This window comes from Typha angustifolia, chromosome 11 (genome assembly GCF_048772165.1).
Source record: "Typha angustifolia cultivar Huaian chromosome 11, ASM4877216v1, whole genome shotgun sequence".
Lineage (NCBI taxonomy): Eukaryota > Viridiplantae > Streptophyta > Magnoliopsida > Poales > Typhaceae > Typha > Typha angustifolia.
Window position 1 is genome coordinate 10,719,444 of NC_133249.1, and position 72,089 is coordinate 10,791,532.

Below are 72,089 nucleotides of genomic sequence, written 5' to 3' on the forward strand. Positions count from 1 at the left end.
TAAAAATTCATAGCGGATCGGATTCACATGCGGATTATCCAATTTATTTGAAATTCAAACAACAAGATAAAGCTAGCTAACTAACTAAATCAGCCTTCTTTATCTTTCACGGATTAATCCTTCGTTTCACGATAGATAAATTTCGAATCTGGAGAATTCATGAATATCAAATTACAGATCTAGAGGTTGGCGATCTTATCCAGCTAGTTTGATATTATTCTGACATCTATAGAATATTTTGTGGATATTTTTTTCGAAACTGCGTAGAGCTGGATTTAGCTAATTAAATAAAATCATAACCTTCTAACTACACCAAATAAGCAAATAAGATAACTAGACTCAATTTATTGAGTCTAATGTCCCCTTGATGCGATCCGATCTGACCAGGTTCTCATCACACATGAGTGTATCTGTGTGTGACGGGCCCTACCCGACTTGTCACGTGAGCTGCGCATGCCGTGAGGGTGCGTGGGCATGCATGTGTCTATGCCAGGCGGGGGCGTTACAATGCGACTTATTGAAATAAACAACTAATGCAATAAGAAAAGATCCTAACTAAGTGTATCATCTTCTCTCTCGTTCTCTCTGTAACAACCCAACCTTAAAAAAAAATTATTACATGGCACGACGTGGCCGGCCACACTATGGCTGGCCTCATGCCATGTAGTGGCAGGAGGGGAGCGCGCCACGCACCCCAGGCGCCGACCTGACTATCCTGGCCGGGCCAGCTGGCGCGGTGGGCTACCACCGCCGCCGAAGCCTCCCTCCCCACCGCCTCTCTCTCTCTATATTTTTCTTTTCCCCACTCTCTCTCTTTCGGTCTTTCTCTTTCTCCTCCTCCCCTCAAACTCTCTCTCTCTCTCTCTCTCCCTCTCTCTCTCTCTCTCCCTCTCTCTCTCTCTCTTTCTCTCGCTCTCTCGCTCTCTTTCTCTTTCTCTTGCCCTTGGGCTCGGGCTCGTCGGAGGCGAGCCGCCAGCAAGAGGCCGGCCGCTGGATGGCCATCAGCGGTCGATGCCCTCCCTGTCGGCCCGGGTTCGCAACCCTCCCTTCCTCACCTTCTCTCTTTCTTCTCTTCCTCTTCTCTTCTTCTTCTCCTTCTTTATTCTTCCTTCTTATTTCTTCTTTCTTCTTCCTTTCTCCTTTCTTCTCCCTCAGCTCTCCCCCTCCTCTTTCTACACAGAGTTGGGCTCGGCCCAGCACTGTTGCAGAGCATTGGTGGCATTATAAATTTATTTGTTTTATTTGAATTTTGTTTATTTATTTAGTTAGGTATTGCTTTCTTAATTTATGTAGATAACTTATTTAGACATTAATTATTTTAATAATAATGTATATTCTTTAACATGATGATTATTAATTATAATTAGTGTAATTAAGGATTAACTAGGTTATAAACTATTATGCATAAATATAGGTAATACTTATATTTATTTAATTATGTATTTATATTCTATTAGACTAATAGATAGTGTTGTAAATTATTATTAGAATTTATGTACTAATAATATTCATAATATATGCATTTTAAGTCATCTTGACAATTTATTATATACTATCGTGTGTAGAATAGGATACTAGTCTTATTAATTAATTAATTATTTTGCATAATTAAGTAAATACTATATAACTTCTGATTAATCAAGATAGAGTAAGAATTATAAAATTTATTATAAAATAGATCTTGTCTATACGTATATCTTATTTATAAATATTTAGCTTTCATTTTATAATTATATATTTAGAATATTTTAAATAAAAGAAACAAACCTTTCTCCTTATGTTATAATTAGCATTTTATGATAATAATATAATTATAGCGTTTGAATCGTATCTATAATATAGATCTAATTATGTAATAAAAAAATAAAAAGAAGTGATTCTAAACCTAATAAACATTTATATTTTATTTGAATTAATTCTAATTAGATAAACGACTAACTTCATACTATTTAAATATTTTCAGACCTCGAACCCCCTTATATAAGATCCTGTGGACCCTCACGATGTATTGATATTTGACTGACTGACGTGAGAGATGCGTGGTTTGTATCTTCTGATCAGATGTGAGTAGTTTTATCCCCTAGACACCTTTCTCAAATTAGGTTATATTATATATTATTATGTACATGCATGCTATGGCCTCCAGCATGATTATATGACTTTATCTAGAGATGATTACAGTTGAACATATTTTTATCATGCATATAATTAGGCTGATCTTGGATATGATGATGATAAATAAAGATGATTATACTATTGTAAGGTTATGTCCAGTTGATCTGTAGCATGAGTATGCATGTAATAGATTAGCATAACTATACATGTGTTAACTACATAGTTGAAGACTACATTGCACCATTTTTCTCTTGATTCCTATTTCACTTAAATTCCTATTATGCAGTGACTTGTTATCGTACTGGATATATGCATATGATCTGTCATTTAGAAGGAAAGCATGAAATGTGATTAATAGGATAGTTGATAGAAAGCATGAAGATACCCAAGTGGACGCCAGGGTTAGGACGCGCTTGGTGGATGATTAATCGCTCGACATAGTCGCGATCCTATTGGCCTTACGTCCGAGGTCATTAGTCTATGTGCGCAGCAGACATTTGGACACATACCGTTCGCTAGGACATATGTGGCAACTTATCCTCACGAGATTTCTATCAACTAGGAAGGGTGCCCGGTCTGGATGGATGTTGATACCCTAGCGGGTGGCGGAGTATGGTTATATTTAAGATACTCTTGTGGGTGGCGGTGTATGCTCTATTCGGGCATGATGTTTATACCGGGTACCGAGTGTTGACTATGCATAGTGGTCTAGTATGATGATGACATATAGAGATGACATTCATGACTGAAATGTTTAGAAATGCATATAATTTCATTATCATCTGATTACCTGATTATCGAGTGGTTAATATACATCATATATAATTACATTTGATATCATAGCATGGTTATGGTCAGCATGCATCATGTGTAATATTTGAGAGAGAGTTATGATGATCATATAACATGGAGATTTGTTTATTCATTATCGAGGATTATATACTTTTATCAGTTATGACATATTATCTACTTTTCATTTATGTATTATTGAGGATACATTCATATACTCATTTATGACATGATACTCTTTCTGATTTATATTATCCAGTACATGATTTACTCTCTGTTTGGTATCACTGATTCGGGGTAAGGTCTATTCACTGAGTGATATGATCTCCCCTTAGGCTAAAGTTCGATCTCTTCCAAGTCCCTGATTTCGACTAGATCTGGCATGGAGCTTTATAATAAGATCCCAAAAGATACCGTAATTGGATTGACGTGAAATTTTGATATATTGTAGCCCTAGAAAAAAGCTTTCCAACAGATCTAGTTTCAGGCGAATCAGATGTGGGGATATTGAGATATCATCTGATTAGTGGACAAAGGTCAGGCTGGTCTGTTTTGGATCCGTGGATGGAAGCACGTGATCCTAGGTGATGTTGGTTAGTGGAGGACCGGCGTTAATGGGGTGGCACCGGTGAAAAGTGGTGGTGGAAGGGTTGTGATTGATGGAAGGGTTAGGACAAATATTGGAAAGATTGAAAGAAGGGGGAGGAGAGGGCCATCCCTAAGGGACTACGGTGATTGGCTGATCGAGGGAGGTTAGAAGCGGCGTCGCCGAGGATTAAAAGAACGGGAGCGATGAAGACGAAGGAGGCAAGGGAAAACTCAATTCTCAATCATCAATAATGACCTCTGGTTGCCATGCACATCTTTTTAGAGACTAACCAACAACTCAAAATTAACCCTAAATAATACAATTTCGCCGATCGCGTTCGAATGCACCCGATCGCGTTCGAACGCACCGAGTTCGCTCCTCTTGGATATGCGAATGCGATGCAGGCGTTCGAACGCGCAACCGAACATGTTTGTTTCCCACTTCTCTGGATTTGCGAATGCGATGCAGGCGTTCACAGTGCGTTCGAACGCACAATGCACACTCTTCACCCACGTTCACAACCCTGTTCACAACCACGTTCGAACTCACTCCACTCGCATTCGAATGCGATTTACAGAAAACTTATTTTCATGGAAATTAAACTCTAAAACATGAAACAAAGACACTTCTAAAGTGACTTTATGCTTGAGACGACATCGGTGAAGTCCGAATCGTATCAATCCACCACGCTTCCGCAACCTTGTCCTCAAGGTTTAAAATTTGGGAAGCGATCCATGATATCTGACTCTAGCTCCTCCATGGTATGATCTTCTGCATTGGTTCCCCACATATCTGAAGATATAGGAAATGCTGGTGCAGAAAAAGAGGCAAGCTCACTTGTGTCTAGTTGGCGAGAAAGAGCATCGGCCGCTCGATTCTCAATCCCCTTTTTGTAGACTAATTCGTAGCCATACCCAAGGAGTTTCGTGACCCACCGTTGTTGGGCTGGGGTGTGCACACGTTGCTCCATGAAGTAGGGTAAGCTACGCTGGTCCGTGCGGATAGTAAACCGTTGGCCATTCAAGTAGGGTCGCCATTTGGTGACTGCGTGTAAAATCGCTAGCATTTCGCGCTCGTAGGTGGATAGCTGTCGTGACTAATTTGACAATGCTTTGCTCATATATGCCATGGGTCTGCCCTTTTGCATCAAAACTGCTCCAATGCCCTCACCCGAAGCGTCGCATTCCACCACAAAGGGCTTGCCGAAATCTGGTAGTGCTAGAACCGGAGCGGTAGACATAGCTGTCTTCAAGGCTTTGAAGGCCTCCGTTGCTTTGCCCGTCCATTGAAACCCACCTTTTTTGAGTAAGGAGGTCAGCAGGGCAGCAATTTTGCCGTAGTTGGCAACGAATCGCTAGTAGTACCCCATCAACCCAAGGAATCCCCTCAATTCATGCTGATTAGTAGGAATCGGCCAGTCCACCATATTCTTGATCTTGCTTGGATCGGCTTCTACTCCTTTTGCTGAGATTATATGCCCTAAGTACTCCACTCGTGGCTCTCCCCAAAGACACTTGCTCATCTTGACTTTTAATTGGTTTTGTCGCAAGATATTTAATACCTCCCGCACATGCCGCAAGTGCTCACTCCAATTCCTGCTATACAATAGAATATCGTCATAGAAGACGAGCACATATCAACGCAAGAGTGGGCAGAAAAGGTCATTCATCAGTCCTTGGAAAGTGGCCAGTGCATTACTGAGCCCAAATGGCATGACTCGAAACTCATAGTGACCATCGTGGGTTCGGAACGCCGTTTTGTGCACATCTTCAGGGTCGACTCGGATTTGATGGTACCCCGCTCTTAAGTCAAGTTTGCTGAAGTAGGTCGACCCCGTGAGCTCATCCAGCAACTCCTCAATCACCAATATTGGATACCAGTCCTTGACAGTAATTGTATTCAAGGCTCGGTAGTCGACGCAAAACTGCCAACTCCTGTCTTTCTTCCGAACCAGTAGCACCGGCGATAAGTAGGCACTTCTACTTGGTTGAATAATCCCTTGCTCGAGCATTTCCACCACCAATTTACTGATCTCTTCCTTCTGGACATGTAGGTACCGGTAGGGTCGGACATTTGCCGGTTCAGCCCCTGGAATGATCTGGATGCGATGGTCGCGCCGACGGATTGGCGGCAGTCCTTGGGGTTCCTCGAAGAGATTTTAGAACTCCTGTAGCAGTTATTGCATGTCAGCGGCTATTTTCCTTGGTAGTGGATGTTCTGGTTCAGCGATAGCCATTTGCAATAGTAGAGCTCAATCCCCTGCACAAGGAAAGCCCACAAGTGGTTGCAATGTCGACTCTTGCCACGGTTGATTTCCATCCAGCAGCACCCTTCGTCCATTCCTCCGAAATGTCAGTGTGAGGTTTGAGAAATCAAATGTTACGGGCTCTAAGCTTTGAAGCCATTGAGTCCCCAAAACAATGTCGGCACCTCGCAAGGCCAACGGATAAAGGTCCAATGTAAAAGTTTGGCCTTGCACCTTCAATTCCACACCTCCACAAATAAAATCCGCTCACAATGTGGTGTCATTTCCAATCATCACATCGAATTCTTCAATGGGTTCCGACTCGAGTCCAATCTTCCTAAGGAGCCTCTTATCAATGAAGTTATGGGTGGACCCTATGTCAATCAAGATTCTCACTGTGGTTTTCTTAACTACATCGTTCACACGCAAGGTCTTAGGCGCATTGTCCCCGAATAGGCGTGGAGGGAGATTTTGGCTATCATGTCCTCCATGGGTTGCTCCTCAGCTTCTTCTCCTTGATGTCCAGCCACACTTGCATTTTCAGTTGCAAACTCATCCTTAGCCTCCTCTAATCCATCGATTAGCATCACCGATCCCATCGGTTTAGCGCAGCGATGCCCGGGTATAAACTTCTCATCACAACGGAAGCATAGGCCCTTGGCTCTTCGTTCCTCCACTTGAGCAGATGTGAGTGCTCGTCCCGGACCTCTAGGTGCGTACTTCACATCTTGGGATGGCTTCAAGGGTGCTCGAGGAGGCACCATCGCAGCAGCGGTTCTCGGTACTCTAGTAATATTTCCCACCGCTATGATTGGTTGAGCTTGATTGCGGCTCCCTTGGCTCGTCCAACTCTGTTTCAGGTGTAGCTTCATGGCCCTATGTTTATCTTCCATAAGCACCGCATCTTTGAAGGCCTCCTTTAAGGTTCTAGGCCTTAAAGCTCTCACATTGGCTTATATGTCACCCCGCAACCCGGAGATGAAGGTGCTGCGAAGTTGCTGATCCGTCCATGGTGGATGACATTGGCTACTAATCCTCTCAAATTCTTCTTGATAGGCCCCAACCGTAGTCTTTTGCACTGTCTTTGAGAGGAGAGCATCAAAGTCTTCATACCCCAACACTCCAAATCACTGTGTGATATCAGCACAAAATTCAGCCTAAGTTTCGATAGCCTCAATGGCATTGGCTGCTCGAAACCAATGAAGTGCCGCATCTTCAAGGTGGAAGCTCGCAAGCTTCACCTTGTATTCTTCCGCCGTACTTTGGTATGCAAAGAATTGCTCCGCCCTATACAACCAATCGATCAGATCGCTACCTTTGAACTTAGGGAATTCAAGACGCACGACTTATCCACGGATGTTGTTGTCTCGTTTCGGATCATGTCCAAGTCCTTATCTAACCAAGGGAGGATGCACCATGAAGGGTTGATGATCCCTTCTTCGGTTTTGATTAACTCGCCGTGGTTCCGGATCGTATTGACTCGCCCACGGATCTTGATCTCCAAGGTGGTCTCCATAGTGGTTCGCTCGTCGAATGGGTTCACCTGCAACTGGACCTGGTGTAACCATCCTTGCTTGCCTTTGCCCATAGGGTGGTGGTAGCAGCAGCTCTTGTGGTTGCAAAGGCTGAACCGGTGGTGGTGGGTTCAAGGGGGTAGACTCGCGTCGTGGGGTCGATGGTGCATTCCCGTTCGCCATTGCTTCCCTTGTCGCCATAGTTCCCGCATCATCTCCATCATCATCTGGTTGTTGATGGCCATTTCTTCGGAAAGAGACCCCAACACGGTTTGAACGCTAGGTTCTGCTATATTCCGATTAGATCAAGCGGTTCCGCGGGTAGAAGTCCCCACAACCGTTTCCCCCTCCTCTATTGGGAGAATCTCTTCTTCATCATCTCGCTGTGCAGCCATGGCTCTGGTGGTCATCATAGGAAGTGCGTGTCCGAGGAACGATGGATTTGATACCAAGATTGATATGATCTCCCCTTAGGCTAAGGTCCGATCTCTTCCAAGTCCGTGATCTAGACTAGATCTAGCACGTAACTTTATAATAAGATCCCGAAAGATGCCGCCGTCGGATCGACGTAAATTTTTGATATGTTGTAGCCCCAGAAAAGATCTTTCCAACAAATCTAGGTACGTGATAGCGACTTAAAATATTTTGAGAAGATACTTTAGAGTGATGATGAGGTGAGCTATTAATGCGAGACGGTATAGATGATAGTTTATATAGAAATTGAGTTGTACCGGTATTTGATATTTGTACTCTTTTGTATTAGACGATGATTTGTATAATATAGGTCCAATCATAGTGTACTCTTGTGTTAGTTGTTTTAGTTATATCTTAATTGTTTGTTGTGGCCTATGTGGGTCCTGCTAGATTATGTAGTGGTGTAGTGTATATTATTATAGACTTGGATATTCATATGTTAATAGTTTTGTTTGGTTAATAGTATGATTTTTTTGGTGATGGATTACGTGATCATGGATAGATTAGCAGGTTTTATTTGATGATGTCATAATTATATGTGCATAAGAGAGTATCTATGCGTGATGGCCCCCGCCCAACCTATCGCGCACGCCGCGCGTGCCGTGTGGACACGTGGGCGCGCACGTGCCTATACCGGGCAGGGGCCTTACACTCTCGTTCCCCGACATCACCGCTTCTAATCCCCTTCGACCGACCACTCACCCTAGTCCCTTAGGGGCAGCAGCCCACTCCTCCCCCTTCTTCCAATCTATCTATCACTTTGACCTAACCCTACCATTACCCATAACCCTTCCACCTCCACGTATTGACCGGTGCCACCCCATTACTATCGATCCACCACCCCTTCCATCATCGCCTAGGATTTCGTGCCTCCATCCACGGATCGAAAGACGGACTTTTTGACGTCCGTCTACTAATCGGACGATATCTAGATATCCCACCGTCCGATTCACCTGAAACTAGATTTATTAGAAAGATATTTTCCAGGGATTCAACATATCAAAATTTCATGTCTCTCCAATGGCTGTATCTTACTATATCTATTTTTAAAGTTCTATGTCAGATCTTATCCAGATTTGAAAATCGGGATAGATCGAGCCTTAGCCCAAGGGGAGATCGTACCAACTTGGTATCAAAGCCCCTGTTTATCGGACACGCGCTTCCTATGAAGACAACCAGAGCCATAGATGTACGACGAGATGAGGAAGAAGAGATTTCCCCAATAGAGGAGAGGGAAACGATTGCGGGGACTTCCACCAGCGAAACTGCCCGACCAAATCTGAATACAGAAGAGCCTAGCGTTCAAGCCATATTTGGGTCTCTTTCCGAACAAATGGCCATCATCAACCAAATGATGATGGAGATGATGTGGGAATTACGGATGACAAGGGAAGCCATGGCGAACGAAAATGTACCATCGACCCCACGACGCGAGTCCACCCCCATGAACTCGTCGCCATTAGTTCAAAATTTGCAAGCACAAGAGCCCCTACTACCACCACCCTATGGGCAGAGAAAAGCAAGGATGGTTTCACCAGGCCCAGTTGCAGGTGAGCCCATCCGATGAGCGAACCACCATGGAGATCGTCTTGGAGATCTAGATCTGTGGGCAGGGCAATACGAACCAGAACCGTGTCGAGTTAACCAAAATCGAAGGAGGGATCATCAACCATTCATGGTGCACCCTCCTCCGGTTAGACAAGGACTAGGATATGATTCGGATCGAGACAACGGTATCCGTGGGCAAATCATGTGTCTCGAATTTTTCAAGTTCAAAGGTGGTGATCTGATCGATTGGTTGTATAGGGCGGAACAATTTTTTGCGTATTAGGGTACAACGAAAGAATATAAGGTGACGCTTGCGAGCTTCCACCTTAAAGATGCGGCGCTTCATTAGTTTTGAGCAGCCAATGCCAATGAGATGATTGAAACTTGCGCCGACTTTTGCGCCGATATCACGCGACGATTTGGAGCATCGGGGTATGAAGACTTTGATGCTCTCATCTCAAAGACGATGCAAAGGACCACGGTTGGGGCATACCAAGAAGAATTTGAGAGGATAAGTAGCCGATGCCAACCTCCATGGACGGATCAACAACTTCGCAGCACCTTCATCTCCAGACTATGAGGAGAATGACAAACCGACATGAGGGCTTTAAGGCCTAGAACCTTAAAGGAGGCCTTCGAAGATGCAGTACTCATGGAAGACAAACATCGAGCCATGAAGTTACACCTCAAACAGAACTGGACAAGCCAAGGAAGCCGCAATCCAGTTCAACCAACCATAGCGGCAGGAAATAATGTCTGTTTACCAAGAACCATTGCTACAATAGTGCCTCCTCGAGTACCATTGAAGCCCTCCCAAGATGTGAAGTATGCGCCTAGAGGTCTGGGACGAGCACTCACACCTGCTAAAGTGGAGAAACAAAGAGCCAAAGGCCTATGCTTTCATTATGATGAGAAGTTTGTACCCGGACATCGCTGCGCTAAATTGATGGGATCGGTGATGCTAATAGATGGATTGGAGGAGGTAGAGGATGAGATTGCAGTTGAAGAGGAAGGTATAGCTGGACAGCAAGGAGGAGTAGCTGAGGAGCAACCCGTGGAGGATATGATAGCCGAAATCTCCCTCCACACCTATTCAGGGACAACTGCGCCAAAGAGTTTGTGAGTGAACAGAGTAGTCAAAAAAACCACAGTGAGAATCTTGACTGACACCAAGTCCACCCACAACTTCATTGATTAGAGGCTTCTTAGGAAGATTGGGCTTGAGTCGAAACCCACGGACGGGTTCGATGTGACGATTGGAGATAGCATCACATTACGGACAGATTTTATTTGTGGAGGTATGGAATTGAAGGTGCAAGGCCAAACTTTCACATTGGACCTTTATCCGTTGGCCTTGCGAGGTGCCGACATTGTCTTGGGGACCTAATGGTTTCAAAGCTTGGGGCTTGTAACATTTTATTTTTCAAACCTCACACTTACATTTCAGAGGAATGGTCGAAGAGTGCTGCTGGATGGAAACCAACCGCGGCAAGGGCTGACGTTGCAACCATTTTTGGGACTTCCATGTGCAAGGGATCGAGCTTTACTATTGCAAATGGCTGTTGCTAAACCAGAACATCCACCATCAAGGGAAATACCCGCTGATATGCAAGAGTTGTTGTAGGAATTCAAGGATCTCTTCAAGGAGCCCCAAGGATTGCCACCGACTTGTCGGCACGACCATCGCATTCTAGGGGCTGAACTAGCAAATGTTCAGCCCTATTGGTACCCGCATGTCTAGAAGGAAAAGATCAGCAAATTGGTGGTGGAAATGCTAGAGCAAGGGATTATTCAAATCAGATCACATCAAAAGGAGATTATGCTCAATGGATTGAGTCTAATTATCTTATTTGGTTATTTGGTTTAGTTAAAGTCTTAGTAGGTTAGAATTTTATTTAATTAGCTAAATCCAACTCTATGCAGTGTCGGAAAACTATTTGTAGAATATTTTACACATATCCAAATAATATCAAGCTAGTTGGATAAGGTCGCCAACCTCCAGATCTACAACTTCAATATTCATGACTTCTCTAGATTCAGAATCTATCTATGACAAAACGAAAGCTTAATCCGAGAGGTAATTGGAGAAGATAAGAAATACTGGTTTAGTTGGTTTATAAGGGTTTTATATTATTTCATGACTTGTTGGCTAGCCTATATAAATATGTGGATGATAGCCAACTTCATTATGGAATTGGATTCTTGATTTCTTACCTCCTATCTTCTCTCTAGACTTCTCCCTCTTCCCTCTTCACCATCCTTCCACCTCTATAGTTGGCAATGTTTCTCCTAACTTTTAATCTCCCTTGACTATTGAGCACCCCTCTTCTTTGGGATTTCGACTACTTCATTCCCTTCGTCTACTTCCCTTAATCACATCCACAATCCACCTTCATCTTTATACCCATCCATAACCCTAACATCCACTCCACCCATCACCACCACCATCACCCACATTATTTCATATTTTTGTCCCTTCTATAGTTCGAATCTACTAAGGGCATAAATACGAAAGTTGTAGATCAGGAAGTTATAGATCTAACCCAATTAGTTTTGTAATTTTCTAACTACCGGAGAATATTTGACAAATATTTTCCCACAATTTCACGAACTATTTCCTATTATAAATTCAGATTTTAAAGGAATTGTTCCGTAGCTGACCTTTTGGTACAAGAACCATCAAAGTGGTATCAGAGCTCATAATGTGCACAAAATAGCGTTTTGAACTCACGATGGCTACTATAAGTTCTGAGTCATGCCGTTTGTGCTCACCAATGCACCGGCTACCTTTCAAGGGCTGATGAATGACATTTTTCATTCGCTCTTGCGTCAATATGTGCTCGTCTTCTTTGACGATATTCTAGTGTATAGCAGGAATTGGAATGAGCACTTGCGGTATGTGGGTGAGGTGTTGAATATCTTGCAACAAAACTAGTTAAAAGTCAAGATGAGCAAGTGTCTATGGGGTGAGCCACGAGTGGAGTACTTGGGTCATATAATCTCATGGAGAGGAATGGAAGTCGATCCAAGCAAGATAAAAAATATGGTGGACTGGCCGATTCCCACTAATTAGTAGGAATTAAGGGGATTCCTTGGGTTGACGGGGTACTATCGGCGATTCATTGCCAACTACGGCAAGATTGCTACCCGACTGACCTCCTTACTCAGAAAAGGAGAGTTTCAATGGACGAGCAAGGCGATAGAGGCTTTTGAAGCATTGAAGATAGCTATGTCTACCGCACCGGTTTTGGCTCTGTCGGATTTCAACAAGTCTTTCGTGGTGGAATGCGACGCTTCAGTGAAGGCATTGGAGCTGTATTGATGCAAGAGGGCAGGCCCGTGGCTTATATGAGCCAGGCACTATCGAACCAGTTGCAACAACTATCCACCTACGAGCGCGAAATGTTAGCAATTCGATATGCCATCACCAAATGGCGACCCTACTTGATTGGCCAACGGTTTACTATCTGCACAGACTAGCATAGCTTACCTTACTTCATGGAGCAACGTGTGCACACCCAGCACAACAACGGTGGGTCATGAAACTCCTTGGGCATGACTACGAGTTAGTCTACAAAAAAGGGATTGAGAACCAAGTGGCCGATGCCCTTTCTCACCAACCTGACACAAGTGAGCTCGCATCCTTTTCAGCACCAACCCTTCCTCTATTTTTAGATATGTGGGGAACCAATGCAGAGGATCAAGTCATGGAGGATCTTGAGTCAGAGTTCAATGATCGCTTCCCTAATTTCACACCTTGAGGACAAGGTTGCGGAAGCGTGGTGGATTGATATGATTCGGATTTCATCGATGTCGTCTCAAGCATGGATATACTTTAGGGGTGTCTTTTATTCTTGTTTTAATATTTAATTCATAAAAAAATAAGTTTTCTGTATGTCGCATTCGAACGTGAGTGGAGTGCGTTCGAACGCGGTTGTGAACGCCTATATCAGGTTCGCAGATATAGAGAGTGCGAAATGTGCGTTCGAACACGCCTGCGAACGCCTGCATCGCGTTCGCACATACAGAGAACACAAAATGTGCATTCGAACGCGATCGAGCACATTTGAACGCGGTTGATGAAAATCTATTGTTTTAGGGTTAATAATTGCCATTTTTTAATTGTTTGGTTAGCCTCTAAAGGTGTGGATGGCAACCATGGAATCATTATTGAATGAATTGAGTTTTGCCCTTGTCTCTTTCGTCTGCTTCTCTCTCGTTCTCTCGTTCCCCAGCATCGCTGCTTTTAATCTCCCTCGATCGGCCACTCACCCTAGTCCCTTAGGGGTGGCCCACTCCTCCCCCTTCTTCCAATCTATCTATCACTTTGCCCTAACTCTACCATCACCCATAACCCTTCCACCTACACGTATTCACTGGTGCCACCCCATTACCGTCGATCCACCACCATCCATCATCACCTAGGATCTCGTGCCTCCATCATGGATCCAAAGACGAACTTCCTGATGTCTGTCTACTAATAGGATGATATCTAGATATCCCACCATCCGATTTATCTGAAACTTGATTTTTTGGAAATATATTTTCTAGGGCTTCAACATATCAAAATTTCTCATCGATCCGACGGCTGCATCTTTTGGGATCTATTTTTAAAGTTTGATGTCAGATCCTGTCCATATCTAAAAATCAGGATAGATCGAGCCTTAGCCCGAGGGGAGATTGTACCACCAACGAATGATGGTCTCTTCGAGGTGGAATGATGCTAATAAAACCTTTTGTGCATTAGGTGTTCACTGGTACTCAAAAAATTGTTTTGCTCGATAGATCCAATCGAGTGGATCGCTTCCGTTAAATTGCGGCAAGTTGAGGTGAATAGTTCCTACACGAACTCCGCGTTCTTCTTCTTCTTCACGTTAGTTGGGCCTTCTTTCTCTTAGGTTTAGTCCAACATCTCTATGGATGATATCGAGGAGTCATTGGTTCTTCATATTCTTCTCATTCATCATCGTCGTCGTGGTGAGGCGAATCCAGTGCTCCATTGTAGTGAAAGCCACCGTCGGTATGTTATGCCTTTCTGGTGGAGTAGGTAGCAAGGCCCCCTAGCTTGGTCACCCATGAAGTCCTCATGGTCTTCCTTTGGTCTAGCATGGAATGTGGGAGGTAGTGTCCCTTAACGAAGAGGTGGTTCCATCGGTAGTGTAATCCGGGTGCGAGCAGGAAGCTCATTTGCTGTTGTGCTCCTTGGTGCTTCCTTCGATGCTGAGTAATTTCTTCCATCGATGCTTGCATGGCTCGCTGCATCTCCAACATATCTGTGAATATCTTGATCAGATCTCAGTTGATGGAAGAAGTCATTGGAGAAGTTCTAATTGGTGAGTTTGGGTTTGTCTCAGATCTAACCATATTTGTGGCCTCTCCTTCAATAGAGGTGTCTTCATTGGGTCTCGATGCATTGATATAGTTGTTGGCATGGTGCCTAAGGAGCGGTGGCTCAGATACCACTTTGTATGGACCGAGCCTCAGCTACTCGATCAAGCTCCGATATAGGGAAGCAATCCACACAGTCAGAGGGAAATATTTACTAAATATTCTCTCGTAGTCAAAAAATTATGAAACTAGATGGGTTCATTCCATATCTTCCTGATCTTCATTTTTGGTATTTACACCCTTCACAGATTTGTTATATATAAGATGAAAATAAGCAAAGTTACGGTGGAGGTGGAGATGACGGGTGATGGTGGTGATTGATAGGTTACATGAGGTGTTGTTGGGTGAATGAAGAGGGGGGAGAAGGTGGTGAAGATCCCAAGAAGAGGAAGGACCCGATAGTCGAGGGAAGCTAGGGGTAACCGGCGTTGAGGTGGCACGCAGCTAGGATTTGAACGAGGGAGATGTTTCAGACTAGAGGGGAGAAGATATGTTAACTCAAAGATTCATTCCATAACTCCCTAATGAGGCTTCCTTCCACATATTTAGAGGTTAGCCTATCCACTAAACAATTGAACAAACTAGGCCTAACACAAGCTTTCTCGGGGCGCGAATGCGGCTTCTCCGTTCGAACGCCCAGTTAAAAAACCTTAGTTATCTAAACACCTTAATTCAGGTTGCACTCCACATTATATATTGAAGGCTAACAATTATCCAAACCACAATAAGTCCAATATTAAACTGACTCGACTAACATAAGCTGTAAATAACTTAAATAAAATGCTGAAATTAACTCTCTATTTAGATAAGTGACTCAAATCATGAGCCTAATGTCTACGAGGTGGTCCGATCTAACTCGGATGACATCATTTGGATACGTATTTTGGTGTGTAGACATAATTTGATAAAACACTACTTGCTTATTGTGTTACTTGTGTATCCTGATTTGGTAAAGCGCTGCTTACTCTACGTTTTTATGCGGCTTTTTACATTAATCGGATCCCAGTATACAAACTCCGGTATTTGCCCAACCCTTACCTCCGACGCTACCTCGGAGTTTACCAGTACTAGAAATCTCTCCCTCTCTTCTTTCTCCACTTCCCTTTTCCCAGCACCAGACCCGAGCTAATACATAATAAAAGAGCGATAAAGCTTCATGGATTTCTCGGAGCAAGACGTGGATGTCTTCGGAGAAAACTACGGTCACGACAACGAGGATGAAGAGGAGAATCAGGGCAAAGAGGAGGACGATGAGGAGGGAGGAGGAGGCGATTCCTCCGGCTCCTCTTCTCGTTCTTCTTCCTCTTCCAGCAGTGGCAGCGGAAGCGCGAGGAGCAGAGGTGGCAGCAGCAGCAGCCGAAGTCGAAGCCGAAGCAGCAGCGACGGGGAGGACGAGCACGACTCGGCAGCGAACAGGATCGGAGCCGTGGGGCCCGAATTGATAGAGGAGAGGGACCTATTTGGATCCGACAATGAGGAGTACGTTAGGACGCCGGCCCGTAGCGCATTTTTGGTCCCCGGTAAGGATCTTGACATGGGTTTGTATTAATTCGTTTGGCTTTCCGAGAAAAGTGAGTTGCTTGGAGGAATACCCATGTTTGCTAATGATGAAATTTTCTTGTGGTAATTGGAAGGAATCTCGCTCACATAAATTGTAGTGAAGAATAGATTTGTTTGAGTTAGTGGTAAATATCGTTAGCCTTTTAGTGACTAAAAACAAGAATATCTCAGCTGGCAGAAGAAATCTAGGGTGATTACCAGCTAGATTATTATAGTTGAAGCTCAATCTATCCCCATAGGATATCATTAGTTTTTTATTTGGAATACTCAAGAGGAGTAACCCAGGTGATGTGAGCACAAAAAATGAACCTGATTACTGGAGCCAGCCAAAGTGCAGCTTACCTTTTCTGTCTTTTCTCTTAGAAGAAAAGTCCCTTAACTACTACTACACAGTTCTGCGTGATTATTTATTTTCATAGAGATAGAGCAAAAAGTCTTTACTTCTTACAAATCAAGCCCTGTGTTTTGGCCAAAAGCACAAAAGCATAGGCTTGATTTGTAGATTGTTATGTGTGCATTGTAAATTGTAGTATCATAAAAAGGTCGACTGTGGTGGTGATGAGGGAGAGAAGATATGGAACTTACCTTACAAGAAACCACCTTGTCAGAGCATTACCATTTCGCGATTTGCCTATGATTTGTTCTATCTATCATGGACCTCCAAAGGAGGAGCACAATGGAAAGGAAAGAAAACAAGGGCTCAAATAAAAGGGTGCTTGAGGTGCCAATAATTGATGTCATTAGTTTGGTTCGAGTCAATCCAATTTATGATCCAATACATATCTGGTCCACGATAAAGAATACTCAAATTTGAGTCTACCATACCAGTTCCCGTATCGGCCAATACGGCCACTACAATTGATACTAGGTCGAAACCAAGGGAAAAGTAGTTTCAACCCATGTTCGTATAGTTGATACTTGAAACTGTAATAAATAGAATTGTTGTTGAGGGATGCTGATACAGATTTGTTAAAGGTAACTATGGTTTTTGTTATGATTCGGCTTAATGAAGTTGCAAATAAAACTTGAGATCAGTCCCGGTTCTGATCTAGGGCAGAACTTTCGAGGAGAACTACGGATGATTTAGCCATCCAATTGATCTGAAACTTTGGTAGATTGTTCCTCTTGAAGTAAGGGATTCAACGCAACTGAAATTACATCGATCGGAGGTCTAGAACAGAAGTTATAAGGGAAATACTGACTGTTAGTCAGGTGGTGGCGTAATGGATGTGATTAATGAAAGAGGAAATAATAGTTAGGTATTGGGGGTGACAATGGCAGTGATGGTGAGGTAGAGTATTAAGTTAGATGAAGGGGTAGAGGGTGGACCGATCCTTGAGAGGCAAGGGGGCACGAATAGATTGAAGGAGGAAGGAGACAACGTCAAATAATGGATGTCGTTGGAGGAAGGAGATAAAGGTATAAGAAGAAAAAACTTTAATAATTCATCAATAATCTTCAATCAGGTTGCCTTCCACATATTTAGAGGCTAACCTAACAAGCAAAAAAATCAAAAGAAAATCCTAGGATAATACAGTTCGTTGATCACGTTTGAACACGAGTCAAATGCGTTTGAGCGCGCTAAATTTGTTCTCCGTCTTTGCTTACATGTGTAGGCGTTCGAACAGCACGTTCGAACGCGGTCAAACGTGTTCGAACACGTTAAATACGTTATCTATATTTGCGAACGTATGCAGGCGTTTGAACGACGCGTTCGAACATGACTTCTTGGCATTCGAACACGACTACCAGAAATCTTTATTCTTCCAAAGTAAAAGATATTTCCTTCGAGATGGGTTGGTCAGGTCCAAGCCTTATCTAGTTGAATCGTAACAATATTTGATTCCCTTCTTTCATGCATACTATAGCTGACAAACCTTGTCTGTTGTGTTTTTTATGGATATGGCTAACATTAATAGTTATGTGATCTTAGTCATTTTTTTAAGTCCTTAAACCATTTATTAAATCTTCATTGTTAGTTACCTTGATGGTTTTTCATATCAACTTTGTTGCAAGTTTCTTTAAATAATGTCTTCTAAGTAAAATGGTTTTGGTAGGGTTTGCAACGGGGATACCATTCTTTATACTTATAACTTCTAGGTGCCACATTGATAGGAACCTGATGCACTAGGAGGGATACCTTGTTGGAGGGCTTTAATTTGTGTGGTGAGAAGATTGGCATTAGGCATCCTTTTTCACGTGTTTGAATCATTGAAACAAACTTCTTAGCAATGGCAATAAGGCTGCATACATAAACTATACATTCCTGCTAGGTGACTGCACCAGTCACCATGGCATATACTTCCTTTGGAATTATGTCTCCCTATTTAGTAGATAATTTCTTCATTTCACTTTCTCATGTTATTTATCAAATATCAATACAAAGACAACCTTTTTGTTTTGTCACTTAGTCACTTTAAATATTTGCCTGAAAGCATATTGTATCCATGGAGAAATTCTATTGTAAAGCCTGCAAAAAGGAAAAAAAACATAAGATTGATACTTAAATCAAATTTCTCTGTAGGAAATTTTTGATATTCAATGTTAAAAACTTGACATTGTTATATTGTAACAAATTTGGAATATTTTAACTTTTTAAATTCCTGCACTAACATTAACTTGATAATAATACTGTGGTACTTGGGCCCTATTCACTTGTAGTATAATTTCAATACTAGCATAGCTATACTAATTCAGTAATTCTTAATATTAGTATAAGAGAGCTTATTCTAATATTAACTATTCTTGTGTTTCTTTATAAACTAGTATAGTATATAGTAACTACACTTGATGTGATATAAAGTAGAAATGGTAGTTTGACAAATACTAAAATATCTTTTATAATGGATGGATGAGGAGATGAGAGAGAAGAGAAATAAGAGAGAGAGTAATTTTAATGGTAGTTGATTAAAGTGATGTCTTTTTAAAAGTAAAATAATATTAGTAAATATATATTGGATGAAAGATGAAAGGAGAGAGAAGTAGGTATTACTATACTGATATTGAGATAAGTGATTATTTAGTTGCTATACTAAGTATAAGGAGACTTATTTTAGAATAGGATATTTCTTATTCCACAAGTAAATAAGAGCTTAATTTTTAACAAATTGATGCTATGGTTTTTCTATATAGAATCCTTTTGTCTGTGGCTGTTTTGTGACTTTTGTCGTCTATATTATTTCTTTATGTATACTTTTTTTTCCTGAAACTACTTGCTTGAAGTTTTCTTTTCTTGATTTTGTACTCTGTTTCAGTATCTTGTGCTGAATCCGTTTCTTTACTAAAAAAAATATAAAAGTCAAGTTATCCCTCTTGTTTCATCTTATATTACAATTCCAACTTGCATGAATTGTATATCTGTAACAATAAACATTTTTTTCTCCAATATTCAATATGGAAGCACTAAAGTGATTGTCAAGTGAATAAATATGTTATTATGTTATTATCCTGGATCATAGCAATTGTATGGCCAATCATTGTGGGTATAATGGTAGATGCCCGAGACCAAGTTACTATTATTTCTTTCTCCTCCCTCATGTTGAGTTTTTCAATTTTTCCTGATAAATGATTAGCTACAAAAGGATTTTTTTTTTTTTAGTGAACGTGTCACAGCTGATTACTCCTTTTTTTTACATTTTAAAGATTGGCATTCATGTCTTTGAAATCTAAAAATGGCTTTCAATTGATGTTCCAATATCCTAGTTAAATATTAAGTCAGACCAGACTAACACTGGAAAATATATGATAAATTTTGGTGCTACAAAGAACAATGAACTTTATCTTTGTCTTCTTTGGATGTTTGTTTTGAATGCACTTAAACTGATCTTCTAGAAATCACTTCCACTTTGATAAAATCAGGTAACTCTTTTAAAACATTCACTAAAAGGCCTATTCCTTCTTTATAATGGCTATCCATTTATTACAGTGTTGCCCCCTCTTCGAAATAGCAACAATCATACTAGAGGCAATTTTGGACGCGGTAGATGGCAACCTGGTTACTCTAATGACAGAGGTCCGCCTCTTCTTCCAAGGCCAGGATCTTATCAGCCAAGGCAAAATTTTGGTTATGGTTCTAGATTTTCCCATGCAAATGGCCGTAACGATGAACGTTTTGTTTCTGAAATGAAGCTTAATAAGAGTGAGGAAACTTTGTCTAGGAAGCCCATTGCATTTCAGGAGGTATTTTTGGTCTTCCCGTTTGTTCTGCAGTAAAATTACAGCTCTAGGTTTGATAATGTTCCACTGAATCATTGCTTACAGCCTTGTGAAATTGCATGCTATAGCCGTGTTGAAGGCGGAGAGGTTTATTTTGATGATCGCAACTTGGTAAGAGATCTGAACTACTATGCATTTCCCAATTTTGTGTTTCTTCTGGTAGCTTTATGAAAATATTTCCATCTCATTGCTTAGTGTTATCTTTGGCAATTTGCCAAAATGTGTTTATTGACTTAATAGATTTTATGCCATTTATTTGATATTTACATACTTATTTGCTTTCACAATGTCTGCAGACACCTTATCATTTTCATGCTTTTAATCTCATTTTTATGGATTTCTCATGCTTGTTTTGATGCATGTTAATCATCGGATAAATTTGCCATTTTCACTCTAATTTGGAAATTCTATTCTTGTTTACAGAGACTTTTTAAACGCAATGTCTGCGAGGATATCGGTACAGATTTAAATAAAGGATTTGAGTCATTTAAAGAGAAAATAGGTAGCCCTTTTCTTCACCAAGAAACATTTATCTATTGGTGCTGTAATGAACTAATAATAATATATCCATTTTATGAATTCTTCCTGATTAATTACTGCTTTATAACCAACTTTACTACAGTATCTGTTTGCTGGTGAAAGCCTTCCGTATGCAATTTGATGTCCATAAGAGAAGTACATAAAGGTTGATTGTGTTCCAACAATGAATTTACAAACTTCCATGACCATCTATTAGCTTGATGTCAAAATTATGCAGATCATCTTGAGGTTCTAAACTGAAAGTAAATTTATGAAAGAGAAGTTCTTGACATGAAATCTACAGAAGCAAATTGGCGGTAGAGTTATTTAGTTTATTTTCTGAAGTTAGGGTGGGCCATCCTAGGAGGAAACTCTCAGAAATTTCTCTAGACAAGGAAAGAGTTAATAGGAAGGAAGAACCTAAAAGTTTGATGCAATAAGACTCCTCATCTCCCAGGTACACTGATCAGGCAGTAAGACAAAAGCCCAATCCTACGATATCAAGTTATGTCTGACGTGTCTTTTTCTTTCCATTTGTAAGATGATCCTTGACTATAATCCCATCAGTTTCTGTTGAATCCAATTCAAACTTTGACTCATTTTTTCTATTGTAGATATCAGTTTGCTCATCTTCTTTTTCCATCACTTGATTGTCTTATTACTTGAGGTCTTAAACAAAAGAGTAATCTTCATCATGTTTTTCAGTCGTGATTCCTATCATGCTTTGCTTGTGTTCTTTCTGGAATGTCATGTTCTTTGGGATATATTTACCTCTCATGTAGAAGCATCAAAATTTGATCTAGACCAATGTTTCAAAAGGTGCATGGCAGATAGGTTTCATGGCACTTGGTGGGCAGTGAGATCGATGGCAGGTGAACGAACCCAACAAAAGATTCATGTTTTTCTCTAATTAATATTTACAACTAGTCTATATTACATGAAACTGAATTAATACAAATTATGTGGTCGATAATACTCCTCAACAGCCCAGGTTGCAGAAATTTCATGCAATCAGGGAACTTGGCGACCCTTCCAGAGGAAATTATGTGCATCCCTGAGTTGAGGAACTTCCTGCAGACCCAGCTACAGGAACTTCCTGCAAATGAATTCTCCTTTGTAGCCCCAAAATACCCAATTTCTGGAAATTCCTGCATTCGTGGATGCAGCAAATATGTTTTTTTGACACAATCCACTATTCCACTCCCATATTCCAACACTCATCACATTTGCCATATGAAAACATACATGAATGAAGACCTTGTGCAATGGAGGCATGGTTCGAAGGATCGTCTGATCCTGACTCGGATCCAAACCCGATCCCAATCAATTGACTAGGACCAGATGGGATCGGCCAATCCCGATCTAGATTTCCTCCTTTCTTTACTATTTCTCTCTTTTTTTCTCCCTATCATAGCTATTACTTCTTTGACGTAGAAATTCAGCTCTGACAAACTCCACTAGTGATCTAACTTCGGCAATCTCGGCTATGTGATTTTTTCATTTTATTTTATTTTCTCTCCTTTTATTTCTTCACTATATTTTTCTTCTTCTCTCTCCTTTATTAATTTTTTTATTTTTTATTTTTTGTTTCTTCCACTCTCTCTCTTTCCTTCATTGCAGTTTTGAGTAAGTTGGTAATTTTTTTAGTTTTAGACTTCATATGTGATTAATTATTATTTTTTTATTTTTATCATTTAAAAAAAAATTAAATTTTTTTTTGTATTTTAAAATAATATTTAGAATTTATGTAATTAAAATAATCCGATCCGAGCGGTCGATATGGTTGATACGTATTATTTTTCTGGGAGGCTCATCCCGACCCAATTTTTCGAACCTAGAGTGGAGGTATTAAATAGAGACAAACAGAAAAAAATATATGCAAAAAGACATGAAAGAATAAAATAGGGAAAAGATAAGAAACTTTGTTTAACGGAGAGGAATTTTATGCAGTGGAGGTGAAGATGGCTGTTGGGGCAATTGTCGGTAGAGTGGAACCAGCAATTCTGAGAAAAGATGGCAGCAAATGCCCTCTCTTCCTTGTCTTCCTATCTCCTTCTTGTTCTTCCTTTCTCACTCCCCGTGCTCTCTCAGTAAAGCTAGGGCTACACATGAACTCTGTTTTACTAAGTGGATGAAACATACTTTTAAGTCTGTCAAATAGGCAGTTAAAGCATACATGAGCTCGTGGACCCACACATCATAGTGGGCTGATATGGCAAGTTCATGCCTGATAGGGCACCTGACACAGTCCCTGCATTTGTTCCCATTCTTGCAGCAATATTGTGTTGATAACCGCACTATTCTATGATGCAGGCAATGTTGGCAGCCTCCATAGCTTTAGAATATTAATCTAGACAATAAGAAAATATAGGTTTCTGTCAAATCATTTTGATTTAAAACAGATCTTTATGTCAAATCATCTTTGTTTCAAGTGGCTTCTTTTATTTCTATAATTTGTTCATGTTGAATATAGTAAAAATGGCAAGTTTTATTTGAGCGTAATATCTATTCAATTCCCATCATGTCAGAATGCATGTCTTGTGTCTAGTTTGTCTTATAATATGACAAATTTTGTCTCTTGGTCATGATAAAGCTTACGTTAAATATAAAGGCTGTGCAGTATGGTACAAGCCTGTAATCTTCATCATTGTACAGTAATGCTATGTCATTATCATGTGGCTAAACCATTTCAGATTATTTATAAAAGGATGCCTCAATGAGAACTTTGGTCATCTTTACAATAGTACTTGAAACTTCATTACTATTTCTTTATTGGAGGCTTATCAATGTTAAACTTTGACATCAAAACAAAAACACTGTTTTTGATTTTGCAGTTGCACTAAGCAATTAATATCATGAGGCCTCGAAGTAAATTGAAATGTTTAACATATCCTCTAACTTAGTTAATTGGCTCTTTAATTAGAACAACTCTGATATTAATTACTAGCCCACGAATAAAAAGTTGTAAGACATACCATGAATCCTTGTAACTAACATCGTTTTAGAAAGAAGAAGCACAAATGATACCAACCTATAAGTAATAGTTCTAGTTGGATCACACAATTCCTAAGGGTTGAATGTCTAGCTTCTGACTTGAATTCTATCTTCTTAGTTCTTTGTAATATTTTTCTTGTTTTGCTGGTAACCTATGGAATTATAATAATCTTCCACCTTCTCCTATTTAAGTGAATTGGTTTAGGAAGTTAGAAGGTCTGGTTGGAAAAATAAATTTTATATTAAAGCATTACTATATGCTATTTCTTTTATTGTGTAATTGAACAATCAGTGTACTACTGGTTGTTCTATTGCTTATAATTCACATTTCCCATCTGCTGTCCATCAAGTTGTTTCATTGTCTTGGCGTTATCTGTATGCTCTTCTAATTAGTGGTTAGATTCTTGGCAGGCAAGATAAGTTTTTGGTCTGTGCTGTTTCTTCCTTTCTGTCTTCTTACATTTTCCATGAATCTGCTGTAAATCTTATTGAGTTAAATGTTTTATTTTTTGCGGCATCTTTTAGCTATATAACCTACTGCTTGCTCTGGCAATAGCTTTTCCCTGTGACAGTCATATACTATGATATTTGTAACTCAAACTGAAGAAATCCTAACTTATATTCTCCTCAATAATGGTTTTAGCATTAATACTTGTGGAAAATTTGTGTTTTCTTATCAGACTTGGGTTCCGAAGGATTTGGCGATCTTCTTACTTGTATAAGAAACAAAAACACACCTCTTCAAAATATACATTTTGTGGTAAATCCCCTATACTTTTAATTTATTGCTATTTCTCATCTGCTTCATTTCTTATCAGAGATTACTTATGTTCTGTTTACTTATCTGCATGATCTTTGGCAGACCTTCCGTAACAACCTTAACAAGGTACATTTCTACCTCAATTCACATTAATCCTTCTTAAAATGGGTGTTGTCTATCTTGATGTGGACTGCAAAAGAATCATGAAAATTGGGATTTTTTCTTCGCTTGAGCTCGAGCCTAGGTCTAATATCCATATTTACCTTGCATGGCTCATCTACTGTCCTTGATAAATTGCATTTTGTATGTACTTCTGGCATTATGGATATGCTTGTTGATGGACAAAATAACATGTTGTATCATCAGATACTGGCTACAGCTTACATAAGAAATGAACCGTGGAAAATGGGTGTCCACAAAAGAAATGGTGTTGTTTATCTTGATGTGCATAAGCTTCCAGAAAGACCACAAAGTGACATGGACCGTCGAAGGTAATTTCATATCTGCACTTAAATATATGTCCACTTTTCTGCAATTATTGTGTGATCATAGCACAATTATAACTGAGTCCAAACTTTTGGATCCTTTCTTCACAAGATAATATTGTTGAACTATTTTAGACCAAGGTTTCAAAACTTGGTATGGGATCGGGATTGGCCATCCGGAAAAACGATATATACTGGCCGTATCGATCGTATCGGCTGTATTGACCGGCCGTATTGGATCGGACTATTTTTTAATCATAGAAATTCTAAATATTATTTAAAAATATGAGAAAATTTCTAAAAATTTAGAAAAATAATAAGAAAATAATAATTATTCATATATGAAGTCGAAAAACTAAAAACTACATTAATTTATTTAAAACTTTGATGAATACCGAGTTGGCTCTCCCTTTTCTTTCTCCTTCTTTTTTTTTCTTCCCTTTCTCTATTACTGCGAAGGCAAATTTATTTTTTCTAATTTTCTTTCGTTTCTTCTCTTTACCTTCTCTCTTATTATCACAAGGCAAAATTTTTTTTCTCCCTCTCTCTCCCTCTCTCTCCCTTTCTCTCCCTCTCTCTCCCTTTCTCTCCTCCCCTCTCTCCCTTTCTCTCCCTTTCTCTCCCTTTCTCTCCTTTTCTCTCTCAATCTCTCTCTTCCTCCTTCTCTTACTGTCGCAAGGTATTTTTTTTTTCATTTGTTTCTCGCTTCTCTTTCCCTCTCAATCTCTTCTTCCCTCTCCCTTTGTTACTCCCTCTCAATCTCTTCCTCTCTCTCACTCTCCAATCTCTCTCGTCTCTCTATCTCACTCTTTGTTACTGCAGCAGAAAATCTGCTGCAGTAACAGAGATTGGAGAGAGAGAGAAGAGAGAGAGTGGAGAAAAGAAAGAGATGACGAAGAAGAGAGAGGGAGATGCTAGAGGGAGAGAGTAGAGAGAAATGAGAGATATGGGACACCGATGAGAGAATAAATAAAAAAAAATTAGAGAGAAGAGAGATGGAGTGAGAAGAGAGGGAGAGCCCGTACGGCCGATCTCAATTTGTTTCAGCCGATCCCACTCGTTATTGGTTGAAACTTGGAACTATGTCTTAGATGATTGCATGCTGATTGTTGACATGCACCTGTGCTTCTGGCAACATAAGTCATAAGGAATATACTTACTATAAGCTTAAGTACGATGTTTAGTGAATTGTAGGGTACATAACTCAATTCTGATAAGCTTGTCTTATGTCAAATTTAATTGATCTTGTAAACAGCTTACTCCTCCAAGATAGCATGTTGTAATTGCCCATGAGGAAGTAGATCTCAATCCATGTCGCAATACTGGACAGAATTAAACACGAAACTTCCGAAGGCAGTATGGATCGATCTAACCGTTGAAATGATCTAAGATTCAGATATGTTTTTCCTTTAGAAGTTAAGAATCCAATGCAACTAGAATCTCATCGATATGATAGGTAGATCAAAAGATATGGTGAAATTAATAATCAAAGGTTAGGAAATAGTGGAATGGAAGTTGGTGATATGGTTAGAGTTAGGATTATGGGAGATGATGATTACTGTGGTGGGTGAAATAGTATCTTGAATAAGATGAAGAGAAAGAAGGGAGCTTGTAGGTATGGTTGGTCGCTGGAGTGAAGAGGGAGAAGCGTTAGCTCAAGCCTAGATGCAAACATATATTCAGCGACCCTTCTCCCTCTTCACTCCAGTGACCAAACGCCTAGATGCAAACCCTTCTCCCTCTTCACTCTAGCGTTCGAACGCCCTTCGATTACGTTCGACACTAACTAGAAGTTTTCTTATTTTTATCCAAAACAAAAATAGAAAATGATCTAGTTCGAGGCAAATTGGTCATGTCCAATTTGTATCTTAATTAAGAACTACAACAACTGACCATGCTTTCCTCATCTAGTCCTTAAGGTGTAAAGTGAGAAAAATGGTCCATTACGTTGTCATCCAACTCCTATGTTGCCATATTCGTGGCTGTCCTAGCCACTCCACTAGAACCTCCGTCTTCATTCATCGTGTCGACATCACCGCTCGTATGGGTTCATCCATCTCACGCTCCTTAATGGTCTCTGGTAAGTTAGTTCCTATGGCTAGATCGAGTCCAATCATAGCTTTTAGAACTGAGATAGAAGACTGAATGTACCCGTGTCCCTTTAGGTAGCTCCAAGCGATAGGCTACTGGTCCAATATGCTCTAACACCTTGTATAGGCCAAAGAACTGATAGGACAACCTTTTGTTTTTCATAGGCCACAAGGTCACCTGGTGGTATGGTTGTGCCCACACAAAGACCCAAGCACTCACTTCAAACTTGTGCTCGCGATGTCCTCGGTCATAGACTTGTTTTATCCGGCTTTGAACTACAGCGATGTACTCATGAAGTCGTCTTAATATCTCATCTCGATCCATCAGCTCCAAGTCCACCTCCGACCTTTTTGTAACTGCTAATAGATTATATGTCTGTAGCACGGGGGCAGTTTGTCCATATACTATTTCAAATGGAGTCATCTAAATGCTATGCTAGTAGGCGGTATTATAGGATCACTCTGCCCAAAGCAAATACCGCAACCACTCTTTTAGTCGATCCGCCACGAAATATCTTCAATACTGCTCAATGCCTCGATTGACTATCTTGATTTAGCCGTCTGTTTGTGGATGATAGGTCAAACTGAGTGTCAACTGTGTCCCCTGTAGTCTGAAAACTCCACCCAAAAGTTACTTATGAAGATGCGGTCCTTGTTAGAGACGATCATCCTCAGCATCCCGTGAAGCTTTGCTACATCCTTCACAAAGATCTCAGCAACTGCCCTTGCTGAAAATTGATGTGCTAGAGTTGAAAAATGAGCATACTTGCTCATTTTGTCGACAACTACAAAAATAACTTAATACCCTCAAACCTTAGGTAGCCCCTTTATGAAGTCCATTGATATGTCCTCTCAGATTTTCTCTAGAGTTGACAATGGTTGGAATAGCTAGCTAGCTTGAGAGACTGCCTACTTTTGTTGACAGAGTTGGCACTCCTTGACGTAGCGCTTTACATCTGCCTTCATTCCTATCCACGTACAGCTTTGAGAAAGTTGCTTGTATGTCCTCAGCACCCCTTCATGGTTCGTTGTTGGAGTGTTGTGGAAGTGCTCCAACAGCTGGCGGCACGCCTCCAAGTCCACAGGCACACGGATGCGCCTATGGTCCAAGTTCAACCCATTGTGTGCCTCAAGCTTCAGATGTCGCATCGGGTCAGTCATGATTTCTAGTAAAAACTCAAAATAACCTTGGTCAATTGTACCTACATGCCTTAGGCCCTCTAAGAAGGGAAAGGTAGGAGTAGAGAACGCTGCAAGCTCGGCTGGCGGGTGACGGGATTGAACATCTCCAGCTCGATTTTCGGTCCCCTTCTTGTACACTATCTCATAATCGTAGCCCATCAACTTGGATATCCATCTCTACTTCGCAGGAATATGTATGTGTTGCCCTAAGAAATACGGAAGGCTCTACTAGTCTGTACAAATCACAAATCGTCCTCTAATGAGGTAAGGACGCCACTTGGTGATCATGTGAAGTATCGGTAGTATCTCTCGCTTATAGGTGGACAATTGTCTCGATCTTTTGGACAAAGCTTTCTTGCATCAGCGTTGCTCCTATTCTAGTACCCAATGCATTACACTTGATGACAAATTACTTGGAAAAGTCCTGCAAGGCAAGAATGGTCATGGTTGATTTGAACTCCTAAAAGGCTGTCGTGGCCTTTTTTCCCCCACAAGAACCAATTCTTCCTTAGTAGAGCGGTCAATGGAGTGGATATCTTCTTATATGCAGCAACAAAGCGACGGTAGTACCCCATCAAACTGAGAAAATCCTGCAATTCACAGGCGTTCTTTGGTTTCAACCACTCCACCGTGTAACGTATCTTCTCGAGATCGGCGGCCACGCCATTTGCCGAAATCATATGTCCCAAATACTCCACCTGCTGCTCTCTCCATAAACACTTTAATTTCTTGACCTTGAGCTCATGTATTTTCAATAAATTTAGCAACTCTCTCAAGTGCTATAAATAATCATTCTAAGATTTGCTATAAATAAGAATATTATTGAAAAATACAAGCACATACCGACAAAGCAAGGGGTGAAAGATATCATTTATTAAGCCTTGGAACATTGTCGATGCATTTGTTAGACCAAACGGCATAACCCAGAACTCATAGCGGCCGTCATGAGTTCAAGATGTCGTTTTGTGAATATTATTTGGGTGCACTTGGATTTGGTGGCCGACCCTCAAATCAAGTTTGCTGAAGAATGAAGCGCCTGTTAACTCGTCCAACAACTCTTTAATAACCGGAATGGGGCACCGATCATTAACAGTGATGGATTTCAGCGCTGATAATCCACAGAATCGCCAACTCTTGTCTTTCTTCCTCACTAGTAGCACGGGTGAAGAATATGCACTCGACTGGGCTGTATGATTCCCTGATCCAGCATCTCGGTCACCAATCTAGAGATCTCCTTCGGAATGTAAGAGTAGCAAAAGGCCTCACATTTGTTGGTTCGGCACCTGACATGATCTCTATATGGTGGTCTACCTTTCGCATTGGCGATAACTCTTTCAGCTTCTCAAAGAGGGCCCAAAACTCCTGTAGGAAATGAGCCAAATCATCAGCTATACCTAACTTTTGTGTCTCCTCAGGCTCCGTGAGAGCTAATTGCATCAAGTAAGTTGGGTCCATTGTGCTTGACAAGCCAAGTAGCGGTTGCAAGGTACCTATGGTGCAGTCGAATGCCGTTGAATCGCACTCTCCTGCCGTTGTGCTTAAAAGTGAGGCACATTTCTCCAAAGTCAAATGTGACTGGACCCAAGCTCTATAGCCATTGTGTTCTCAAAATAACACCCACTCCATGGAGTGCAATCGGATACAGGTTCATGACAAATGTCTCTGGACTCGTACTTGAATGGTACTACAAACATTGCCAGCTCGAAGCGTCGTCCCATTGTCAATAGTGATAACAAATCTTATCGTTGGTTCGGAAGTGAGTCCGATCTTTTGAATGCAACAGCTAGAGTTTTCTTATTTTTATCTAAAATAAAAATAGAAAATAATCTAATTTGAGATAGTTTAGTCATGTCCAATCTGTATCTTAATCAAGAACCGCAATATAGCAGTATTAGAAATGCTCTTCCAGAATCAAAAGCTACAGTTTTTATGCATAAATGAAGACTTTTATCACAGAAACGCATGAATGGTGACTGTTGTACTTTTCTTAATAATGGTAGGTTTTCGGTTCCAATATGACCATCTTCAAATAAATTAACTTGCAGGGTGAAGAATATAATATATGATATATTGGATGTTCGTTTTCTAAGTTATCTCCTAAAATGATGCACGATTTAATTACTATTTACTAGCCAGATCTTGGCAATGGTTTTGATATTCTTCAAACATTATGAAATGTCTGTTAGTCTTCTTTAAAGCTTTTTTGAGAATGTTTCCGTCAACCTACTTTAAAGGTCTTCTTGTGATCATGTAATCCTGCTTCTTCAATCTTATTATTTTTATTTTTTGTTAGACTTGAAATCATTTTAAATAAATGAATTAACATAAAGGAGCTGATCTGGTCATCTTGATCTTTGATCTATCAATTGGTGAGCCAATGTTTCCATACAGCCATTTTAATTATAATTCCTAAAGGTTGTCTTTTGTATTAATATGTGTAAAGTCCCAATTATTTAATGGTTTAAACTTTGTGTAATTTAGTTGATTGTCTGATAGAAAGTTACAAACCATAAGACCTAAATTTTTTGCCCCATTTTGCAATTTAATGGATCTTGTGGAGAGTATGAATTTGATTTTTGGGTGAAACTGATTTGTTTCGGCCATAATTGATCCTAAGAAAACAACTAAATCTACAAAGTCCAAGTTTGATTTTAGGTATTGGGTTGGACCTTTAGGTTTTCCCACCAAATTCAAACGAAAAACAGTTATTGATTTCTAAGATCCAGTGGTCCAAATTATGCTCAACAGGTTGACAGTAGCAAAGAAGTTTTATGGAGCTAAGTGGATAACAAGCTGCATGAACCTAAAGCCGGTCTCGATAAATTTTCTAATTTGGTTTCTTTTAATATAAAGCTAAACAACAACTATATAATTAGTAATCTTTCATATCAAGTCTGAAGAGAACACAGGAATTAAAGAATAAGGAGTACACAAAAAATAAAAGTACACTTATTTGTATCAAAGAAAGTAATAGAAAGAGTCAATAATTTCACGTGGCACCATCAAAAGAAAAGGAACAGTTTCTAACTTAATGTGCCAAAGGCTTTTACCTAAAGAGTAGTCATATTAAATACATCATTCATCACACTATTAGATTTTTTCTTACTTGATCATCATAGTCATCCATCACATTTAGATCTAATTTGCCCTCATTGCCCTTTTGAATATCCAAACTATACCTTTTCAATGCCTTTGGCTTATCTGATTATGGTTGATGAGGAATCATTAGCCACAAATCATAGACCCTTTATATTAGTCCTTGATGGAAATGTTGGATATAATATGTTGCCATTTTCCGCTACTGCGAATATAGGGTGGTGACGAGATGGCCATGGCAACCGCATTTTCGGACAATGCTAAGCTTTGTAATTCTCTTTATTTATTGTTAGAAACCTGGGGGTTTCCTCTCTTCATTCCCCTTGTAGTGTCTGAGTTGATTTGTGTGATACCATTTGCCTCGTTTTGAATTAAGGAGGCATGATCATGGCGACATGCGTAAGGACTACAATACTACAAGCAAGACAACATCAGAAGCAACTCACTTCTTTACTTGTATGCTTGCAATTGGATATACCAAGCCATGCTATAGGCATAAATAGTGCCAACCACTAGCATGGCACAACATGGCATGGCTGTGGCACTTGTAGGTCATGCCGTAAGAGAGGGAGAGAAAAAGGTAAGAGACTACTCACCTTTGCCGCTTGCCGAGTTGTTGTCGCGCGAGTTCGCACCTCCGTCAAATGCCCTAGCCCGAGGAAGGGAGGAAGAAAAGTCGAGAGAGAGAGAAATCCAGATCTTCTCTCAGGCTAGGGCGCTCAACCGGGTGCGAGCTTAGGCGACAGCGAGTCGACGATAAGGTCAAAGGAAAGCAGCAAAGCTATTAGGAGGGGTGCCGTGTAATACCCCTTGTCCCTCGTGCCATGTGCCGATACGTTGCCAGCACGGTTATTCATGGGATATACAGAGAGCCTCATTTTGTATGATAGCTGTTTGGCTGGAAATACTAAGAATTGAGCAGTAAATAAGCTCTGGTGATCCAATGTGCATATAATTTGGTGACCTGCAATTTTGTTCAGGATTCTCTTATGGCTTTAGTACTTACTGGCCGATAATGGCTAATGGTCCTGTCAGTTTAGATGCTTTATATATTTAAAATAATGAAACTTAAACCACCAAAACAACTGAAACTGTGATTGTTTAATTTTCTTGGAGACGGAAGCCTGAATGAAAACTGAGAACTTCAAACATTGCTAGAAGCCCTAGTCAGCTCTTCTTTCTGTCATAGCAGGTCTATCATCCTCCATATAAATAACTGATAGATTCTTCTTTTTGTTCTTACATCTGCAAGAAGTTAATTACCTTTTATTTATTTATTATTATTATTTTTTTTTTGGAGAGGATGGTATGTTATTAGAAAGCATAATAAAATTAGTTCCTAGTGAAAAGGAGTTCATTCATGTAGGTCCAGATTTATTTGCTCCAGATGATTAAGGATTATCATTCCACTAATTTGTGGCTGTGTCTTTTAGCAGATGCTATTGGGGCTATGCTTTTGAAAACCTTGCCACTGAGAACTCTAGAGATCCTGATGAAAATGGGAAAGGTATTGATGCAAATGTAGAGTTCTGTTCTGTGATAAAAACTAAATTAGGTGCACATCGAATTATTATGGGAGCTGAGATGGATTGCTGTGATTCCACTGATGATGGGAGGAGGTTTTTGTGGAGTTGAAGACAAGCCGTGAGGTTTCTATTTCTTTCCAAGAATAGTAATATAGTGGAAACTGCTTTGGGCTGCCATATAGTAAAATTGACAAGCTTTTACAATTGGGTTCTTTTACAGTTGGATTACCATACAGAAGAAAGATATGAAAGAGAAAAACTACTAAAATTCTGGGTAAGTTTCCTATCCTCTCTTTGATATGTATGCTGTTAGAACCTACTATAGCATGTAAACTGCTTAATCATATATCAGGTTTGTGACCGCCTGTCTCTCTTGGTTCTTAAATTAGTCCTGTCCTTTACTCTTTCTTGTCTAGTTTTGTTATGCCATATTGATGTATTTTAAGAATAAAGCTTTTATATATATATAATAGAGATTAGTATCTTGGAAGTTGGAACAAGTATGATCACTAGTATCTTGGAAAAAGTGCTCTATAGGATCTCGTCATAATTGACTCTTCTAGATAGACGTTGAAAAAGGGAAGAAGCAATTTATGCTACACTTCTATGCATTTTTATCCAAAATTATATTATTGCTTCAATTATATGTGTGATGTTAATGACAGCAATTCTTAAGCTTCTTTGAATACATTGGTAAGTAAAACTGCATAGCTTAATGTTACTGGCAGTTGCAAGAGAACTACCACACATTATGCTACATATTTCTGACAAGTATTCCCTATTCTGCATAAGTGGTGGTATGCAATTGGATTCACCAATGTATTTTATTTAATTGTTGGAGAATGTTAGATATGTTTTTCTTCATCATCCAAGCCGTTTCCCAGTACTACAGGTTTGGCGGACTCAAAACTTATCTGTATTGATGATGCTTTAATTTTTTTTTTTTTAAAGTTTTCAGTGTTAAATTGGTTTGGTCTCTAGAAAATTAAGTTTATACTGATAGCTTACAGACTTCCGTTCTAATTGAAGAATACCCATTACTAGAAACAAAGGCTAGTAAGTAATGCTGACCTATAGTTAAGGCGGTGCCAGTAATAAATCCAAATAAGAGTTTTTCTTTGTAGTTGGATCAAAAAATTACATTGGAATTGAAACGTTTAATATACATTCTGGCCATTATATCCCAGAATTTATTGCACCCTTCTAAGTTCATTGATTTGTTTCTTCATGAGGACACTATATTATTGGAAAGCAAGACCTTGCATTCTTGGCTCTTGACTCTTAAAGGTCCCAGATCAACCAAACCTCATTACTTCCTTTACATTCAATAACTGAATGAAGCATCACATTCTCTTATAGTCTTATTGGCTTCAGCTGGCTTACAAAATATGCTTATAAATGTCACGCTTGAACTGTTAATCATTAATTTATTTTCTTTAGAGCCCATAGTGAATTACTGCTATCTGATTTCTCTCTACGCATAAGAAAACTGTCTCTTGAAGGCAAAGGGGTAATTATGTAGAGAAATCAAAATGATAATCCACTTCAGTTTGACACTTATCTTGCCAAAACAAATTCCCACAATTGGTACTTGCTAGTCTGAGCTGAACAAGGTAAATTTACAGATGTCCATTGAACTTGCTATTCATCTATTGTTTTAAAAGCTTTTGTGCTGGCAACCTATTTTTATAGAAACTCCAAGATGATTATAGACAAGGTCACTTTACAGATATCCATGATATTTGCTTTTTCTTTCTGACTTTAACTGCTAAAAGTATTTAAATTTCAATTGATTGATTTGTCTTGCATCTTGATTTGAGACATGTTAACCTGATGTTCTTTATTGGAAATTATGCAACCTTTCATCCAGAGTAAAAGTAAATATTCTTTTAAAGGGGAGGACTTAATTATATGTTGAAATACTACCATTGGGGCGTATTACTCAATGCATTTTTTATATAATTTTATACGAGAGACTATTAGGATTTTTATAAATAATCCTGAGTATATAAATAATCTTTCAAAGGGAAGGACTTAATTCTATGTTGAATTACTAGCATTGGGGTGCATTTCTCATGCTAAATATTTTGATAATTTATATAAGAGAAAACATTAAGAATATTTACAAACAAGCACCTTCATTATTAGGAAATTGCAAAATAACAACTTTAGTCTCAACTATTTGTAATTTGACTCCTCTATTTCTAACTATATTCTAAAGGAAACATCTTCTCTCGGCTTCCGCCAAATTGTGAAGAATAGTCTAACTATAGTTATTTACATGTTTTGACTAAAATATTGTTTCTTGCATGGTTCCAAGTTTTGGTCCATCCCAAGTGGGATCAGCCAAACCGGATCGTGATCAGCCATAGCCTATCTCGATACATGGACTAGTTTCGGCCAGGTATCGGCCGTATTGGCCGATCCCGCCCGGTATGGGCTCTCCCTCTTCTCTCACTCCATCTCTCTTCTCTTATCGGTGCCCCATTTTTCTCATTTCTCTCTACTCTCTCTCTCTAGCGTCTCTCTCTCTCTCTCCTTTCTCTCTTTCTTTTCTCTAATCTCTTTCTCATTTTGTCTCTCTTTTTCAATTTTTGCAGCAGAAAATCTGCTGCAGTAACAGAGAGTGAGATAGAGAGACTAGAGAGAGAGTGGAGAGTGAGAGAGAGAGAGAGGAAGAGATTGAGAGGGAAAGAGAAGGAGAAAAGAAATGAAAAAAAAAATCAGAGAAAAAAAAAAAACCTTGCGACAATAAGAGAGAGGGAGAAAGAGAGAGATTGGGGGAGAGAGAGAGAAAGAGGAGGAAGAGAAGAAATAAAAAAAGTTGCCTTGTAGCAGTAAGAGAGAAGGTAGAGAGAAGAAAGGAAAGAAAATTAGAAAAAAATAAATTTGTCTTGGCAGTAATAGAGAAAGGGAGAAAAAGAGAGAAGGTGAAAGAGAATAGAGAGCTAACTTGGTATTCATCAAAGTATAAGTTAATGTAATTTTTGGTTTTAAGACTTCATATTTAAATAGTTATTATTTTCTTATCATTTTTCTAACTTTTTAGAAATTTTTTTTATATTTTTAAATAATATTTATATAATTAAAAATAATCTGATTTGATACGGGCAGCCAATACAGTCGATATGATTGATACGTATCATTTTTCGGATAGCCGATTCTGATCATGGTACCGAGTTTTGGAGCATTGCTTTCTTATTTTTTGGGAACTTAATATTAAAGGAGGGCATTAGTCAAAAGATTGTACAACCTAACTGAAATCAAAGAGAGGTGGCCTTCTGTTAAAAATATGTGAGTTGAATTGCAAGTAGTTAAAATTGAGGTGGTCTATCACAATATCCAGAAAAATGTAGGTGGTTATTTGCAGAAAGAACCCATAATCTAAGTACTTCTAGCATCTTACTCTGAGTTCTGTTGATGTCGTGCATATCATAAATCTGATCTAGAGCTTATCGCTGCAGATCCAATCATTCCTTGCTGGTGTCCCTTATATTGTCATTGGATACAGGTACTTTGTTTCTTAAATTTGTTCATATCATAATTCTTTTCTTGCCTTATATTTTCTGTATACTTGGCTTTTATTTTTCTCAAATTTGATTGGACATGATCCAGGTTACTTGCTGTATGTGGTACTAACACTTTTTAATTGGTTTTGGAATGTTACTCTTGAGTTATTAATGTGAATAACAAAGGAGGAATGTGGACCATTTGAGCCTTCCTAAGTGATTCCACATTTGTGCTAGCTAATTTAGAGTTTGAAGAACTTGATTTCAAGTAGTTCACTCAGTCTGTATTAGACAACAAGGTTGTTGAGATCTTTAGGAAGATGTGTAAGGGAGGGTGACTATTGTGAACATATTTGAGCCTTCTGCCCTTCTCCCATCAATAATGGAATCAGCCACAAAGCACAATCAGTAATTGGGCTCCAGAAAAAAATTTGAGCAAATTTTATCATTGGCTGTCTATCTGGTAGAAAACTCTAGATATTAGCCAAATTTGTAATAAAGAAAATCAGTGGTAAGAATGAAATCTTCTTGAAATCTAGAAGTAGGAAAAGTTGCCTTATTTCGAGCAATTTAATGTCGGACATCCAACAAAAGCTTTCTAAGATTAAGTTATACTTGGAAAAGAATCAGGGCAAGGTAGAGCCAAGTGACAAAATTACCTTCACAATTTCTAGGGGATAGGAGATTTCACAAATCCATGTGTTCTTGAATTCACACTTTCTACAAACATCAAGCTTTTTACTTTTTATCGGAAAATGACATTTTTTTTAGGGTTATTTTTTATTTTGAACGATAAGCCCACTTTACATTTTCTTTGCATGTCGGTTTTTTTTTCTCGTTTCTCTTTCAACTTTGCCCTTGTTGCGTGATGAATAAAAAACTAATTGTGATTACCCTTTTATTGAGATGAGAAGATAGAAATCTGCTATATATTTAACAGTCTGTATTTTTTGTAAATTGTACTATTCTGTCACTTTTGCTTTAGAAAGATGTGAGCAGTAATAAATATTTGTTCTCTTACATATATTTACTTAATACATAAAATAATTGTGAATTATGTTTTGTTAATTACGTTCAATAACTGTGAATTACATTCTGTGAATCTGACTTTTTTTTGTAAATTGTACTATTCTATCACTTTTATCTTAGGATGACTTGGGTGATAATAAATGTTTGCTCTCTTATTTGTTTGTGTATTATGTTGAAATTATTGTGAATTACATGAGTAATATGCAAACTATAAGAGTAATAATTTCGAATGTATTACATAATTACTATATTTTCTCTTTTGGTTGGAGGAAGAAGTGAATTTTTAGTTAATATAGAATACTTGCATGTCTAGTCAGTTGTTCCCTTTGGTTGGAGGAACGGGCATGTCCAATCGAACGAAAGATGCATTTAAGTAGTTGATAAATGACTTGTAGACTTGTACATCTCTCTCTCTCCTTTTCATATGGGTTGAGGGTAGATTAGGAAGAAAATAGTAAGAAAAGTGTACATGCAAAAAAATAAAATAAAATAAAATTCAAACAAGCTTCTCATTCAAAGTTGAAAAAAATTATGTATTATGGTGCAAATCACCCTTCTTTTTGTGGTGCAAAGTTTTATGGCCTTAGTGTGCATAATTAGTTGTACATCCACACAGTTGTGTGATATTTGCAAGAAACTCCTTTTTTAACTGATATGAGGGCAGTTGGCTCAATAAATGAGAACAGTATATTCTTAGAAGGAAGAAATAAAAGAAGATCCATGCTAAATTGGAATGTACAGAGTAATGTATCATTTCCACTTTACTGCTTACCAATTTGACCTTTTGCTATACTGCAATTAATTCTCCATAAATAAATAAAAAGGCTATCGTGCAATTTTAGACTCTTTTCATTTTGCTTCTCCTGTAGTTTACCAACTTGTTCTTTGCTGGACTTGTCCACCAAGTCATTGCGTATCGGCCTTGATAAAGTAGCTTACTCTCCTCCATTTGGATTTCAGCACTACTGATACTTCATTATTATTGAGGGATTCGTCTCAAACTCTTAATGTCAATTATTAGATGAATTTTTACTGCCATTCATTTGGCAGTCACTTTCATTCCATGGTTAAACATTTGGACGGTAAGATCAAGATGACTTTACAAATTGGGAATGATTTGCAAGATAAATCTATTTATAATCACATTAGCAAATATGGACGGAAACACATTATTTGCAAACAAGGGCTACTTTGCCTTTCTAGTGAGCACATCTTATGTGGAATGCTTTTATTTACGTAAGAAATGTGTACATTTACATTAAGCAATGTATTTCTTTTGTATGCAATGCATTAGTTTATGTAAGCAATACGTACACAGTGCATTTCAATGCAACTTATCATTACAATATGTAGACCTTGTAGGCAAACATGACTTTTGGTTTATGTTTGCTAACGTGATTATAAATTTGAATTAATTTGCAATTCAATTTATAAATTGGACTATTAGTCTGTTGAAATTTGGTTTTGAGATTTATATTAATATCTCATTGCATTGATCCTTGCTGCAGGGATGATGGTGGCATACTTGTGCGCACTGAGAGGCTAAGAACGAAAGATATTACACAGAGAGTGAAGATGAAAAACTATTGGCAGGTTTGTCAATATCTTCTGTCATTGTCATTCTAGATGTGGCTACTTTAGAGAGCACTACTATTATTTCATATGCATATCATTCAATTTGTTAATTTTCTTCTCAGAAGATAATATAATGGTACAAGAATCAAACAATATTGTAATATTATTATGCAGTGTGCATCACTATGCATGCTCCTTATCAAGCATATTGACATCCTTCCTCGTGTAGTATAATAAAATGAGTTATGCATAGATTGTGGCTATACTTTAATTCAGATAACAAAGCTATTATGCAGTGTGCATCACTATGCATGCTCCTTATCAAGCATATTGACATCCTTCCTTGTGTAATATAATAAAATGAGTTATGCTTAGATTGTGGCTATACTTTAATTCAGATAACGCTACAATTGCACTTTTACCAGAAGACCCATTCATTGAGGTTTCTTGATGCATGGGAACACTGTGCAAACTGCTAGTTTATTGTGCCTTGACCATTACTTTTGAGCAGCATGAATCAATTTTTTTTCAAGCACAGAAGTAACAATGCTTGTTTTGTTAGCTCATTAAATTCTGCTATTATTTCCACTGTACTTATCTTTCCAGTTCAGTTAAATCCTTTAATCCGCTCTTTGTACCAGAATATCTAGTTTCACCTTCCCCACATCTCTGCTTGTTGGCTTCAAATTAGACTCATCCATATGTTTATTTAAAGTGGAATGATTAGCTTCAGATGTTATTTTGATAGAACTAGTAGTTATGGTGTTAACTCCAGCATAAGATCATTCAGTTCCTTTGGAAGTAACAACTTTTAACCCCACTGCAGGGAGGTGTATGCCTGGCATTTGCTGATGAGGTTTTGTGTTGGTTGTATGGAACTGTAAAAGAGAGTATGTATTCTTTGACAATTCCTTTCACATGTGTCACAATTGATCAATTTGTTAGTATATATGTTCATATTATATGGGGAATGATTAATGTTGATTGGCTGTATCTTCAGATGAAGACTACATCCTTCAATTTGTTCAGCCATTTCACCGCCTGGAACTTCTCCGAGCTGAGTCTTGTCCAGATTCCATTACTCAACATATGGAGCTACTCTCAAGTGCCATGGAGTAGTCCTTCCATTGGACTTTATAAATTTCCTTAACTAAATTAACTCGTTTTGCAGGCAGCTTTGCATCCTCAAGTTTGCCAAACAGCACTCACCTTTACATGGCTAAGGATGCTAACTTAAGTATCTTCGTAAGCTGATAACTTCTGTAACTTCACAATCTCCTTGGAAGATAATAGACTGCGTAAAGAATTGTTTGTTCTGCTGGCCTAGGATGTCTTAAAAACTCCTTCAAAAGCAATACATTAGATCTTGTAAAATTATGGATAATCTTTTTTGTGTAATAAAAGAACTTGTTTCAACACACGTCCTGGGATCATTACTTACCTTCATTTCAAGCTAGTACTGGTATGAAGAAACTTATCAAATTAGTGATCTTGTTTGATATCTTGATGCAAGGAATGATAACGGACAGACTAAATGCTACTTTTGGTCGTCCAGTTGGTCTTGATGGGTCCGTAATGTGCAAGACTAATTTATTCGATCAGGAGTGCTGAACTCCGCAGGCAAGCTGAATGAGCCATAAAGAGCTTTGGAAATGCTTTTAAGTAGGGGTATAATCGAGCTGAGCCCTGTTCAAGCTTGGTTAAAGCATCAAATTTGAATTGATTATTTTCAATTCGAGAATTTCAAATTAAGCCTAATTTAAACCTGAATATAGTCAAGCTTAAATTAGATTTTGGTGGTTCATACTTGTAAAATCAAATCAAACATGTAGCTAAGTTTTCTCAAGTCCAGCCTATTCAAGCTGTGTTGTGCTTAAGCTCAGTTTGAAATAAAATTTAAGTCTGATCGATGAGGGTTGCTTACTTTGACAGCTATATTGGGTTTCTTTGTTGAATTCAGTTATGCGGGTTCTTCTCGGTTGATTGCATAGAATTACTCACTTTATAGAATCACTTTCTAGCAACTAAACAGTAGTAGAATAACTAATATAGAACACAGGAAAGACACCTAAGAGTAAGCTAGTAGGCAGGGGAGAAGAAGAAGAAGAAGAATGATATTTATTGGTGAATGAAGTAACTCTCTGATTAAAGGACCTTACATTGTATAAGTGTTTTTGGGTTCAAATTTCATAGGCATCAATTTAATTGAAATATCTTTAAATTCTCATTTTTTTTTCTTTTTTTTCTTGTTCTTTTTTTTTTTTTTTTTTTTTTGGTGCATTTGTTGCCTTTGCTACCTGTCCTTCCTTATTTTTAATAAAAAGTAATAGATGAAAACATCCTCCGTTCTTCCTTTCTGTTCTTATTTCTTCAACCCAAATAACCAGCTCCCCTCTACACACAGCTTATAATAAGGGGAAGTAAGAAGTAATATAATCTCTCCCTGATAAGTGCAGCATCTCCATCTGCATGGAGAACAAAGTTCCCCTAAATACCCCCTCACGAGGAATCTCGGCAGCTGACTCACCTCCTCCCTCTCCTTTCAGTTCGAGTACTCATGATCCCTATCCACTCCATTCAGCAACTTCAACTCCCTGATGAGATCGTCCACCTTGAATGTAAGGCTAGTCTAGTACTAGAACTTGGAATGTAAGGCTGGTCTAGTACTAGAACTTGGATACTAACAGGACTCACGTCAAGCACCTTAAAGGCATGCGGCGTGTAGGCAATATTGTCCATTAGGCAGCATTGGGACATGTTGGTGTAACGATCCAGAGTAGAGTGCGCGCGAGCTGTTGGAGAAGAAGACCGGCTATTTTGCAAATAAATCTTATATCATTGATACATGGGTCACATTTTTTTACTTTCAAATCGTATCGATGGCATCCTTACTTAGACACCCTCTCACCACGTGCTCTACATGTGCTGTTACTTAGAGGGGATGAAATGTCCAATTTCGAGCGGTTAGGAGGAGAGAGAAAGGGGATTTGAGTATTATAATCAAAATCCCTAAATCCCTTGTAAGAAACTCATTTGAAAATTTTCCACCATTCAATGAAATAGCTCCTGTTCTCAGCTGAAAGGGAGGTCAATCCATATTGTTCTAGCTAATTGCTGTAGAATCCAAAGGGATCCGGGCAATTAGAGTCTCTTGCACTACCGTTAGGATTCCGATACTAACAATTGGTATTACAGCAGTCATGATCAACTTCCGGGGACGTGGAGAGCAAGGCAAGGGTAGCCATCAATGAAGTGACTCAGTTAGCGACCTTGGCAGAGCTCTCACACAATAACGAGCAAGAGAGTCAAGAGTTGGCGAGTTAGCTTCAGATCCGTCCTAGGCCCATGTTTGCTCAAAATTGAAGCTATTTTCCTAAAATTAGCCATCAGTTCTAGGCCGGTCGAGGCGGAAGATTCACACTAGTTCCAAGCTTCCATAGCCAAAAAGACTCAAGGAGGATCGTCACAACTGAGAGAGAGAATACTAGATCTGAAGGCATGGCCTCGCCCAGATTGGTGGCAAAATGACGCGGGAGCTACTATCTAAATGCCCAAGGTGGAGTTGCCCCAATTTTATAGCGGTAACCCTAGAGCATATTGTAGGCGCTATCGTTGTTTCTTTCTATTCACTGCTATACCCGAAGAACACAAGGTGCATTACACATGTTTGTTTTTACTAGGCAAAGCAAAAGCTAGGTTTCAAGATTACAAGGAAGCCAAGGATCACATAACATGAGAAGAGTTTGAAGAAGATTTGTGCATGCGGTTTGACGACTATGACAACATTATTGGTGAGTTTAAAAAGCTGAAGCAAGAGATGATAATAACCACGTATCAAGAGCGCTTCGAAGAGCTCAAAGCGGTGATGCTAGTCAAGAACAAATTCTTTATGGAGGAAAAATTCCATCTAGAGTTTTATTAGCAGGTTAAGAGAGGATATCAAACGTATGATATGCATGTTCTACCCTCAAACATTTTAGCATACTGTTTTTTATAGCCAAAATACAGGTAAACTTAGTGGATTCAACAAACAAAGCCAAAAGAATGCCAACTTGGGGCCCCACATATACTAAATCTCATGCACCACCTTTTGGTCCGTCGGTGAGCAATTTTTAGCTCAAAAGGTTCCAGCAACATCTCTTTTTCAGCAAATTTATTTTCCAGAGTGCAACCGAGAGTTAATTCTACAGTAGCCTCACTCCCTCCTATTAACCAGTTATCTCATGCAGAGATGAAAGCCAAAAGAGATAAAGGGTTGTGTTATAATTATTATGAGATTTAAAGGAAGGGTCACGGCAGCAGTACATGATCAACGTGGAGGAAGAAGCACTGAATGATGAGATCAATGCTGAAATTACTATTCCAAAAATTAAGGATAACCACAACCTCAGATCTAAGCATCTCCCTTCATACTCTAGAGGATATGTAACAACCCGAATTTTAAAAATTAAATAAATAAAATAAATAAATAGAAATATATATTTTATATAATGAGGAATTTCATGTTATCCCTTATATTTTAGAATTTAAATTAAATTAAATTAAATTAAATTAAATTTTTAGGTATATCTTTAAATATTAGAATCCACTACAACCAAATAAATAATCGTCAGTGTAGATTAGACAGAATTTCAAGTTATCAGCGAAATTCTATGGGTCGTATTAGATTGTGGTGGCAATTGGGGTTGCAGCTTACTGCCTCCTTCTATCATTGGATTCTAAGATCCACCCTTAAACCTCACCTAGGTGTAGGAAAAATCAAGCTCGACACTATCGTTGACTGATGGAGAGGGAGTCACTCCTTCCAGACAAAATCTTGGTCAAACGTGGGAACAGGGCTGTCTCTCAGATTTTGGTGCAGTAGAGAAATGCGAGGCCTGAGGAGGATTACCACGCCATTGTCAGCCAATTTCCCTCCTTAGACCCTTGAGGACAAGGCTATTAAGGGCGGGCGACTATAATGACCCAGAGCAGAGCACACGCGAGCGATTGGAGAAGAAGACTGGCTATTTTGCAAATAAGTCCTATATCATTGATACATGAACCATATTTTTACTTTTTAACCCCATATCAGTGGCATCCTTACTGAGACGCCCTTAGTTACCACGTGCTACACACGTGTTGTTAGTTAAAGGGTAGGGAGCATCCAGATTTTAAGCAATTAGGAGGAGAGAGAAAGGGGATCTAAGTATATAATTAGAATCCTTAAATCCCTTGTAAGTATCTCATCTGAAATTTTTCCACCCTTCAATGAAATAGCTCCCGTTTTCAACTAAGAAAGAGGTTAATCCATATTGTTCTAGGCTAATTGCTATATAATCCAGAGGGATTCGGGCAATTAGAATCTCTTCCGCTGTTGTCAGGGTTCTGATCCTGACAGTTGGAGGAGCGAGCAACAAGTCAAGAGAGGAGAGGGCGTAAAGGAAGGCTTCAATAGCGACGATAAAGGCTGTAGGGAGGCAGTGCTTAGGGGTGAGGGAGACGACGAAGGCAAGCAGGGAGGGAGGTGGCGAGGCAGGCGCAAGCAAGGTGGTAGGGGGCGTGCGGTGCCAACACAGATGAAGCAATCATCGTGGAAGTAGAGAAGGAGGGGGAGGTTCTCATTGTTTGGTGGTGGAGAGGGGAGAGGAAGGGAAGAAGTGGTGTTTTGGAATATAGCATTTATTGGTTAAATAACCAAGTTAATTTGTAAGTCAATACCACGTAAAGACGAGTACAGAGGACAGTTTGCCTGACAGCTTTACAACTACTTATCTACACGATTTTAATTTCCACTAGTTTAGAAGGGACGGGTTTAGCGTCAGATCTCTTTTTTTCATTCAGAGAATTAGCGTGATATTACACTATTGTTGATTTAGGATGTGTCTTCGTAACTTAACCAAAAAATAATGTAACTAAATATATTAGTTTTAAATGTATTTAATCGGGTAGGTCATTTTTAATCTTGATTGCTGCATAATAAGTAGAGCCATTATCTCCTAGATGACTGCTTCAAGATATGTAAGTCATCGGTAATATGAGTAACTCTTCGGCACTCCTACTTGGAGACATGTAAAGATATGAATTGCTTATTGAGTCACCTGTTTTTGGGGAAACATAACAAACATGATATTTTGCTAACCTGTAAGCAAATATAAATATACCTATGGTTGGCCCTTCTTAGATATTGATTTGGATATTATCTTCAATCAATATCCTCATCCAAATAGACTATTTCGGACATGGATTCAAATTCGAATATCAACACGACCTTATCCAACAAAATTTAGATACAGAATCAGATCAATTCATATTTTAATCCGACCTAAATTTATACGAGATCAGATCAATTCACCCAGAATTCATAGTCCATACTTGTTCTTAATGTAAATATATAGAGTAATTTAAACTCGTATTTATAATAAAAATATTAATATTTTATAAAAATATTATTTATTACTACTACTACTTTAACGTATACTCAAAAGTATTTTCGTCATTTGATTTAAAACATCATCAATTCTTAATAGAATTTTATTATTCTTCAATACTTTAATATCAACTTTATGTCATATTAAATATAATTATTGGTCTTTATATTAGTATTGAGCTAAATATTAGAATAGCTTATACTAGTATTAATCTTAGTCAAATCTAAATCTAATAATTTTTCTCTAGTTTATTCAATTATAATATGATAAATCTCTCTATTTTACTTCTAATTTATTTAATTACCAGATAAATATAAATTAAAGAATAATCTTCTCATTTCTATTTGTGCTTAATAGGAATAAGTGCCTTATTCCCTCTTAATCATAGATCAGAGCATATAGTTTCATGTTTGACATGTTTATTCCGGAATAAGTGCCTTATTCCCTCTTAATCAGACAAGCCTTTATATTTAAAGTAAAATATTAAACACTTCAACTCACCACTTATATAAAACATTAACCTTATCAGCATTTTTCGATTGGAACAGCTAATGTCTACAAAATAAACCCATTCTAATGTTAGGTTTAAAGGTTGGACTATTTGTGGATAAATAATTTTCTAACGACAGCCAAGATGGGTTACTATTTTTTTTTTTAACTTAATGCCACGGAATTTTAAATTTAAAATTAATCACGCTACATAGAACTTTACAATAGTGAACTAGATCATGCTTAGCTTGTTCCAACTTCAGCTCACGTTATAAACTAGTAAATCAATTTCACTTAGAAAAGAATGACTTAATTACAAGTTTTAGCTCTTCATTTTTTGTCAGCTCCGGCTAATACTCAACCCCTCAAACGGATCACTTCTAGTCATATCTACTCTATTATCCTTTTTATTCGTATTCAAAATTCTTACATCAATGTCAACTGCCGACAAGTATTTCTTTTCAGCAAACTAAGGTACATAAAAGACAACTAGACACATTCCTTGTTATTTTCTATCGAACTAGTTGAATAAATTAGTCCTATAATATGATAGATTCAAAAAAAATCAAAGTTGGAAATGAATACACTTTGTTTTCTCTTATTCAAAGGTCTGGGCAGCAGACAAAGAAACCGGCGTTATTGGTTTGAGTATCAACATGTTCACAAACTACCAGCATATGTTGATCCGTCTCAATACAAAATGAGAAGTCAACTGTAACACACTGGATTCATTGGAAAAAAGATCGGTTGCGATTGCGTTCCAAACGTGCTTCCCTCTGCCATTAGAATCAAAAGGTTAATGTTAGGCGGATAACATTAATAAAGTATGAAACAAAAGCATATTTCTCAAGTTGAAATGAAAACGATACTGGAAAATTAAAAAGTACTATAATGGGGATTTTCTAAGAACCACATATAATGCTCCTGGTGTTACACAATTATTTTCCTTTCCTTTTCTTTTTCTCGGTACATTCTTTGCTGATAGCATAAGCAAACCAGGAAAGGGTAATAGAAAAGCTCCAGAACTGACATGAACATGATAGAGCCAGCTGAGTTAGTTTGTTACAAGATCATCCTAGTGTACAGGGCTCCTGCCGATGTGAGGTCTATGGAGAGAATATATGTGCAGCCTTACCTTTATTTCTGAGGGAACTATTTTAAAGCTTGAACCCATGACCTATTAAAGACATCTTATTTTACTTGTAAATCAGCAAACATTTGGACCAGGAGAATTAACAACGTGAAATGCAAATGCCATTTTTTTTAGGTTATTTCTTTCCAGTATGATATACAGAAGAGGGTAAATCAACATCTATCAAAGATAAATCTTTGTGAAAAGACTTCGAGATCTATTGGAAGGAACCCTTGTGTTACTTTTTCAAAATTAACATCCTGCCCATCAAAAGTTAAATCTTCATGTGGAGAACTCTGAATAGCAATTATTAGGGATAATTTTATTTTGCTCCCTCTTTTTTTATTTATTTCCATTTCGATCCCTCCTTTCTATGCCTGCCTAAATCAACCCCTGTTTTTTATAATAAGTCTTTAAAAAAGACCTTAGGTTAGTTTTAACTCGACGGAACATGACGGAATGCCATTTTTAATTGGTTTTTAAGACATAACTTCTCAAATACCAAAACTGCCCATCATAATTTACTAATATCTATCGTGGGTCATCCCTAATTTTTCACTGGGTCTCCATGGGTCTCTCTTTGGGGCAAAGAAGAAGATCATCTCTAGAAAAATATCATCTCTACCGTTGGTCTCTCTCTAGGGCAAGAAAAAGGTTATTTCTATTCTAATGAGTTGGGGAAGAGAGATTGGGGAAGAGAGCTTTCTCTTCAAAAATGCCTAGATAAATCTTAAGATTAGAAGAGAGAGAGATTAGGGAAGAGAGATCAGTGAAGAGAGATCGGGAAAGAGAGATTAGAAGAGAGATTGGAGAAATGGGGTTTTGGATGAGAAAGATAGGATTTTCAGATGAGAGATTGGGGAAAGATGGGGTTTTACTAAATGTAAATGGGTTGGGTTTACTAACAGGTATGGATATAAATATCCAAGAGTATACTAATAATTTGAGCATTGTGGGTTAGTTTAACCTGAAGTCCAGTTAATCTCCATAAAGATAGTTAACGGCAGAGGGTTTAGTAGATAAATATAAAAAGCAGGGGTCGATTTAGGCAGGCATAAAAAGAAGGGGTCGAAATAGAAATAAGGCAAAAAGGAGGGAGCGAAATAAAATTTTCCCCAATTATTAATATCCTAGGAACAATAGGTCACTTCTGAATAGCTTGATAAAAAAGAGAGTGATTTCTTGTTGGAACAAAAAGATAGGATAGAAGGACCACATTGAAGAGTTTTTTACTATTAGAAGTCTGCCTCTAAATTTTTTTTACACATCAAATTTATTTCAAAAGTTAAATATGATGCTAGATATGTTTGTAAATTGCTGATCTAGTCAGTGACCGGGTCAGTGATTTATATAGAATTTTAAATTTTCAAATATAAGTTGCTGACTGAGTAAATAGTTTTCAACATACCTGATCTCGTATTTAACTTTTGAAGTGTACTAGACACATAAAATAATAATTTGGGAGGTCTAGTTTACTCAAGAATTCTCACATTGAAGAGGGCAAAGATCTTAACAAGCTAATGGAAAGAGAACAATAAACCTATATCTCTTGCTAAAGATGTTGCAATCAAGATCATTCCATGGGAAAAAAAAGAAAGAAATCACAAAGAAAGGCAGGATTGGCAAGGCTAAGTCATTTCAATTAATGGATAAAAGTGTCAAAACCACAATTTTGTGTACATACTCAAAAGTAGAAGACATTTTAAAAGGGATTTATATTTTATTATTACATGTAGATAGCCTAATCAATTAGTATTTTACAATAGTAACAAAGGTATATATCATTTTTGGAGAGAGTACAATAAGAAAGTAAATTTTCCTTATACATAATCTCTATCATTGTAAACATTAATTCATATAGAAAGCACCATTAAAACACTCAGTGATGTTTAAAAGATCCAAATAAGTTGACAAGAAAGAAGCAGCAAAGGAGTAAGCCATTCTTATAACTAGACGAAAAGCACGTACTTGATGCATCACCAAAAATAATGAAGTGTTTCTGTTTCACAAAAGAAAGAAGGAATGACAAACCTCTTTCTTTTTGCATTCTTTGTAGTCATCAAATTTCTGTTGACATTTGTTCTTGTCCTGATTAGCTTCTAGACCTAAAAAAAGAATTCCTCAAAAAGTCATTTATACAAATTTTAGCAAAAGAATAAGAACAAGTATTTATAAGAAAGACATAACAACTAAGTTTCTTGTTAAAAAGCAAATTTGATCATCTCCAAAAGCATTTGCAATACACTTACAACCACCAAGCTAATCTGGTAATGTCAGTATCATCCAGAATTTCCAGACCCCCACATTTTGTCAAGGTTTAGTGCATGGATGGCCGTGCCAGTAATGGCACCAAGCCGTGCTGACCGGCACGCATGCCGTGCCAACCCATGCTGGACCGGCATGGCAGCGTGTCAATCATTGTGCCATGTGGAGTCCTTTTTTTATTTTTTTTATTTTCATCAATCATTATTAAATCAACTGATTAACCATTTAGAAGGTTTAGATAAAATTAATGATGATAAGACTAGAGATGATAATGATGATAATAGATGATGATGATGATGATGATGATGATGATGATGATGATGATGGTGATGGTGATGGTGATAATGATAATGACGATACTCAGTTTGGTGACGGTGATGATGGAAATGAGACATGCATCCTTATTACACAACATTTTTAAAGGCATTATTTTTATAGAAGACTTAAATCTGTAGATAGCAAGACATTAGAATAGGTGCACCCACAGGATGATAAGTTAATCATTACCATCATATATATCATACCCACCAGAACCATAACACCTTTATTATACTTTATATTTATAATATGCATATGCTTATGGTATACTTGTGCCCGTACTTGTGCTTGTTGTTTCCGTGCATATTCAATATCCATTTCATATTATAAGAGAATTATAAAATTCTTATTTGTATGAAGACTATGTGAGATGTTACAACAAGCAATACTATCAGTGGATGAGTTTTGAAGAATATCGACAACATTCTTGTGTTGACAAATAAAGTCTTTGATCCTCCTCGTTATTCTATATTCAACTAGATATTAGTTTTAATTATTAAACTATTATCAATTAATATTATGTGTTCAATTTTATTATAAAGTATTTAATTATATTATAGAGTGTTTAATCGTTAATATTAGTTTTAATGAATGTATTTAATCACATTATATGTTGAATAATATTTATATTTAACTATTGTTTTATCTTTAATAAAGTAGGTTATTTACAAAAATAATCTAAAGATAAAGCACTATAATGTAAGTTTTAATACATATATTTAAACCAAAAACCAAAAATTGACATACCAAAAATCCAAAAACATCTCTAAATATTTTTAAAAGTTTATTAAAAATATTATAAATGCGTGCCTACGGCACTTGCCACTGGCACAGCCATCGTTGGTTTAGTGTACCATCCAATTTGGTGAACCACATATTGAACCCCAAGAGCTTACATGGTAAAACTAATGATCAGACAATAATTAATGTCCATAAATTGATGACAAAAGAATTATAATGCATAATTTCACTAAATAATAAATAGATACTTTTCACAAAATGTTACATAATACAATACTAATATGTTTTACAACAAAATTAGAGTGCGTCTAGGGAGCTACAAAAAGCAAGAGTATGGAAGTCTAGATATTACGGATTTGATTGAATGAACATGGTATTGTTAGCCAAGAGCAGGTGGAGAGTGGGGACCCATGAGTCCCCCAAAGTGAGTTAAGGACTTATCAGTTAGAAATCTGAATAATAATAACACATATACTATAGAAGAATTCAATGGGATTCTTTTAAGCCATGTAAAAAGATATAATATGAACCAAAAAACATTCAACATAGAAATGAAGAGTGGTGAGGAAAATTTTCAGTCATTCGGAGGTTTACTGCAGAATACATTCTCATAAAAGAAATGGAGAGCAATGTAGTTTGGAAATGTAGATGAACATAAATAAGAACTATGTTTCTGAATCTGTTCTTTGTTGCATGGAACGAAGATGTAGAATGGAAATTAATGGCAAATCATAAGTGGAAGAATGTTGAGCGAACTATGAAAAGTGAAAAGCAAGGTAAGTAATATGTTGCCTTATTGAATCCTATAGACATTAAAGTATAACCAAACAAAGATCAAATGATTCGAGGCTGGCAACTGATAGTGCCTATATTTGCCAAGACTTGGTATAATTTCAGAGCAACACGGAGATTGATATCATTCTATCCATTAACTTGGAAGTTAGAAGTACCCTCAAAGGTGAGCTTATACATGATTGGTTTGTCAGATTGATATCCTCACAACAGGAAGTGAAAAATGTGTTTCCCATGACAGAAATGAAAAAAATGTACGGATCTATTCACTAATTGGAAGGTAATCAAGAAAGTTCAGAATTGGATGAGTGTGGCTTTCAGTACCAACAGAAGATACACTTACATTTTATTTTTATGGACTGCACGGAGAAGAAAAAGAGTTCGGAAGTAAATCAAAGAGGTGTCAGGATATATGCCTTTCTTCTTAGAGAGGTAAAAAGAAAATTCATAATTATAAAGGAAACATTAAACCCTTCCTATATATTTAATTGGAAAATGAGAGAAGAATAGGTATAGATGTTGTTTCCAGGAGAGAACCCAGCATATTTGGTCATGTTAAATGCAGAAGAAAGCAGGAATAATTAAGGAAAGAATTGGAAATCATTATATTTCGGTGATTAGTTTTTGGTGCTAAATGTGTTATCTTTTGGAAGAAGTATGCTTTGTCCAGCTTTGTATAGCATTGAGCAATTTTGTAACAAAATATGAATAGCTATTCCTGAAAGAGTTTGCTATGAGGTAGCTTTGTGTTTCATTTTCAAACAGGGTAAGAATTTTCTTTGAAAAAGAACAGTAGTGAAAAAAAGGTTTTTTTGCATGTATACCCTTAAAAAATCTGATATTTACTTGTATGCCCCTCTAGTTGATGTTTGCATATATACCCCTCAAAACTTATGTTTTTTGCACAGATACCCTACCAATTACTTTTCAGAAAGGTTAATTGCAAGGGGTGTCCAGTCAAAAAATAAAGATTTTAAAATGTATAGATACAAAAATGTGTGTTTTAAGGGGGTATACATGCAAATATCAACTTTAGATGGATCAAAAGAAGAATCAAGTATGCAGATTCCAATCTCTTTCAGATCAGCTAATTTCTCTTTACCTTCCACTTTTAATTTGTCCTATTCAATTAAAATTTATAAGGTTATCAATTTCTAGCATTGACAATAACATGGCAAAAACCCGTAGGCACATGCTTTGTCAATCAGAGTTGTCTGAAAATTATTCCTTGATTAATGCAAAACATGATATTATTTTCTCAAGTTGTATAGACAGAAAAAAGTTTTTACCAATTTAAGAAGATTTCCCTTCTGAACTGAAGCATAAGGACTAAGTTAAAGCAAAATCAAGCAGTAATTTTTTATTCTTGTAGAAACAAATTGTTAACAACACTACCATTTATTAAATTCTCACCAACAGATATATTGCTAATATATCGTTACTCCCCTATCCTAAGACATCATATAAATAAAATAAGTCTTTAGTATGATACAAGTTAGATTCACCCAATTATCCATCATAATTCAGCAGAAAACAAACCACCATGAACAATTCAGAACAAAATTTAGAATAAGATGATCTGCAATTAAGGGCTAATTCTGTATATGATCTTCACATCTTCCTAAGCAATAATCATATAAAGTGCATCCAATCCACCTCAGACAAGCATAAAAAAAATAAAAAATAAAAACAAAAGATTCATTGCGGTAAGAATGACAATTTGGAAAAGAAGAGCATCTCGTGAAAGAAGAGATATGACAACATATGTGCATGGAAGGTAGTTGAGATGGGTGGAAGGAGAAGGAAGTAGAAATCTCACACTTGAGAGAAGCAGTATACTGTGGGAAGCAAGGGGAATCTGCGATTCTGGCAGCCCTTGGATATGGTGGAGAGAAGGCAGGAGAAGAAGATTGCGACGCCATGGTTTATTGGCTTTTTATTCCAACACAAGCTTCAATAAATAGTCGTTTTGCACAAGGGAGCAGAGCAATTCTCTGAAAGGAAATGAAAATTCAGTAATCCAAAGTAGCCATAGCCCAAAATGACTTTCATTTTGCAAAATAATTCTTTTTTCCAACCTTATTGCAGGAATAGGTGAGGATTTAAACTATTTTTAGAAATAGATCTGGTTTTGTTTGGTGCAAAATGTACCGTTTGTAGCCTCATCTTAAAAACGATTTTTTGACATAGATATCATTTTCGTACAAACATCCTACGAGCCAAGAGACCCATTTTGAGAGCATATGAGAGCAAAACTATGTCATCAATGTTAAGACACAAATAAAGCAACTAGATTGGTTCAACAGTAAGCGTCACAAGAAAGGAATACAAGATATCAAAGCTCTAGAGCATAAAACAAAATACATCAAAGCACAGCCCTAGCAGATGGACAGACATGAAGGACCTAATACAAAAGGCAATCCGGTAGTTGAAGCTGCACAGTCCTGTGAATTTCCAAAAGGCAAGAGAAGATTCCCCAACCAACAGAAATCAACCAAATAAATAGAAAAATAAAGGAAAATACAAAGGCACACCAAAAAACAAAAGGGGCTAATACCCACAGCCACAACAGCGAGGTAGAAGCGGCAACAAACGGTGATAGGCAGCGAGAAAACCTACACACCACCACAATAACCGACACAGAACAGAGGAAAACAGAAAGAAAAAAAAAAATTAAAACTAAAAAGTTGACGACTACCTCGGCTGCAGTTATCATAGTGGCAGAAATGGTGGGGCGAATGGGGATGGAGAATGCCTATAGATTGCACTACTCTATTATCCCCTAGCATAGGCTGCCATAATTGACATTTCACTAATGAAGTTAATCTTTATATCACCTAAATCTGCCAATTCATCAAAAGTTTTGATTTAATATTCCACACCATCTTCCAAATATATATATATATATATATATATATATATATATATAATTAATAAGTACCCTATCATATTGTTGAAATTATTCTGCAACATCATTTGTAATGCGTAATGTTTGCAAAAAGAAAATGAGTCTTCATACTCTTAAATAAGATCTAACACCACCAAGATTCACAATAAACATACTTTGAACACTTATCTCCTAAATCGATCATTATAAAATTGGTAGTCAATTGAATATCACCGTATCATAATGATATCAATTTAGTCAACCACGACCCCATCCAAAATTTATCTCTCTGTTATCATCTCCATATGATCTTATCGACGAAATAGATAACTTCCAAACTAAATAACCATTCATGTCATTAACCAGGTTTACATATAAACTATATTTCGTCCCTACTATTGAAATCACTCATAATCCAGTATCCTCATCCATGTCATTCACTTCAGCATATTCATTATCCTCTATTGAGCTCATCTAGTTAGGTATTCAAAGGAAAAGCTATTTTTCTAGAAATATTATTGGATAAACACAATTCTGTTAACTCGTCCATTCTCCAACACAATCAAGGCTTTGATAAACTACAAACATAAGTATCTTGCAAAAATAATTTACTATATCAATCATCCTAAAATTCTTTTCTATTTTTCAGTACACAATCATTCATCATATTAACTAGCATCTCTTTCATAATATAAAGCAATCACATATCTTATTGAGAAAACATATTAATTATCCAACTACAAATAAAGTACTCTCTCTTCTCATGTCTCTCGTATCTTCCCCTAATATCTATTAAGGAAATTTTGTTGACAAAAATAGTTGGCTGCATCTTTTAGCATAAAATAGTATATCTCAACTCGATTGCTAATTCTATATTTTATCAAACAATATGTGTGCATATAAATATCTCTCAATTTCTACAAAAGATTTATATACATATTCTTCATAATTAACAACACTTGTTAATATATATGACCATCTCTATATCCTACAAGAGACATAAAAATATAACTTGCTATTGCCAACTCTAATATCATATACTGAACAAATATATACCATATCACCTCTTATCTCTACTGGAGAGTACTACTCAATGTTTGGTTGTTAATAATTCTGCATCTAAGAGGTTATAAAGAAAAGGAGTTATGAGCCAAAGGACTCAATGAATAGAGCTTACCAAATCAGGGATGCTAAGCCCAGAGTAAATCATATATTAGATAGTATAATTAGAAAGGAGAAATATCATCTTGTGAATGAATATGTAAATGCACCATAAATAATATATAAAACAATTATGATACAATCATGATATGAAAATTATTAGGTGAGATAATAGATGATACATGACGACCACTAGATGATCATGTATGCCAGAATTATAATTTTAATACATCAACAAATGTATATGTCTACCATCCAACGATCTAATGAGAGTAACATATAATAAGATTATTGTTCATTTGCATAATCTGATTTGATGTCAACGTTTTCATGTCAAAACCACATTAGACAACATGCACAGTCTAGACTCAGTACTCGATCTTACAATTATGCCCGAAGGTTAAATCACATTCTGTCATACACAAAAATATGTCAATCATAATCATATTCTATCATACATACGAGTATGACAATCATCAATTCAGACCAGCGTACCATAATACTCTAACTAACAGAAATCACATAGGGAAAACTTGTCATACTCATGCTCTAAATAATGGCACATGTCTAATTGTTTGTGCATATCAAGCACAATTGACCTCGGATTTGGATCACGAGATATCAGATATCAGCGATCATAAATAATGCAATAGACACCCTTAACCCTAGCACCTACTCGAATACCCTATGCTTTTATATCAACCATCATAGTGATGTGATATTATAATTTTTTTTCTTCAAAATGAGTAGATTATCAATTATCTAGTACTTTAACAGGTTATGTATATCACAAATTTAATTGATAGAATAGTCAAAGAGAATATGATGTCATGCATTCTCAAATCCTCTTTATCTTAAATGCATACTCATGCTCAAGATCACTTTAACAAATAAGGTATGAATAATATGCTCAGCCTAATTACCTCTATTACAATTGTACAATCATGCTGAATGTCCAAACAAGAAGCACATTTGAGAAATGTGTTAAGAGACAAAACTACTCACTGTGTAATTATAGAATACTTAATAACTATTCTTCACGTCAAACGAACGTCACTACCTCACTGGCGAGGTTTGCAGAGTCTTGAATAAGGGGGTTTAGAATTTGAAATCATTTATGTAATATAAAGTTAGTCTTTTATCTACCTAAATCAATTTGGAATTTTGGATACAATATAAGAGTTCATTGAATTCATAATTACTCATATTATTCTTGTTTAATAATTAAATTTATATTTCGATATATAATTCCCATAATGCTAATATTAATTGGTAATTCTAGATTAGATATATAATAGCTATTCTCTTTTTGTATAAAACGTATAATAGAAAAATACATATTAAGTATAAATAAGAAAATAAGTATATAAGAATCTAAGTATAATTTAATCATTCTGTGATTATTACTCTTATGTAAAAAGTCTGCATTAGTAAGTATATTTATATACAAATTCTTATGGTTATGCATAAATCAGTCATTGTAATAGTCCTACCTTGCACAAAATATTATTGAAAACATTTACAATTCATAATATAATTCACATTAGCTAAAGAAAATAAAATGAATAAGAAAAAGAAAAAGGAAAAGAAATACATCAGCTATAATGTTGGGCTCGACACACCACTGATTCTGCTACAGCACTAAGCCAAGTATAAATTCAATTATTTATAGAACTTAACAAATAACCAAAACATGCTTTAGAATTCTGAATCGCAGAATCTTGATTCAACGTGATTATCACATGTTCTGCCTAATAAATATGCAATCAAAAAAGCATTTCTTGGTCCATCGTTAATTAACCTTTGAATGCAGAAAGCCATCTCTGTTTCCTCAGCAAAACATAAAAAAATTTCATATTTCTCTCTCTTGCCCTACAAATCGTCGTATGCGAGATAGATGGAAATCTGTCATTTATTTATGGGGAGGGAGAGGACTCAATATTCCATGTTTATATCTTTATCTCTACCATCCATCGAAGTAGAGTTAGATTATGAATCTGACCCAATTACTCTTATCCAATAATGACTATCTAATGAATCCTTATCAAATTTAGATTTTATAGATTTTATATGGACCACATCAAATAGGTTTATTAATTTCGAATTTATAATTAATTCCAACACCAAGCCCAGCACTATTCCGAGCACAGCTAGCAGAAAGCAAGGAGACGGAAGGAAGAAGAAACAAGAAAGGAAAGAGGAAGGCAGGGGGAATTAGGTGGTGTCGCCGGCGGCCACGGCCGCGCGATGTTGCGGTTACGCGACGGCCGGGAGGAAGAAAGAATAAGAACTGAAAAGAGAGAGAAATGAGAAAGAGGAGGAGGAAATAGGCCACGGGGGAGCGGTCCGGCCGTTGCTGGCCAGTCAGCGGCGGGCCTCTCGCCTGCAGATCGGCTCCACAACCTACCGAGCCGGAATGAGAGAGAGGTGGAGAGAGATAGCTTACCGGGAGAGGTTGTGAGAACTGGTAGAATTTACCCGGCGGTGGTCAGAGGTGGGCGGAATCGGCGACCACTCGAGAGAGAGATTAGTAGAGAGACAATAACAAGAGAGGAGAATAGAAAGGCGATGGGGGGACAGGTATGTCATATGTGAAGAAATATATATATGTGTGTGTATTTCAATTTTACTTTCTCCATATTTTATAGTTTTCATTATAAATTCTCCTAATTTCACTATTTTTTTATCGATCCACCCTAGCCTAAAGTACACTAACATGATATGTGTTACTATGGGTGGCAATCGGGTCGGACTAAGCGGGTTCGGGTCGGGTCAAATTCGGATCGGGTCAACTTTATCTTGACACGAATACAACCGATTAGTAAATAGGTTGCATTTAGTAAACACGAACACGACCCGATTAATAAACAGGTAACACCATCCGACCCGCCTAACCCGTTTAATAAATAGGTCGGGTTAACACAACATGCTAACACGACCAGTCTAACTCGTATATTTAAACAGGTCGTGTTAACCCAACACGTTAACACGACCCGTTTAACCCATTTAATATAAATCTTATATAAAATTCAATATTTTATGATTTATAGTGTATTATACATACAAAATAGCTTATTACCACTCAAAACTCATACATAATTAAAATTACAATCCTAATCCATATATGTTCATCTCCTCATGCCAAACATGTGTCACATGTCCCACCGAAGTATTAATCCATTTCCTTTGCTGGCTCTTCTTCCTAAATTTCAAAAATAATAATAATAATAAAATACTTGCTCTTCTTCCTCCTCCGCCTTCCCATTTTTCAAGAGACTACAGCCATGGCGTTTCTCCGTCGCCTCTCTCCTTCTTCCACCTCCTCCATCCGCTTCCTCTCTGTCACTCCTCGTGGCTTCTCCTCCGCCTCAAGCGACGAAACCCTAACAACCAAGACAAGCATCCCTTTCACCAGCAATCGGATCAATCCCCCCTCCCGCTCCGTCGACACGACCTCCTCTGAGCTCCTCTTCTTCCAAACCATCTCCACCATGCGTCGCATGGAGATCGCCGCCAACCCCCTATACAAGGTCTGTGGCCAGGAGGCCGTTGAAGTCGGCACGGAGGCCGCTATCACTAAATCTGACGCCATCATCACCGCCTACCGTGACCACTACATCTACCTCAGTCACGGCAGCGATCTCGTATCCGTCTTCGCCGAGCTCATAGGGCCGCAACGAGTGCTCCAAAGGAAAGGGCAGCTTGCAGCAGGCGGTAGATGGCGGTCAGAGAGAGAGAGAGAGGAGAGAGAGGAGGCGCGGCGAAATGTTTTTCCCCTTTTGGTGAGATGAGGCAGCTGCGGTTGGAGAGTGGAGAGTGGAGAGTGGAGAGAATGAGAGGGTGATTTAGGTTTTAGACTTTACCTTATATATATATGGGTTAGCGGGTTAGCGGTTTGGCGGGTTAACCCGACCCAACCCAACCCATATACTTAAACGGGTTAAACGGGTCAAAACGAGTCACCTATATAAACCTAAACACAACTCGATTATTAAACGAGTTAGACGGGTTAACACGTTTATGACCCGAACATGATTATACTAAACCCAAACCCGATTAAGAGTCAGGTTATTGGGTTTAGTTAAGATTTGTCACCCCTATGTGTTATGATCCGAGCACATGGGTTAAGTCGAGTCAAGTTAGTTAGTTAGTTAGCTTTATCTTATTGCTTTGAATTTCAAATAAATCGGATAATCCATATGTGGATCCAATCTGCTAGGGATTTCACTCCTATAAATACGGGTAGACATGTGTTGATAATTATCATTGATTATTGAGAGAAATCTAAGTTTAGCCAGTTATTATTTTCGCTCTTATCTTTTTACATTAGCCGTTAGATTGTCTTTATCTTTATAGGAGTGGATCATAACCGTAGATTGATACGATTCGAATTTTACCAATGTCGTCTCGAGCACGAATACACTTTAAGGGTGTCTTTGTATCTTGTTTTAATGTTTAATTTCTAAGAAAATAAGTTTTCTGTAAGTCGCATTCGAACACGGGTGGAGTGCATTCAAACGCGATTGTGAATGCCTACACCACGTCTAGAGAGTGTGAATTGTGCATTCGAACGTCCCGTTCAAACGCGCTGTGAATGCCTGCATCGCGTTCGCAATCCAGAGAAGTGGGAAATAGGTACGTTCGGATGCGCGTTCGAACGCCTGCAGCGTGTTCAAACACCTGCATCGCGTTCGCAAATCTAGAGAAGAGTGAACTAGGTGCATTTGAATGCGATCGGGCGCATTAAAACGCGAACGGCGAAAATGTACTGATTAGGGTTAATTTTGAATTGTTTGATTAGCCTCTAAAGGATGCTGATGACAACTCTAGAGTCAATTATTGATTAATTGAGTTTTGCCTTACCTCGTTCGTCTGCTTCACTCTCGTTCTTTCAATCCCCAGCGACGCCGCTTCTAATCTCCCTTGACCGGCCAATCACCCTAGTCCCTTAGGGGTGGCCCTCTCCTCCCTCTTCCAATCTATCCAACACTTGTCCTAACCCTTCCATCAACCATAACCCTTCCACTACTATTTTTCACCGTTGTCACCCCATTAACACCGGTCTACCACCAACCACCTTTATCTAGGATCTCATGCCTCCATCCACATATCCTAATCAAACCCCCTGACGTTTGTCCACTAATCGGACGATATCTCGAGATCCCCACATCTGATTCGCCTAAAATTTGATATGTTGGAAATCACTTTTCAAGGGCTACAATATATCCAAATTTTACGTCGATCCGACGACGGTATATTTCGGGATCTATTTATAAAGTGTCGTGCCAGAATCAGTCCAAATCTGAGAATTGGAAGAGATCGAACCTTAGCCAAAAGGGGAGATTGTATCAAGCTGGTATCAGAGCCACCATTCCTCGGACACGCGCTTCCTATGACAGCCACCAAAGTCATGGCTGCATGGCGAGATGATGAAGAAGAGATTCTCCTAATAGAGGAGGGGGAAACGATTGCGGGGACTTCCAACCGCGGAATCGCCCGATCTAATCGGAATACGGAAGAATCTAGTGTTCAAGCCGTGTTGGGGTCTCTTTCCGAACAAATGGCCATCAACAACCAGATGATGATGGAGATGATGTGGGAATTACGGGCGACGAGGGAAGGTATGGCGAACGGGAACGCACCATCAACTCCACGACGCGAGTCCACTCCCATGAACCCACCGCCACCAGTTCAGAATTTGCAACCACAAGAGCTGCTGCTAGCACCACCCTTTGGGCAGAGGCAAGCAAGGATAGTTCCACCAGGCCCAGTTGCAGGTGAACCCATCCGACGAGCGAACAACTATGGAGATCACCTTGGAGATCAAGATCCATGAGCGAGGCAATACGACCCAAAAACACGGCAAGTTAATCAAAACCGAAGGAGGGATCATCAACTAAAAATGGTGCATCCTCCTTTGGTTAGACAAGGATTTGGACATGATCTAGAACGAGACTGAAAAAACTCCTAGACACACGCATGTATCTAAGCACTAGGCAATGATATCGCTCGTTCACTTAAATAAAAGTCCTAAAAGTCCGAAGAAATATTAAGAACGAAAGCAGAGATAAACGCCAAGATTTTAACGTGGAAAAACCCAAAACGGGAAAAAAACCACGGATCCAAACTCGGATCAAAACCAATCACTATGATAGTAGCAGTTACAAGACTGACTCACAAAACAACCCGTCGATCCAAACGACTTTGTTCCTCTCAGTTTTGATCGCTAGAACCCACGATTCACTGCTTTTTATGATTGAAGTCCAATCTCAGTAGCCCTCGAGATTGATCTTTCGTCTAGATAGCCCTTAAGACGAAAGATTAAATTCTTGTAGATGAGTGGAACCTTGTTAGTTGAAGAACCGATGTAGCCTCAAGAAGTCTCCTTCAATAATATTTCTTCAACCACCCTAAAGTTAGGGTTTCATTATCCTTATATATGATATTCAAGATAGAGCCGAATCCGAGTCTTATCCGTACTCATGATCTTTAAGATAGAGCCAAATCTGAGTCTTATCCGTACTCACGAAAGTCCAAGATTTTCAAACTTCGTTGGTATGACTTGATCTTATCAACTTTGCTTCAATAATTTTGCAATTCTTCAAACCAGAGATTTTCTAGACTTGTGTAAAGCTCATATACATGTAAAAAATACACTTAGAATATTTTGTACCTAATTGCCAATAATTAAAAACCTAACAATCTCCCATTTTGGCAATTTGTGACAAAACAACTAGATTACAAGATATTACAAAGAATTCAAAATGAGCATTCAACAAGTCTAGAAGATCTCGCACTTCAATCCCTACAAATAATAAAAATATACCAATCCAAGATCAAGTGAAAATAACTTGAAATGAATAACAATCCAAAAACAAGTTATCAAGCAAGCATAAGTTCAAAAGTACTTAAGCAAAGTTATAAACAAAGATATAAGTCATACAAGATCAATCAAATCATCAAAAGCATATTATAATCAATTCTAATGCATCACTCAAAATTAAATTAATCTTGATTGATCATGACGATATGCATATACAAGATGAGCATAGATAACATAAACCAATTTTCTTAAATAAACTTTCCTATATAAACAATGATGCAACATAGTAGTCAAACCGACTTAGTATTGAAAATTTTGTATTTTTCGACTTATTCTCCATAACATGACAGGAATTTTTTCTGTATTTTTTTTTTACTGAAACATATAGGTGCAATGATGGCTTTCACATATGAGTAGGTAGCCCTTTTCTTGTAGTACAAATCAAACAATGTGTAAGAAAAATTCACATATGTTATTTTTTTTTTGCAAATAATGTACTGAGTTAAACTGGACTCTAAACAAGAGGGCTTTCACACTAACTCATTGTAGCCCTTTTCATTGATCTTTTATGAACAAATTTTTGATGACTAAGCATGAGGTCAAACTGTGCAAATCAAGGTTAATAATGAGCTATTTAAAAAAATAATTCATGATATCATGCTCACTCAAGAATACACATACGTTATGAGTGCATTAAAATTAGTTTCATTATAATAGAAGTCGAGGGAGTAACAAAATCAAAATTGATACAATATACTACAAGATGACAAAATTGACTATAGTAACTCATAATCAAGAGAAAAATCATATTTTTATGTCAAGAGTATATTATTGAATCTAGGAGTGCATCAATTTTTTTTTATGACAAAAACTCTCAGCAAATCTGAAACTTAAAACCAAAAAAAATTTCAGAGTAAAAGAAAACCTAAATCAAACGAAACGAAAGAAACTCGCAAACTAAAAAGAACACAAATCCCAATAAAATTAGTCCAAAGCACAAATCCCTAAAGAAGTACGATGATTCTCAAATCTCTGTAAATCCAAAGGTTTTGTAAACAAATCATCCAACTGTTTCTCCGTCTCAACATATTCTAGTGCTAATGTTTTGTCTTCAACTAACTCGCGTATAACATGATGTTGGATATCAATATATTTTGTACGCGAGTGTTGAACAGGATCTTTTGATATATTAATAGCACTCATGTTGTCACAATAAAGCATCATAGTATCTTGTTCAATACCATAATCCTTGACCATCTGTTTCATCCATAGTAACTGAGAACAACAACTCCCTGCTGCAATGTAGTTGACTTCCGCGGTAGATAAAGATATCGAGTTTTGTTTCTTACTATGCCAAGCAACCAGATTGTTTCCAACATAAAAACATCCACCTGAAGTACTTTTTCTATCATCACATGAACCTGCCCAATCAGAATCCGTGTATCCCGATATGATAGCACCCGAGTCATAATTAAACCAGATACCTAAATCAACTATGCCACTGACATATTTTATGATACGTTTCACAGCAAAAAAATATATCTCTTTAGGTTCAGATTGAAACCTAGCACACACATCGACACTAAATGCAATGTCAGGTCTACTAGCAGTTAAGTACAAAAGACTACCAATCATGCTCCTATATAGTGTCTGATCAACACTTTTTCCTAAAGTGTCTTTTCCTAGTTTGGTAGTTGTACTCATAGGAGTTCTAGTATGTTTTGCATTGTTACATTTTAGATTATGTGAAGTTCTAACAACATAGCAATTATCAGATATTCTAGATCCAAAACATATAACATTACCATCACGGTCTAGAATAGTACAATAATTTTTGGAGAATTTTACCTCATAACCTTCATCACAAAATTGACTGATGCTTAGTAGATTTGCTTTCAAGTCCTTAACATAAAGAACATTTTCAAGAATAGGAACACCTAGAGTACTTACCTTTCTTTTACCTATTACCTTGGATGAGTTACCATCTCCAAATGTCACAACTCCCTCTTCATATTCTTCGAGATTAGAAAATAAGGATTTGTCGTCTAACATATGTCTTCGAGATTACAAAATTCATATCTCCACATATTTACAAATTTCTACGCTTTATCACAATATATGAACAACTCCATATATCCAATATTATGCTCCACAGACTATGACACCTCAATATCAATATTAATGCATGATTTTAATAATACCTCTTCCTATTCATTAGTCGCTCAGATAACTTCTCAATATACCAATATCACCAATTATTTCTATCCATATCGACAAGTATCAAAACTTAATAATCTTAACATCACAACCTAGATTCCTATATCAACCAATTTATACCAAACTCATCAAGATCGACTACTAGCGTAACCCTAAACCAAATTGACGACTACTATACTTGATGGTTTGCCAGATCATCCTTAAACCTAAGCTCTGATACCACCTGAACTGTAACGCCCCCGCCCGGCACGGACACGTGCACGCCCACGCGCCCACACGGCACGCGCGGCGCACGCGACAGGTCAGGCGGGGCCCGTCACCCACAGATACACTCCTGTGCACATACAATCATGACATCATCAAATAACACCTGCTAACATATCCATGATCACATAATCCATCACCAAATAAATCATACTCTTAACCAAATAAACCTGTTAGTATATGAATATTAAAGTCCACAATAATATACACTAGACCGTCACATAATCTGGTAGGACCCACACAGGCCACAACAAACCATCAAGATACAACTAAAATAACTAATACAAGGTTACTCTATGATTCGACCTGTATTATACAAATCATTATCTAATACAAAAAAGTACAAATATCAAATATTGGTACAACTCAATTTCTATATAAACTATCATCTATACCATCTCGCATCTATAGCTCACCTCATCATCGCTCTAAAATATCTTCTCAAGTCGCTATCACGTATCACAAATCTGAGGGGTTAGAAAAGAAATAAAGAGAGTCATGAGAAAAAGGCTCAGTGAATAAACCTTACCCCGAATTAGTGATGCCAAACAGAGAGTAAATCATGTACTGGATAATATGAATCAGAAAACAGTATGATGTCATGTATGAATATATATATATATGTATCCTCAATGACATATATATGAATGAAATCAGTTCTCATGAATGATCATATTATATCCTCAACCGAAATTATATAACATCACCGAATATAACACCATATCATGTATAACAATTATGATCCAATGATACTAGTCACAACAATGATGATGCATGATGCATGCCAACTACTAGATAATCATATATGTCAGAGCCAGATATAATTCACATATCTCTCACTATCACAATCATCCGTCTCAACTCTGAATATCATCCACCATGCTGGACTACGGTACCCGGCCCCAAACTCGATACACATCATGTCACAAGCTCAGAGCATACCCTGTCATACGCTAAGAGTATCTCTGTAGATAAATCATATCCTGTCATACGCTAAGGGTATCCCTGAAGAAAGTAATCATACCCTGTCATACGCTAAGGGTATATCAATGATAGTTGTACCCTGTCATACGCTAAGAGTACAACTATCAGCCATCACCATACTCTGCCATACGCTAAGAGTATGCCCAGTACCAGTCCGGACCAGATACCGTTCCAGCCATCACATCACATCACATCACATCACATACACATGTACTTTTATGATTTCCTATACATGATAAATCATATGCATATATCCAGTACGACAACAGATCATACAACTCAGGAATTTAGGTGGTAAAGAAGCCGAGAGAAAAATGATGTAATGCAAACTCCAACCATGTATCTAACACTTGCATACTCATGCTAATCTATCACATGCATACTCATAATAGAGATCATCCCGACATAAAACCATAATAGCATAATCATCTCCAATCATCTCTATATATCACCAATGTACTCATATCCCATATCAGTCTAATCAAATGCATGATAAAATATATGCTCGATTGAAATCATCTCTATATAAAGTCATATAATCATGCTGGAGGCCAAAACATGCATGTACATAATATATAATAAATCCTAATTTGAGAAAGGGATCTAGGGGATAAGACTACTCACATCTTATCAGAAGACTCAACACACGTATATCTCGGATCCATCAATCAACTGCCACTCGACGCTGGTGAGATCCTTAGGGTCTCAAATAACGGGGGTTCAGAGTCTGAAAATGTTTAAGTAACATAAAGTTAGTTGTTTATCTAATTATAATTCGTTCGAGTAAAATATGATATTTTATTAGGTTTAATATTGATTAGATTTATAGGATAAATTTAATTATGGCAATATTAATATGCTATTTATATTTATTTAATAAAATCCTAATTTGGTAATTATAGAAAATAAGTATATAGTAATTTATCTCCTTTTTATAAATAACCAAGACGTCTATATATATGATTTAATAAAAAATAATTATAGAATAATATTATTACTAGTTATTTTGTAATACTTACTCTTATTTAACTAATCCTAGATTATACATAAAATAATCATTATCCTATTATACAAAAATAATCTGCAATTCTAGTATTCCATTTTATACAAACTATTAGACAATACTAATATACTAAAAATAGACATATATAATATAAGTTAAATATAAATATAAGACTACATATATTCACTAATAAATAATAACTAAAACTCTAAATAAATTTATAGGCAATATTTATAATTGTAATTAATAAATTATTATACTAAAATGCTTAGTAAAATTATATTAGTTATAAATTATCAAAATAATTAATTATCTAAATAGACTATGTTACTTATCATTAGGAAGTAATTATATAAAAAATAATAATAATAGTCCTCTTCCAACACTGTCTGCTACACAACAAGAGGAGGAGGAGGCCAAGAATGGAGAAGAAGAAGAGAGGAAGGAGAAGAGAAAGAAAGAAAGAAGAAAGAAGAAAGAAGAAGAAGAAGAGAAGGAGAAGGAAGGGAGGCTCACCTAGGCTGCGGCGGTGGCGACGGCGACGGCGACAGCGACAGCGGCGGCTGGCGTTGATAAGAGAAGGGAGAGAGCTCAAGAGAGAGAGAGAGAGAGAGAGAGAGGAGGGTAAGAGAGAGAGAAGGTGGTGCGGCGGCGACGACGGCGACAACGAGAAGCCGTCGGCGAGGAGAGAAAGAGAGCAGTGCTAGAGAGAGAGAAAGAGAGAAGGGTAGAGAGAGAACGAGGGAGTTAGAGAAGGAGAAGGTGGTGCGGCGGCGACGACGGCGACGGCGGCGGTAGGCTGGCGTCGGCAAGGGAAGGAGAGAAAGAGAGGGTTCGAGAGAGAGAGAGATCAAAAGAGAGAGAGAGAGAGAGAGGCGGTGAGGGTGGTGCTGCGGCGGCGACGGCAGCGACGGCGGTGGTAGACCGGCGTCGGCAAGAAAATATGTGAGAAAAGAGAGAGAGAGAGAGGGGGAGAGAGAGAGAATATGTGAGAGAGAAAGAGAGAGAGAGATATATAAAGAGAGAGAGGGAAGGCGGTGGAGGAAGGGGAAAGGCGGCGGCTGCGGCGGCGGCGGGGCCCGCCGCAGCTAGATGGTCCGGCCCGGTTGGCCGGGCCGGCGGTTGTGGGCGCACGTGGCGCCCCCAACACGCGCCCACGTTGCATGGCACGAGCTCGTGCCATGCAACGCCAATATTTTATTTTATTTTATTTTATTTCTTTCTTTTTATCTCTTTTATTTATTATTTTTATTATTATTTTTTTTTTTTCAATTTATATATTATTATTATTATTCTTTTCTTTTCTTTTCTTTTCTTTTTTTTTTTTGGGTTATTACATTTTCTTTCCCCCTTACGAAAATTTCAACCCCGAAATTTAAATCAGACTGGTATTATAAGAAAATCCACATATCTAGTTCCACTACTTTCTAATCAAATCGACCACTGTGCATCTCACTTTTTCAGATTTATAACTTATACTTCACTTATTAGTTTACTCATTAACTCCTAAGCTTAGACAACCACAAGTAACTCACTTACCAAATTTAAAATTCCTAGATCTAGGTCGGTCAGGTACTCACATAAACATTAATAATCCTACTGGTATGCAGGAAAGCGTACATTCATTTTACAATATAAAAAGTGCCGTCACCTATTAACTGAATCATATTTTACTCCAAAGTACCTCAAGGTGTCCTAATTTATCACTCTTACTGCTAACTACCACAATACACATCGTAATGCCATAATCACATATGATAACATGATACAACCTGTTTAAGTAAATTATCTCCAATCTACTGAATTAATACTCCGATTCCAAACATACTCAATGGATTATCTCTCAATACTATCACTAAATACCAGGCAGAACGATAAATACAAGTTATTTCAAAAACATCAGAAATACCTAACTCATGCTTCTCTTTCTAGACAAATAATCTCACTAATCTAAATATACTCAGTATCATCCGATATCCTCAAAAAATTTAGGCGATAGCACAAACTTCAATATCTTCAATATCTCGACAGATGTAATATTCAATTCATAATATTGATCTATTGCTACACAATTATTTACTAATCCATCATACTTGATCTTTAAGAACACATAAACATATCTTAGACAAATCCACAAAATCATTGTACATGAACCAAAGTTACTAAGCTTAATCTCCCGAATTGGTAATGCTATTATGATCTGCTAACAAAATAACTAGCACTAACTAATTCATATAGATCAGAAGACATCCAAAAATATAAATTCTAACATTCTCGCAACCTTAACTTTGCAATTTACTAAAAGATCAAACTCTCACAAACTATAATGGAACCAATCATGAAGTTATTATCTTCCAATTATGAACTCATTATCTCCCAATCAAATATCTTTATCTTAAGACTTAAATGTAAACCTGTAAGTATTTATAATCATTAAGATCAATCTCATCATTCTAAAAGGCTCGCTCAATAACCTTTAGTAATAATCGAACATATAAGTTAACGGTTAAACAAATACTAATATAATCATTTTCCTATACATCATTATCCGTTTATCATCTAGCAGTATAATAAACATCCATCGATACATTGTACATGAAATATCATAGTCCTCTATATTCCTTTCATTATCGTCCTATGAAGCAATTAGTTCAACTTCCAAACCATCTCTCAGTCATAACAAATAATCAAGTCTATAGGCTCTATGAATAACGCTATCAAATTAGCTCACCAATTAGTATCATTGAAACAACTAACATGTCAAGACACATAATATCTCAGTTTAACATCTATACTAACATATCTCATTCCTAATTAAATCATTTGAACCTCATACTTCTTTAAAAGTCGTAATTTAATATTCTATCACATCCTCTATACAAAGTCCACTATATATGCTGCACAATTTAATCGTATAGAATCATCAATATCCCTCTACAACATCATTAATATCACCTAATAATCATAATAAAATAAGTCTGTATACTTGTAATTAAAATTCATCACCCAACATACACGATCTTCAAGTTAAAATATTCTTATCCTCTAAATCAATTTTCAAAACTTTTTTTTTTATATAGTTTCACTGCCATACAAGATATATCATGAGACTATCAACTTTAGCAATTATCATCACCATATATAATTCCTTTCATTATCATTCTTTCTATCTAATCAAATTCACACAGTCAGCAACTTCTAAACTAAACCTACTATCATGTCATCCAGAAAGATATACATTACTTCTCAATTACTGACATCACTCACAAACCAATAACTGTATCTATGTCATATTTCTTATACCTATTACCCTATTTTGTAATCAACTCAAAGGTTTAAATGAGATGTTAATCCTTTAACAATATTGTTAGCTACACATATCCCTACTAAATCACCCATCTTATCGATACAATCAAAATTTCATACCTACTAATATAAATATCTTGCAAACATAATTTATCATACTAGTCATCCGAAAATTATTTTCTATATACAATCTATAATCATCTATATCACAACACATAATTTCTTTTCCACTATACAAAATCATCATATGTCTTACTCATCCATCCACCATCCATAATTATAACCCTCATAAAGATCAAAATAGTCTCTCTACACATATATCTCTTTACATCAATCTCCTAATATCAAATATATCCATAAAAGATCAAAAATCCAAAAATATGCTATATCTGCTCAGAATAATTTCAAATCTACTTATAATAATTCTTCCGTACAAAATTCATATCTCCACATATTTACAAATTTCTACGCTTTATCATAATATATGAACAACTCCATATATCCAATATTATGCTCCACAGACTATGACACCTCAATATCAATATTCTTTTGTATACCTGCAAAAACAAAAACAGTTTTATTATTATTTGAATTACCAGTATATCCAACACCATACCTGTCTTTTCCAGAGATCTAAGCTTTTAGAATCTCGTCCAGTTTGTTCTTCCCTTTTAGAAATGTAACTTCCTTATGCAATCGCTCTAGTTCAATTTCATCAGCCTTCATTTTATTTTTCGCATTGTCAAGTTGTTCAGAAAGGTCTTTGACACGTTCAAGCTCCAATTTGTACTTCTCCTCAAATTGAATTCTTTCTGGTTCAATTACTTTGAGTCGTTGAAGTAGTGTAAGATTGCTTTTCTTGAGTTTAAACGACTCCAGGTACAAGTCATTATATGCCTTTTGAATTTCAGATTCATCTTCCTCAGCTGGTAACATATCAAGATCATCTGTACTATCAGTATTAAGTAGAGAAGAGGTAAAAGCTACAAAGTTTTCTTTGTCCTTTTCAGAATCATCATTAGATTCATCTGAGCCATCTCAAGTAACTTTCATAGCTTTGCCCTTCCTCTTAAGACGATTAGGGCATTCTTGTGCGATGTGTCCAAAACCAGAACATTCAAAACATTGAACTTTATTCCCAGAATTCTTATTTTTCTATTTGACATTGTTGTTGCTACCACCTGTATTCGAATTCATAGTATTCTTCTTTTTTACAAAAGCTTTGCTTTTTATAAATTTTTCAGCATTCAACTTGTTTAGCTTTCGAAAGAATTTATTGAACTTTTTGACAAACATAGTCAACATCTCAACATCTAAATCACCTTCATCATCAGACTCCTCTAAATTTTGTTCAACTATGGATAGGGCCATCCCTTTGGACTTCCTTGGTTTTGAAAGACTGGACTCAAATGTTTGTAGATTTTCTACCAATTGTTCAACTTTCATAGAGTCGATGTCCTTACTTTCCTCAATAGCTGTAACTTTTGCTTGAAACCTTTCTGGAAGAGACCTAAGGATCTTACGGACAATTCTATTTTCAGGAATTTTCTCTCCTAGGTTGAAACTGGAGTTGACTATATCACTCAGCTTTGCATAGAACTCATCAAATGTCTCATTCTCCTCCATACATAGGGTTTCAAAACTAGTAGTTAACCTCTGAAGTTTCGAAAGTTTTACAGCCATAGTTCCTTCATGAGTTGTTTCTAAGATCATCTAGGCTTTTTTTGCTATTTCACAAGTAGAAATTCTTCTAAATTCTTCTTGGGAAACACAACTAAAAATTGCATTTATTGCTTTGCTATTCCAACCAATTTTTTCATAATCTATCTTATCCCATGACTCAATCGGTTTCTCAATGAACTCATCATTCACCATGTACATTGGTGGACTCTAACCGTTCACAATGGCCATCCATGTTCGCTCATCTATAGACTTCAAATAAGCTCTCATCCTAGCTTTCCAATATCCATAATTTGATCCATCTAGAATAGGAGGTCTAATAGATGATGGTCCATCTCTATGAAAATCCATGCCTATCTGATCTCTCTCAAAAGGTGAGAGAACCTGCTCTGATACCAATTGAATAAACCCCTAG

The 72,089-nt window shown here is 37.4% G+C and overlaps 2 protein-coding genes across 2 annotated transcripts; one reads left to right on the forward strand and one right to left on the reverse strand.

Moving 5' to 3' along the window:
* Positions 1–15,680: 15,680 nt before the first annotated feature.
* Positions 15,681–40,621, forward strand: LOC140770327 (NAD-capped RNA hydrolase DXO1). The gene is given in 14 exon segments (XM_073111476.1): positions 15,681–16,182; positions 20,148–20,401; positions 20,483–20,548; positions 20,861–20,939; positions 24,631–24,710; positions 24,813–24,836; positions 25,077–25,201; positions 33,000–33,184; positions 33,187–33,212; positions 33,310–33,363; positions 36,554–36,600; positions 39,136–39,220; positions 40,029–40,092; positions 40,203–40,621. Coding segments are annotated over 14 exon segments (1,572 nt in total). The 5' UTR covers positions 15,681–15,818; the 3' UTR covers positions 40,322–40,621.
* Positions 40,622–46,479: 5,858 nt separating this feature from the next.
* On the reverse strand, positions 46,480–57,993 carry LOC140770687 (uncharacterized). Its single transcript, XM_073111938.1, has 4 exons — positions 57,844–57,993; positions 53,169–53,343; positions 49,265–49,338; positions 46,480–46,877 (listed from the first exon to the last, which is right to left on the reverse strand). Exons 2-4 carry the CDS (start codon positions 53,269–53,271, stop codon positions 46,830–46,832), a joined length of 225 nt encoding a protein of 74 aa, XP_072968039.1. The 5' UTR covers positions 53,272–53,343; positions 57,844–57,993; the 3' UTR covers positions 46,480–46,829.
* Between the last annotated feature and the right edge of the window lie 14,096 nt (positions 57,994–72,089).

Coding starts and splice junctions, on each gene's coding strand:
- LOC140770687 (XM_073111938.1), bottom strand. CDS start 53,271: ATGGCGTCGCAATCTTCTTCTCCTGCCTTCTCTCCACCATATCCAAGG. Junction 49,339..53,168: donor GTATACTGCTTCTCTCAAGT/GTGAGATTTCTA, acceptor TTCTTTTTTTAG/GTCTAGAAGCTAATCAGGAC. Junction 46,878..49,264: donor AAGAATGCAAAAAGAAAGAG/GTTTGTCATTCC, acceptor TTCTAATGGCAG/AGGGAAGCACGTTTGGAACG.